Source organism: Triturus cristatus, chromosome 3_1 (genome assembly GCF_964204655.1).
Source record: "Triturus cristatus chromosome 3_1, aTriCri1.1, whole genome shotgun sequence".
In the NCBI taxonomy this organism is placed as follows: domain Eukaryota; kingdom Metazoa; phylum Chordata; class Amphibia; order Caudata; family Salamandridae; genus Triturus; species Triturus cristatus.
The window spans coordinates 604,256,876-604,328,964 of NC_140583.1; positions in this window are offsets into that span (position 1 = coordinate 604,256,876).

Genomic DNA, 72,089 nt, shown 5'->3' on the forward strand with positions numbered 1-72,089 from the left:
CTGTTTATAACGAAGTTTGGAAATTATCTCAAATTGAAGCTGCATCCAGGTTAAGGGCTATTGATCAAGCAAATTTGGAAAAAGTGCTAGCTGTCATCGATAATAGCATTAACACCCTTTCTTCCACAATTTACACATTGGATAATATTGTTTCATCTGTTGTGGATATTGTACAGGATGATATGTCTGTTTTATACCATGGTCAAAATCTATTGTGTTCTATAATGCAGTTTGCATGGACTTTACAAACATTGAATGCTGGGAAAGTTCCCTGGGACTATATGAATACATCATCTTTATTCCTGCCGTTTAATCTGACTGCAAAACAACAGTTCCTGTCCATGAAAGATGCAACATACTCATTATTGCATATTGAAAAGTTGGAACCTTTACCTTTCTCTGTGGCCAAATGGAACTCAGCTGTGTGGCTTATCCACGGTTTAATCACCTTGCCGTTTCCATTGCTTAAGTTCAGTTCATGTATGAAACATTGTGCCCAAGGCAGAAACGAACCATTGGGTACTGCTTTCCTGCATGAAGTTTGGTCGCTCCCATTTACATACAGGTGCATGAGAGAGGGTAAGGAAGTTTATTTAAAAGGAGAGGAATGCACTTCCACACCTGATCACTCAGTAGTCTGTAGGCACATCCAATTGCATGGTGCCTGCAACATCCAGGCACCAAATTTAGCTTGCATTCTGAAGGGAAATCCTGTGCCAGCAATTACACCCACTTTTACATTGTTAGCTAACGGTAGCTATTTGCTTTTAAATAATGAGGCATGCTGCAGGATGCTAGCGGGGATTCCGTACATTGTAACTGTCTCACAACGCGTAGTCTGCTGTCAAAATGTCCTTTTCCCGCCTCCGCATGGGAGACTAGATGTATCCATCTGGCCTTCCATCCCAACCTTGAAAGCAGAGTTCAACAAGATGAGCAGAATAAGGGCTCTATTGTCTCAAAAAGAAGTCGCTCTGACTTCCTCCGGTAAAACATTCGTCCTTCACGTGGCAAACACCCGCACCGAGGTGCATGCACTTTTAAATACTGATCTCCCCCTTCATTTCGGTGCTCTAATTCATACTATATTCAATGCCTCGTCAACAGCTGGCTTGGTGCATTTTTTCAAAGTTGTGGGCTCCGGCCTCGTGACCTCCTTCCAAACAATATTTGGCATTTTTTCATTCTATTTTTTCCAGTGTCTTCGGCGGGCTATCATTGATTCTCTCCCTGACTGCTGGCGTGCTCCTGTTGGTTTGTTTGCTTCGCAATGGCTGCACGATCTGTATCACACGACAACCCGCCGCGGCTGTTTCAGCTGCGTGACCGGATGCTTGAATACTATGGAACATTACGGCTGGCCACCTTAAGCGTGGCCTATGGATTATCCTCCCGGTTCTCTTACTTTACTTGCGTGCAACCTGTTTTCCATTGCCTAGATTGTCCATTCGAATGGGCTCCGGATTTGTGCCTCTCGAACACGGTGTCTCCTGCCCCGGGTTATGATCGACTAATGAGTTCCTTGGTGGCTCATGAGTTGGACTGTTCTGGCAGCGGGATTATGGCCTGTGGAGTGGCACATGGAGTCCTAGGGAATTGGGATATATATGAGGCAGCATATGACTTCTTGGCGAGAAGTTGGCTTGAAGAACACGCAAGTTGTCCTCTGATTGTGCTAGAGGGTCCAGATATTGAAGAACATGTATGCTCTTTTACTTTACTAGACTGGATGGCGGACTCTTTTACTGAACATTATAATGACTTCCTCTTGGAGGCAGTTGCTACTTATTGTGCCTACACGTTGATGGATTAACTTGGAAGTTGTCCATCTTCCGCACGTCCAAACCCAGATTTTTAGATTTTTTCCTATTTACTTTAATTTAGGCTGTGTCACGCCCCTGCGAGAGATTTTAATTTTTTTCTCATTCCAGCACGTTTTTCGAACTGTCACTACCAATTATATGGACTGGCAATACATGAACTTGGTTCTGTCTTAATCGAACTTGAACTCTGCGTTCCTACATTCCTTCACTATTCTGTTTGTAGTCCGATCAAGGGAGGGTGTAGTGGAGACGGGGTTCTATGTGCACACATCGCTATGTTAGCATAAGCGCTTTAGATGTAAAACGATCTTGCCACTTTGCTGCTTTTGCACATGACACTGAAGGTAGCTGTTATGACAAGAAAAACTGCTTGCTTGCTTTTTCTTCACATGAGAACGGTCTGTTGTTCACATCCCTAGACGTGCACCGCGACCTTAGTCTGAACACTGTGTGCAGAAGCCATCAAGGTCAAATAACAATGTATGCTTTTGAATTCAGGTTGATCGACCCACGCTCTAGCCATAACTCGCACACAGCTGCAAATATCTGAAACTCAGGTACCTTTAATATTGAATTTGCATGCATGATTCAGACACTTGGAGAAAACCTTTTCCAGACACAGAGCAGAGCTGATCCTGTGATGTGATTCACCTAAGCTGATATATTGACGGTATGGGGTTCCCCCTTCAAGCCTAGAGACCTTCTATTAGTTTCATAAAGCTAGCTTACTAGCGAAGGGAGGGTGGTTGTTTTCCACTATCATTTGTAATATGATTTCTCCCTTCATTTTCTATGGTATTGTAACAATGCTGATGGTTTTGTTTTTAATCATTTGTCTGCTTATGTTAGCCAAAGTACTGTACCTTAGAGCACGTAGTTAAAAATAAACATTTTAAACTTTACCGTGTCTCTGATTACTCTTGTTGTGGACTGATATGAGAATAATAACGAAAAGGTGTTTCTAATACCCACCATTCCTGAGAGTACTCTAAGTTGCTTGTTCTGGGTTGTCTAATCATTGGTAGCTTCGAGATGATACGGAGAACAAATGAGACACTGATGCTAGTCGAATAGGTGTTTTGGGTACTGAGGTGAGTTTTTGGTACACCGCAATCCACTGAGGTACTGGTTTCCTGCGCATAGTTCTGTGCATGAGCAGAATCCCTGCAACACCGGAAGAGGAATGCAGTGAAAGTGCAACGTGCAAATTTAAGTTAAAAGATGACTAATGTAGCATATTTTTAACACAACCTTTTCCTAGAAAGCATATGTCAAATTCATTCCCTCAAAGTTCAAAGTGGTACCCCTGAGCATGTAAAAGCAAGTACGAAATGATAAATTCAAGTGACGTGAACTTATCTCAACCACTCATCAAAACATGAGGAAGAGCATCAGGCTACTTTAAACCAGTTGAAGCACAAACATTTGGCAGTTTATTCTTGAGAGTGCCACTGGCTCTTTCCACAGTTCCTGAAGATTGTGGTTGATAACAACAATGAAACTTGTGGTTCATTTCAAACGCTATGCAGATTATTTGCAAAATCTAATTTCTAAAATGAGTCCCACGCTCTGTCTCAATAGGAGTAGGAAGGCCAAAAGGCAGTATGAACTCCCTCAACAACAGTTTGGCAACTGAAAGGCTATCTGATCTACTGTTGGGATGGGCTTCAACCCATTTAGGAAAGCAAGAAGATAATTACCAAGATGTACTTTAATCCATTGCAATATGGCATCTCAATAAATTCTGCTTGGTGTCTTGTAACTATTCTTTTCCCTTGATTATTGAAATGACAAGGTATATATCGACTGCAAACATTATCAGCAACATTTTGAAATCCTGTATTTTCCAAGCACTTTTTGTATATTCTTAATAGACTATCCTTCCCTGCATGAGATCTGCTGTGCAAATATTTATACGCCAGGTATAACATAAAATTCGGTAACACATATTTATATGCAGTATTTACATAGACATCCTGAAAATTTCTGTGGTAGCCTAGTCTCTCCCATTTTCCTTTCTCAATTTCTGGGGCACTGTCCTGTAAATCACTCAATGCACTCAAAGAAGTCTGTATTGAACTCATAAAGAAACAATTTATGTTGTCTGCATTTTGTATTGAATAAATTCTCAATTCGGCATTCTCACCCTCTCGTCCTGCAATGCACAATATTTTGCCATCTGGCCAGCATATTTATTTCCAAAGGTGATCATGTAATTTCCAGTCCTATGAGCAACACACTTGAAACAGAAGTCTCTTTTGGCTTTTTTATTGCTTTCAACAACTCCAATATGTAAGCACTATTTTTTATCAGCGGTCCGGAGTGTGTCATAAAAATTCTTTGCGACCACAATTGACCATCACCATGCACAACTCCAAACCCATTCTGGCTGTCTGTATAAATTGTCACATCCACATTTTCTAACAAGCTGCAAGCTCTTGTCAATGCAACTAATTCTGCCACTTGTACTGAAGCTATGTTTGGCAGAGAAGATGCTCTTACATTTTCAGGAATGGAACATACTGCATAGGCAGCTCTCAACGCTTTATATTGGTCTCTTAAACAAGAACCATCAACAATGTCAGATCAGCCATCTCCAAATGTATCTATTTAATGTCTGGTCTTGGTTTTGTAAATAACTCAGTCACTTCAATGCAGTTGTGGTCTGGGTCATAATCAAATTTATCATTTTCCCTGTCTTAACAACTTTTGTCTGAAATAGGAAGCAGTTTAGCTAAGTTTAGGTTTTTACACCCGTAATAGAGATGTTCTTTAATGCAAGTATAACTTGCTTGTAACAATTCAACCTGCTGTTGATCATGTGATTTGCTCTCGTTCTGATCAAAAGAATTTCAACTGAATGTGGAATATATACAGCTAAAGTATGGCCATTCAATGGCAATGCAAACCGCTACAACTGATTTCAAATATCCTGGAAGACTTAAAGCTACTGTATCCAATACATCTGACAAGCCACTGGGTGCTTAAGATAACCATGTTTCTGTGTACGAATTGAAAGTGCACATCTACTTCTCTCTTGGCAAAATATAAAAAATGTCAAACTGTAATCAGGCATCCTGTGTGCAGGCGCACAACACAAACTCTCTTTCAATGTTTCAAATGCATCAGAGCATCGTTTGTCAAATGGTACTGGATCTTGTACATCACTACATGTCAACCGTACCAAAAGGTTTTGTAATCAAGGAGCAGTTTGGAATCCACTGACAATAGTACCCAACAATTCCAAGAAACTTCCGAACCTCCATGTGGGTGTTTGGTGCCTCATTTTTTGAATTGCAGAAACACATTATTTTGAGACTTTCCGCACACCTTTCTTAAATCTGGTATCCAAGATAGATGACTTCTTTCTTGCAATACTGCATTTTATTTGGGATGAATGTAAGCCTATTTTAAGCAAGATGATTAAACTAAGCAATTGTATCATTCTATCTTGTTTACAGTACTCATTTGTCTTCAGAGCCATCCTGGCCGAAGTGGGCACTGGGCATTTCCCCGGTGGGCCGCTAGGGTTGGTGCCGGTTTTGGGGTTCCTGGAGGGCCGTTTTTGTTACAGGGCCGTTTATGCAGCTTAGCTGCAATATCGGCCGCTGTAACAAAATCGTCCGAAACCGGCCCTGGCAAACAGCTTAGCCGCACACCCAACCACCCTGGGGGCCGGCTAAGCACTTTGCCAGGGCCAGTTTTGGTTCCCAGTCCGGCCCTGTTTGTCTTAAATGCAATCAGCAGGTCACCAATGTAGCGAACCAAGACTGAATTGCATGGTAACCTCAAACTATCTAGACCTTTCTTCAGGATTTGGCTGCAAATTAAAGGACTTTCAGTATAGCCTTGTGAAATTCTACACTACACAAAATTGCTAGTCAAAATTTTGAAGAATCAAAACTTTATTCAAAAATTGAAATGCAAAAAGAAATTGATATTCCTCATGCAAAATAATTAAAAGAAGGTTTGGCATAAGTCTATGACTGCATAGCATTCTGCTTCTGATGGAATTTGAAACAAAACCACCCCTAAATTTGGTACCACTGGAAAACATGGAACAACAACCTTGTTAATTTTGCGGAGACCTTGTTAATTCTCATCACAGAGAGTTACAAGGACTACCAAGAATCATCTTTTTAATCACTTCATTCCTTCTTCTACCTCTTTTGTAAGTCTATATTGTCTAGTTCTAGGAAATATTGCATCTGACTTTACTTTTATTTTGGCTGACTTTACTCTTTTAATCAACCCAATCCCCTTTCCAGTAAAATCGCATACCTCTTCTTTAACATTATGTCTTAAATCCAGAGGCATGTCTTCTTTGGTTAAAACTGGTAATAATCCAACTCTGGAATCTGATGAATATACCTTGAACATTGAATCCTCATGTTGTGTTCCAATTGCAAACAATCCAGTGTGCAATAAATCACACAATTCATTTTGCAGAGCAAGTTCACAGGATGTGAATCACACAAAATGAATTGGTGCTAGTTCTTCATTTGAACAATTTTAACTTGAGCATCTGCTGTAACCTGATTAACTATTTGTTTATTACTGATCTCTACAAACCGAGAGGGGTAGAATATACAGCCAAGAACAGAAAACGGAAAGCACCATTTAAACCACAGTTCACACTAGGTAGACTCCCATCCAAGGGCAATTAACCCTAGTCAGTGTGCCTGCTTCTATATACTCAATATCAAGCTATACAAACCCAAATTAAGCACACAACCTAGAAAGGAAAAACATGTTAGTTCAGAATCCCTATCAATGTGTTTGCTTTACACACCACCTTTTACAGACCAGTAAAATCAATATATCTCGAGATTTCGGATTTCGACGAATCCGATAACCAAACCAACCAATAGAACTACGAATGTGATTACAAATATGAAAAATACACCATAACAATAGTAATCCATCCACCAATTGAGCCCACATTTATCATCAAATATCGAAACAACACACTACAGATGCAGAAATTCATTGTTCAAACACATACTCCAACATACATCACAAATGCATATACAGATCAATTCACCCTATTCATACTTTCACTCGGAATCATTAAAAAACACACTCTCTGCACTTCTCAGGAGTCTCCAGCACTGGCATGTTCCAAAACTCTGGAACTACAGACCGGGTATCAAGGACTGGGAAACCTAAAAAAATCTTTTGGAGAACCCCTATGACAAAGGAGATGCTCTAAAGCAACCCTTCTCTGCTAACATTTTTGTGGGATCAGAACCCCAAACCACAATTTTAATGCACCCCAAAATTTACCTTCAGCGGTTCTGCTCTAACAGCATTGATCTTGCAATAAAGAACACCCTCCTCAACATCAGACCCAACATTAGTTTAGCAGAGTAATAAATAAGTAACTGAGACTACTCAATAACTGAGTTCTAGATCGGGGAAAAAGTTAGAAGGTTTTATTACAAATTCTCAATTAAGATTTACAGAGAAATGCAAATATATGCCACAAAGACTCAAATACACAGTCAAGAAATTGAAATACTCTAAATCCCAATGAACATCAAAAATCAATAAAGGAACGGTCAGTATCACTGGCAAACAGATGTTCAGGAAAATCTCTATAATAAATAAGACAGAGACTCAGGAGGAAAAGAAAGTTTACCCCCAAAACCAGATCTTCACATACATAGTTTATGAATTGGTAATAAGCAAAAACTGTAAATTCAGCATGGCATGACCAGTGATAACACATATCAATCAAATCAGAAGTAAAAGCGTCACAATGATGCACATAACACTAGCACACTTTTAAGGAAGTCTCCAGCAGCTTCTGCACTGTTGTTATCCGGAGATGCATAACCCAATATGAATCATTTTTAAAATAACAACCCATACATTCATGTTTTCTACCATCCCCTTATCAGAACTGCGGCTGAAATATCCTTGGACTTGCAACATTCAATACACTAAGAAGTTTTCATTCACAATGCATACACTCTAAAGAAAATAACTAGTTACGTTACAGTATCTTGTGCTCTGAGAAGATGGTGGAGAGAGAAGAAAAGCTGGGAAACGTTGATTGGGAGGGGGGAATGAGCAGGATCAAGATGAACAGAGCATCAGAACAGCTTCCATATTAATAACAATGGTGTCCGTGAAAAAGTAGCACAACTAAATCACATTAATAAACACACTTCTAAATGGCATATCAAAATTGTTTTAAGCGCAATGGTATTATTTCAGCATTTATAACTAGAACGCAGCATAAAAATCATTGGTATTCAAAATAAATTTGCCACCCAAAATTGTGCATTAGAAACACTTTAACATTATCATTTTCTTCATAACTTATTTGTGGACTGCTATCACACTAATCAGATTCTTGCGGTGCTGGATCTTTTCTGTATTTTGATTTGCCATAAGGGTTAGCAGTAGTCTTCAGCTTCTTGTCGAGTGGTGTAGTGTAAGGATATAGTAGTCAGAACTATATATAAAGTCTAAAGGGCAACTGATGTTAAAGTAACATTTGCCTTTTAGAGTTAATAATAGAAAATCTACGACTGATGGAATGATATTTTTGTAAACGATATTTAGGACAAAATAGTTATGCCAGACAATATTTATTCCAGACAATATTTCTGGGTAAAATATTCAGAAATACAACCTGTTGAGTGCTATTAAGTTTCTGAGTTCAAAGTTATTTTCAGGGTTCATTTCCGTTTAACTTGAGCTGTGGAGTGGAAAGCTGTAGATTTGATTAGTAGTTCTAAGTTAGTAGCTACCATTTAAAAACATTTCCAAAGTTTATGAATAGTTTGTTTTTAGTTAATATAGTCCTAACTCCTTGATATGCTTCCATAAAAAAAACTTGTTGTCCAGAGATTTTCATTTTTGATTTGTGTTTTCGTATCATTAGAGAAGTAATGTAGCTTTGGCAGACATTGCTAATCTGGGCCGAATTTCTCTGGACGACATTTTTAAAAATGGTGGATGTGTTCCAGCGATGATGTAATATTTCAGGAACCATGAGGCCTATGAACTTCATTTTTTGGTGTCAAAATATAGGTTTTGGGTGTCAGGTAGTCTTATAGAGACAAAAAACAACTCCTCAGAGCAACCTTTCTGCCATTTTGCAAAATGGCAGCTCTATTATGATGTGTTTTAGCCATCCTATTGGTAATTAACCTCTTCGCTGCTAGGCCTTTTCCCCCCCTGTGCTAAGCCTTTTTTTTGGCTAATTGGGGTAGTTCGCACCTAGACCCCTGTAACTTTTTTCCAACATCATGGGGATTCTAAAGGTACCCTAGGTTTGTGGAATTTCCTTGGAGGGGACCCAGAAATTAGCCAAAATACAGGTAAATTTGTCATTTTTCTTAATGAATGAGAAAAAAGGGCTACAGATGAAAGCGTGTGGTTTTTTCCCTGCAAATGGTATCATAAAAGGGGTTGTGGTGCTGAAATCACTGTCTTCCCAGCTTTCAGGGACAAGAAGACTTTTGTCAGAAAACCAACATTTATGTCACAGTTCTGGCATTTTTCTGGGACATAGCCTATTTTTGCTATTTTTTGTGCTTTCAACCTCTTTCCAGTTAATGGTAGAAATGGGTATGAAAGCAATAATGGATCTTGAAAAGCTACACATTTTTGAAAAGTAGACAACATTCTAAATTCAGCAAGCGGTCATTTGAGTAGATCCTTCAAGGTTTCTTTATAGAAACTAACCGTTGAATATAGGAAAAATTTAAAATTAGTTGAAAAAAACAGCCATTTGTGTCAACGTTTTCACCTGTAACTTCTTGTAATTGTGACAGCTGTTTGAAAGCAATATACCGTTACATCCGGAACTTTCTGGTTGTGGGATATATAGGACTTGTAGGTTCACCAAGAACATAATGAACCCAGAGCCAATAACTGAGCAGCGTCTTCAAATGGTTTTTTATTATGTACCGGGTATATAGCAAATCATTTGGGAAAATATATACATGGAAAAATCGGTATGAAAGACACCTATGTATTTATGAAATTGGAACAAAATATAGAGTTTAGAAACAGCAGATATTTGGACATTTCTGAAATTGTGAGTACCCATACTAGCATGAGAATTATAGGTCATTTTTCAAAATGACTTATTTTTTACACATTATCTTTCATTTGGAAGGCAGAAATACATCAAAAGTCAATAGGTAATAACAGTTGCTCTACAATTCTGTGTTACCCTAAGTCTCCCGATAAAATTGATACCTCACTTGTGTGGGTTGGCCTAGTGCCCTCGACAGGAAACAGCTCAAAACGCAACGTGGACACACTTCATTTTTACAGTGAAAACTGACCCTTTTTTTGTAAAGTGCCTAGCTCTGGATTTTGAACCCTAGCTCTACCGGCACCTAGGGAAACCTAGCAAACCTATACATTTTTGAAAACTAGACACCCAGGGGAATCCAGGATGGGGCAACTTGACTGGCTCTCTCCAGGTTCTATTACCCAGAATCCCTGGCAAACCTAAAATTCGCAAAAAAAAACACATTTTCCTCACATTTCTGTGGTGGAAAGTTCTGGAATTGCGTGGATCCACAAAATTCCCCCGACCCCCCGTTTTCCAAAGTCTACCGTGAAAAATGGTACCTCACTTGTGTGGGTAGACCTAGTGTCCGCAACAGGAAACAGCCCAAAACGCAACGTGAACACTCCACATTTTCACAGTGAAAACTGACCCTTTTCTTGCAAAGTGCCTAGCTGTAGATTCTGAACCCTAGCTCTGTCGGCACCTAGGGAAACCTAGCAAACCTATATATTTTTGAAAACTAGACACCCAGGGAAATCCAGGATGGGGTGACTTCTCTAGCTCTCATCAGGTTCTGTTACCCAGAATCCCTTGCAAACCTCAAAATTTGTCAAACAAAACACATTTTCCTCACATTTCTGTGGTGGAAAGTTCTGGAATTTGTGTGAAAACACATTTTCTACATATTTTTGGGTAGAATCACCATGCTGGCACAAATGTTACCCTCAGTCTCCAGAGTAAAATGATACCTCACTTGTGTGGGTGGGGCAACGGTCTGTGACTGAGAAGAGCCCAAAACATAGGGAATAAGGGTAAAGCACAAAGAATTCTAAGCGCTAAACTTTTTTTTAAATACGTATTTAGCCAATTCTGCATTTGACACCCACACAAGTGAGGTATCATTTTACTCAGGACACTAAGGAAAATGCTATGGGATAGGACATTTGTGCCGCCACGATGATTCCACGCAAAAATATGTGGAAAATGTGGGTTTTTTTCAGCTAAATTTGAGGTTTGCAGGGGATTCTGGGAAAGGTTGGGATATCCACACAAGCCATACCTCATTGGACTCCCCAGGGTATCTAGTTTTCAGAAATGTGTGGGTTTGGTAGGTTTCCCTAGATGGCAGCAAGCTTGGGGCCAAAACCCCAGGTGCCCCCCTCAATCCATGTAGTTTTGTTATAGGTAATTTTGAAGTCTCCAAAAGTACGATTTGGGCCATTTCCTGTTGCAGCCACTATGCCTACCCACACAAGTAAGGTACCAATTTTATCAGGAGACCTGGGGGAACGCTGGGTGGTAGGAAATTTATGTCAGCCCGATTAACCTACAACTTTCCCATATAGAAATGTGAGAAAAAAATGATTTTTTCAAGAAAATTTGAGGTTTGCAGGGGATTCTGGGCAGGGAAATGTTGGGGGACCCATGCAAGCCATACCTTTCTGGACTCCCCCTGGTGTTTAATTTTCAGAAATGTGTGGGTTTGGTAGGTTTCCCTAGGTGGCTCCTGAGCCCGGGGCCAAAAACTCATGGGACCCCCTTGCAAAACCAGGTTGTTTTGTGAAAGGTAATTTTGATGTCGCCTCAATAGGTTTTGGGCCCTTGACTGTCGCGGGTACTTGACCCACCCACACGTGTGAGGTACCATTTTTATCGGGAGACCTGGGGGAATACTGTGTAGAAGGAAATTTGTGGATCCACGTAGATTCCAGAACATTCCCACACAGAAATTTGAGAAAAAAGTGATTTTTTCATCTAAATTTGAGGTTTGCAGGGGATTCCAGGAGGGAAATGTTGGCGGACCCACACAAGCCATACCTTGCTGGACTCCCCAGGGTGTCTAGTTTTCAGAAATGTGTGGGTTTGGTAGGTTTCCCTAGATGGCCGCCGAGCCTGGGGCCAAAAACTCATGGGACCCCCCTTGCAAAACCAGTATTTTGTAATAGGTAATTTTGAAGTCGCCTTAATAGGTTTTGTGCCCTTGCCTGTCGCGGGTACTTAACCCACCCACACAAGTGAGGTACCATTTTTCTCAGAAGACTTTTGGGAATGCGGGCTTTGTGGAATTTCGTGGATCCACAAAGATTCCAGAACTTTCCACCACAGAAATGTGAGGAAAATGTGTTTTATTTTACAAAGTTTGAGGTTTGCAAGGGATTCTGGATAACAGAACCTGGTGAGAGCAAGAAAAGTCACCCCATCCTGGATTCCCCTGGGTATCTAGTTTTCAAAAATGTATAGGTTTGCTAGGTTTCCTTGGGTGCTAGCTGCGCTAGGACCCAAAATCCAGAGGTAGGCACATTCCACAAAACATTCTGTGCCTAGTGGGCTTTCTACCGCCCTGGGGAGGAGGGAAATAGGGTGCAATTGCCCCGATATGGCCCCAAGAGGGGCTGAAAGACTGGCTATTTTGTTTGGGTGGGTGGGGACATTGGGATGCCCATTCTGGGCAGCCCCCACCCCTACATATAAAAAAAGCCAGCATAATCGCTGGCGCCTCGTGGGCTCTCTGCCCCCCAGGGGGCAGATCAGAGGCTACTGCCCCATCCACCTCCTGGGGGGGACATAAAGACAAAGGAATTTTTTGGGGGGGATGGGGGGCATTGGCATTCCCATTCTGGGCAGCCCCCACCCCTGAATTTACCCCTGGTGCCTAGTCTGTGGCATTTTTTGTGGGGGTGGGGGCATTGGCATGCCCATTCTGGGCAGCCCGCGCCCCAAACTTGGGAAAAATAAAAATCCCTGGTGCCTAGTGACCTTTCTGCCCCCCCGGGGGGGCACATAAAGGGCTATTGCCCCATATGCCTTCCAGGAGGGGCAGAAAGACTTTAGCATTTTTCTTTTGGGTGGGGGTATTTGAATGCCCATTCTGGACAGCCCCCACCCTACGTACATATACAAAAAATTCCTGGAGTCTAGTGGGCTTTCTGCCCCCCCGGGGGGCAGATCAGGGGCTATTGCCCCATTATGCCTCCTGGGGGGGCAGCAAGTCTTATTCCTTCTTTCGGGGGTTGGGTGGTGGCTTTGGCATGCCCATTCTGGGCAGCCCCCACCCCTGGTGTATTAAAAAAATCCCTAGCGTCTAGGGTGCTTTCTGCCCCTCTGGGGCAGATTGGGGGCTACTACCCCATCTGCCTCCCAGGAGGGCAGAAAGACAGTAGCATTTTTTATATTATGGGTGGGGGTATTTGCATGCCCATTCTGGGCAACCCCCACCCCTACGTATATATAAAAAGAAATCCCTTTGGCCTAGTGGGCTTTCTGCCCCCGGGGGACAGATCAGGGGCTATTGACCCCATCTGCCTCCTGGAGCGGCAGAAAGTCTTATTCTTTCTTTTGGGGGGTTAAGGTGGGGGCTTTGGTATGCCTATTCTAGACAGCCCCCACACCTGGCGCATAAACATAATCCCTGGTGTCTAGGGTGCTTTCTGCCCCTCTGGGGGGGCAGATTGGGGGCTGCTGCCCCCATCTGCCCCCCTGGAGGACAGAAAGGTTGTCTGGGGAAATTAAATGGGGGGAACAAAGGCCCTTGCCCAAGGGGCCGCTTCCCCCTCGCTGGTGGCTAGTGGGTGGATCCCTGCTTGGGAATCTCCCTCCTGGGGCCATTGGACAGGAGGGATCCTCTCCTTTCCAATTATACCTCTCCCAAGTGTTTCGGTGCTCGGGGGGCTGGAATAGCCCCACGAGCACTGAAACACTCAAACTGAAACTACGTTTCAGTATTGATTTCAGTCTAATGACGACAGCGTGCCATGCGCACGGTCGTCATTAGACTGAAAACATGTGAAGGGCCTCGGGAGGTTGGGGAAATTCTTCCCCACCTCCCGAGGCGCAAAAACAAAATGGAAATCCCTCTGCTGTTTCCAGCAGAGGGATTTCTTGCCCCTGCCCTCATGACGGAATGGTTCCGTCATGAGCACCGGAGCACCGGTGCTCATGACGGAACCATTCCATCGTGAGCACGAAGGGGTTAATTTTAATTTTGTTTCAGATTTTCTGTTGATTCAAATTCATTAAAAAAATCTCAAAAAACAACGAAGTCCGTGTGGTTTATACACAACCTCTTAGGGTCAAAGGAGCACAAGTCTGCTGACTCAAAACAACACTGTATGTTGTTTAAGGAGAAAAAACCTAAATAGGTTTTATATAAAGCCCTCACTCGCCAACCTGGTTGGTGACATGCTTCATCATCGGGCTCCACTGGGTATGGCCGAATGCCATCCCAGTGTACTGCAACACCAGGTTACTGTGGAGCGGGGTTCGTGTGAGGTGACAGTGAATTTAAAAGCTTCCAATTGAGTCAAAAAGGCAATTTTATTTGTTTTGCTAATTGGAAATATATACCTTAATGTATGGTATACAGGCTTTCGTCAGGACCAGAGTGGGGGTGCAGAGTCCCGGTGGTATGAGCGCGCTAAGGCTCACCCTGCCAAGGACTGCGAGTGTGAAAAATTATATTAAAAATTACCCGCCAACAATTATAGTGGTGGAGAGAAACGAGTTTATCCTTGTGACCGACAGACACACAACAGAAGACAAAAAATGAAAGCATTATAAGTATTAATGTCCATACTGTAATCAGTCGCTGCCAAGTCAGCCAAGCAGCAAACAAGGTGCTCATTCAGTGATGTGCCATTAGGTTGTACCACTGGTGCACTATTTGTGAGATCGGTGCACCTAAAAGTACCAAGACTCAGGTGTCAGGCAAGTAACTTGAAACTCGTCCTGAATAGCGTGTCTAGTTGAGTATATCGAGACATGCTTGATTGCTGTATAACGTGATAACGGCTATATAGCATATGGGCAAGGGGGACGTAGGAACATACCCCTGTGTAGGTCATAGATAGAGACTAACAATAAGAAGAGACCCAATCTTACTCGGAGGCATATCCGTATGAAGCCTCAGGGATCCCAGGAGAATGGTGGGAGCATATGGCACACCCTGGAATTGAAGGAGAGATGAAAGGAAAGTGGTTGAATCACCAAGTGCGCGGTGTCTCGCTGGGAAGCGTTTACCGTAACTTGGAGGGAAAGGGGACGGGATTTTACTCACGCCCTCGTTGCTCGGCACCTGTTCGGTACCTATAGAATGCCTCTCGTGCCCGGGTCCAGGTGATAGGGGCCCGGAGTGAGGAGCTCGTATATATAGTAGCGAAGCTGACGTGCGTCGCTATGGTAGGCAAATCACATGGCTAGAGACTAAAGACGGCCACACTGATTGGTCCAGCTATGCCCATGCTGATGTATGATAGGATATGCTGGAGGCTAGGGAGCCAATCGTGTCAGAGTTAAGAGATGGACAATGCTGTGTAGTCTAGGATACCTGATCGGGAAGGAAACAGTTTTTTTTCATTGTTAAGACGAAACTTTATTGAGAGTAAGACTATTAAAATCTCCCATCGTAAATGGTTGATGCGGAGTATCATGTAGTAGATGACAACTCCCATGTATATAGTTGGAACTATATTCGAGAGTAGAACTATGAAAGTCTACCATCGTAAGTGATTGGTTAGAAGTGTAATATAGAGGTTGATACCTACAGTGTATATAGTTGGAAACAGCACAGACAACGGGCAACCGTTAGGCAAAGTATCGTGTTGGTCTGCACAAAGTACACCACGGCAGAAAAATTAATATACTTGCGAAGCAAGTAGTATTAATAAGCAAACACTCTATGCACGGGGTAGGTGGCAGGTACGGGGCAGAGAATTGGGGTGCACAGATGTCCGCGTTATTACATACAACTGTGTAAGAAGGACACAGGGAGGGAGTCTTTCAGGGAAAGGAAAACTGAGGGGTACCAGTCCTGAAAAAGTGGTTAAGTCACCAATAAGCAATTAGACTCAACGCAGGGGTTCTAGATTGGTGATAATTAGGGGCAACAGAGAGTATTAGAGACTTATAATACTGTAGCCCAAGGTATGTTGTCATTAAGCCCACTGTGATTAGTCCCCAGACGGTAGACCCATCTCTGTTCCTTTTCGAAAAGGATTTTTTGAATGTTCCGCCGTGGGGTGATCTCCTCAATAATGGTCCATGTTAAGTCATTGGTGGTATGATTGGAAGTCAGGAAATGTTCACTCAGTTTTGTTGTGATGCGTTTGCACCTGATGTTGCTCCGGTGCTCACATATTCTGAGTTTAACTTTTCTGGTAGTCATTCCTACGTAGCGTAGACCACACGGACATGTGATTAGATACATCACATTAGATGTATTACAATTAGTGTGTCCTCTTTGTGTCCAGGTCTTGCCTGGTTCCAGGTTTAAGGTTGTTGTATGCGAGGTCAAATGGCAGATGCTGCAATCGGAGCAGGGATAATGTCCTGTGATCGTAGGCAGGCCCCAGGCCTCTGTGATAGTCCTTTGGGTAGTGTTCAGTTGTACAGTCGGGCGTGTATGTACCAGACTGTTACGCAGGCTCTGAGCCCGTTTGAAAGAGAAGAGGGGTTTCTCCCACTTGCGATTGTTAGTATTGATAATACTCCAGTGCTTATTGATGCCTTTTTTCATTTTGTTGGATAAAGTGCTGTAGGTCGTTACGCAAGTTAATGGTGTAGGACTTGTATCATTGGTGTGATCTTCCAGCAGTACTTCCCTCGGTTGGTTCCTAGCACGTTTGTAACTCTTGGAGAGTATAGGTTGGGGGTACCCTCTTGCTACCAATTTGGAAGTAAGATCATCAGATTGGTTTTTGAAATCGCCCAGTGAGGTGCAATTCCGCCGGAGGCGGAGGAATTGGCCGTACGGTAAATTCTCCCTCAAAGTACGGGGGTGGAAACTCGTAAAATCCAGTAGATTGTTTCTGGAGGTTGGTTTGTAATATGTCTTGGTATGTAGTGCTCCCTGCTTTTTCGTGATTATGACATCCAGAAATACCACTTCTGAGTGATCATGGGTATGGGTAAATCTCAGGTTGGGATCCAGAGTGTTGACCCATTCGAAGAAAGCAAGCAGGGCATCTTGGCTGCCCTGCCAGATTAACAACACGTCATCAATATATCTTCTCCATAAGCCTATGGAGGATGTATATGGGTTAGTACTGGGTAGGATGAATTTACGTTCAAAGTCATACACATACAGTCCTGCCACGCTTGGGGCGAAGGTACTACCCATTGAAGTACCTGTAGATTGTAAATACAGGTGTCCCTGTATTCGAAAAAGTTTTGTTTAAGAGCCAAAGTAGCGCATTGGATGATAAAATCCTTGGAAGTTCTATATTCCCAAGGATGGGAATTCAAGGACTCCTCTAGGACTCTGATTGTCTCGTCCTGGGGGATGCTCGTATATAGGCTTTCGATATCCATCGTCACCAAGATGGTCTCGTCAGAGCATGTCGTGTTGTTCAACAGCTTCAATAAATCCTTTGTGTCCTTGAGGTACGTGGATGTATATTGAACCAATGGTTTGAGAAAGTGATCACAGAGCGTGATAATGGTTCCAACAATGAGCCAATCCCCGAGACTATGGGGCGGCCCGGGGTAGGGAGTCTGTCCTTGTGAATTTTTGGGAGGGTGTAGATGTAGGGAATAGTTCCCTGACTCCCTGTTAGGAACCGTGCTTCTGAGGTGGTGATAACCCCTTCGGTCAGAGCTCCTTCAACTATTCTCTTGATCTGATCTCTCAGATCGTTGGAGGGATCAGTGAGGAGCGGCGTATAGTTCTTACGGTCACTAAGAAGCCGTCGGCATTCTTGGTCGTAATCAGTGGTGTTTAATAGGACTACTGCGCCCCCCTTGTCCGCTGGTTTGATTGTGATATTCGCATTCTGGCGTAGAGAGTCAATGGCTTTGAACTCCTCTGCACTAAGATTTTTGAAAGTGGAGGGTGTGTCCAAATTCTCAATCTCTGCGAAAACTGCCCGCTCAAAGGTAGTAATCTCCACCGGGATGGTATGTGGGGGAGTAGTAAATGTTGATTTTGGTCGCAGAGATGTGTCGCCCTTGTCAGATTCTACTAGCTCAAGGGTGCGTTCCTCGAAGAAGGCCTTGAGTTTGAGCTTCCTAAAGAAAGCGGAGAGTTCACAATGAAGGCGGAATTTGTCAGGACGTGCTGTAGGAACGAACCCCAAGCCCTTTTCTAGGATTTTGGTCTCATTAATAGTTAGCACTTTGTTTGACAGATTAACTATCAGACTGCCGGGGTGCTCGTCCCTGCCACCAGTTGGTCCTGTTGCTGCTTGCTCCGAGTGTGGTTGCCCACTGGGTCGTCTTGTGCCCACTGCACCCTTTGGTGGGGCCCTCTCCGCCTGCCTTTGCCCCTTTGGCCTCTCTCTAAAAAAGGGGTTTGTGCGAAGTGATTCTGTGGGTACATTGGGGCCGCAAAACCAGGGTTCCAGCCCATTTGTGGATTAAATGGGTAGTGGAACTGCATCGGGTACGTGCCGAAACTACCCTCTTGTGGAGGGAAATTTGTCCATGTAGGTTGGTTGTGAGGGAGGCGTGATCTTCCCCTTTGTTTCCCTCTCCTTGCTTGTCTAAAGCTATTGTTGCTTGAGCCACTGCTGTTGGACGAATCATCGTCTGTACCGTAGGTATTAGTGTCGGATTTACGTGGTGCAACAAAAGCAGGGTCTGCATAGGGATAGATTTTGTTAAACTCAAACTTCTTCAGATCTTTCTGGAATTGGGTCACCTTATTTTGGGTCAGGTTTTCCTTATATTCATTGATATCTTTATTTATCTCGTCTAGCCGTTTTTTAAAACCCGTTAGGGTAGTCTTGAATTGTGTCTCAGTTTGAGTTATTTCTATCATGATGGTTTCTGATAGACGGACGGCTGTTTTGATAATCAGAACCAGCCAGTCGCGGGTGCAATGCCATGCGATCATTGCCCATTCTTTTCTGAAGGTAGCGTCCTCCAGAAAAATACGAGGGGCATTGGTGACTAATAGACCCCTTGGGGCTGTGTTCGTCCTTAGGTATTCGGTAAGGATAGTTCCATGCAGGATCGTGCGTATGCGATTTTTCTTCAGTTCGGAAAGTTGTTCCCATTCACAGGTGTACGTGACCGCCTGTGAAATAGTGGGATCTGCGAACAGTGAGGGACGTGCTAGAATAGCATCAACTTCGGAATCTGAAAAAGTAAGTCCAAGAGTGGCCATTATGAAAGTCACCGGGAGGTAAGAAGAGCTTGGGTAGGTGACCTCTTCGGTTAAGAGGAGAAAAGAAGGATGAACTCTCACAGCTGTGCGCTGCTAGAACTACACAAAAACAACGAGAGAGGAAGGGAACACAACACGGCTACTCCCCTCGAGGGATAAATCTCAAAAAACAACGAAGTCCGTGTGGTTTATACACAACCTCTTAGGGTCAAAGGAGCACAAGTCTGCTGACTCAAAACAACACTGTATGTTGTTTAAGGAGAAAAAACCTAAATAGGTTTTATATAAAGCCCTCACTCGCCAACCTGTTTGGTGACATGCTTCATCATCGGGCTCCACTGGGTATGGCCGAATGCCATCCCAGTGTGCTGCAACGCCAGGTTACTGCGGAGTGGGGTTCGTGTGAGGTGACAGTGAATTTAAAAGCTTCCAATTGAGTCAAAAAGGAAATTTTATTTGATTTGCTAATTGGAAATATTAAAAAGGGAGAAGAGTGACGGTCAAAAATTAGAGGACCAGATTCACTCTGTGGCGGTCAACATGTTTCTGCTTTAATGTATGGTATACAGGCTTTCGTCAGGACCAGAGTGGGGGTGCAGAGTCCCGGTGGTATGAGCGCGCTAAGGCTCACCCTGCCGAGGACTGCGAGTGTGAAAAATTATATTAAAAATTACTGCCAACAATTATAGTGGTGGAGACAAACGAGTTTATCCTTGTGACCGACAGACACACAACAGAAGACAAAAACTGAAAGCATTATAAGTATTAATGTCCATACTGTAATCAGTCGCTGCCAAGTCAGCCAAGCAGCAAACAAGGTGCTCATTCGGTGATGTGCCATTAGGTTGTACCACTGGTGCACTATTTGTGAGATCGGGGCCTGCCTAGGATCACAGGACATTATCCCTGCTCCGATTGCAGCATCTGCCATTTGAACTCGCATACAACAACCTTAAACCTGGAACCAGGCAAGACCTGGACACAAAGAGGACACACTAATTGTAATACATCTAATGTGATTTATCTAATCACATGTCCGTGTGGTCTACGCTACGTAGGAATAACTACCAGAAAAGTTAAACTCAGAATATGTGAGCACCGGAGCAACATCAGGTGCAAACGCATCACAACAAAACTGAGTGAACATTTCCTGACTTCCAATCATACCACCAATGACTTAACATGGACAATTATTGAGGAGATCACCCCACGGCGGAACATTCAATAAATCCTTTTCGAAAAGGAACAGAGATGGGTCTACCGTCTGGGGACTAATCACAGTGGGCTTAATGACAACATACCTTGGGCTACAGTATTATAAGTCTCTAATACTCTCTGTTGCCCCTAATTATCACCAATCTAGAACCCCTGCATTGAGTCTAATTGCTTATTGGTGACTTAACCACTTTTTCAGGACTGGTACCCATCAGTTTTCCTTTCCCTGAAAGACTCCCTCCCTGTGCCCTTCTTACACAGTTGTATGTAATAACGCGGACATCTGTGCACCCCAACTCTCTGCCCCGTACTTGCCACCTACCCCGTGCATAGAGTGTTTGCTTATTAATACTACTTGCTTCGCAAGTATATTAATTTTTCTGCCGTGGTGTACTTTGTGCAGATCAACACGATACTTTGCCTAACGGTTGCCCGTTGTCTGTTCTGTTTCCAACTATATACACTGTAGGTATCAACCTCTATATTACACTTCTAACCAATCACTTACGATGGTAGACTTTCATAGTTCTACTCTCGAATATAGTTCCAACTATATACATGGGAGTTGTCATCTACTACATGATACTCCGCATCAACCATTTACGATGGGAGATTTTAATAGCCTTACTCTCAATAAAGTTTCGTCTTAACAATAAAAAAACCTGTTTCCTTCCCGATCAGGTATCCTAGACTACACGGCATTGTCCATCTCTTAACTCTGACACGATTGGCTCCCTAGCCTCCAGCATATCCTATCATACATCAGCATGGGCATAGCTGGACCAATCAGTGTGGCCGTCTTTAGTCTCTAGCCATGTGATTTGCCTACCATAGCGACGCACGTCAGCTTCGCTACTATATATACGAGCTCCTCACTCCGGGCCCCTATCACCTGGACCCGGGCACGAGAGGCGTTCTATAGGTACCGAACGGGTGCCGAGCAACGAGGGCGTGAGTAAAATCCCGTCCCCTTTCCCTCCAAGTTACGGTAAACGCTTCCCAGCAAGACACCGCGCACTTGGTGATTCAACCACTTTCCTTTCATCTCTCCTTCAATTCCAGGGTGTGCCATATGCTCCCACCATTCTCCCGGGATCCCTGAGGCTTCATACGGATATGCCTCCGAGTAAGATTGGGTCTCTTCTTATTGTTAGTCTCTATCTATGACCTACACAGGGGTACGTTCCTACGTCCCCCTTGCCCATATGCTATATAGCCGTTATCACGTTATACAGCAATCACGCATGTCTCGATATACTCAACTAGACACGCTATTCAGGACGAGTTTCAAGTTACTTGCCTGACACCTGAGTCTTGGTACTTTTAGGTGCACCGATCTCACAAACAGTGCACCAGTGGTACAACCTAATGGCACATCACTGAATGAGCACCTTGTTTGCTGCTTGGCTGACTTGGCAGCGACTGATTACAGTATGGACATTAATACTTATAATGCTTTCATTTTTTGTCTTCTGTTGTGTGTCTGTCGGTCACAAGGATAAACTCGTTTCTCTCCACCACTATAATTGTTGGCGGGTAATTTTTAATATAATTTTTCACACTCGCAGTCCTCGGCAGGGTGAGCCTTAGCGCGCTCATACCACCGGGACTCTGCACCCCCACTCTGGTCCTGACGAAAGCCTGTATACCATACATTAAGGCAGAAACATGTTGACCGCCACAGAGTGAATCTGGTCTTCTAATTTTTGACCCTCACTCTTCTCCCTTTTTAATATTTCCAATTAGCAAAACAAATAAAATTGCCTTTTTGACTCAATTGGAAGCTTTTAAATTCACTGTCACCTCACACGAACCCCGCTCCGCAGTAACCTGGCGTTGCAGCACACTGGGATGGCATTCGGCCATACCCAGTGGAGCCCGATGATGAAGCATGTCACCAACCAGGTTGGCGAGTGAGGGCTTTATATAAAACCTATTTAGGTTTTTTCTCCTTAAACAACATACAGTGTTGTTTTGAGTCAGCAGACTTGTGCTCCTTTGACCCTAAGAGGTTGTGTATAAATCACACGGACTTCGTTGTTTTTTGAGATTTATCCCTCGAGGGGAGTAGCCGTGTTGTGTTCCCTTCCTCTCTCGTTGTTTTTGTGTGATTCAAATTCATAAACATGAGTGGAGCAGGTGGTATCAGAGGATCTTTATCTCCTGACAGAATGTTGTTAACTACAAAATCTGAGGACTCCTTCAACAAAAAAAATGTGTCAAATGCCAAACTGCAGCTGGACAGAAGAGAGTTCTAAATGCTGCAGAAATACAGCAAGACAAAGTTCACAAAAGATTGAAACTGATGGGTGAAGAGGATCAAATATATTATCATTTTAACAACAAGTGCTACAAGTCGTATACAATGGAAAAAAGCCTGGAAAAAAACAGTGAATCACAATAAGAATTCAAGTCTTCTAAGAAAGCGACAACAACCAAACCTAATGCTCATACACTTGGAAGATCCATGGCTACCACTTGTCCACCTCCAACAACTGATCAGAAAGGCGAGGATCTTCAATGTGTTATCTGTTGTTTAGCCAGAACAAGGGGCAAAGGGATGGACGAAAGAACAAAGTACACAGTATGTGAGTCTCAAAGGCCAAACATGTTTTTATCTGCAGCTAGTTTCTTCCAAGATTACGTTTTCAGCCGAGTAGCTGATCTAAACAGTGAGGTTAATGTATTAGCAGCGGATTTGTATGCCCACCCGAACTGCATGGGTGCATACATTTGAAAACATGAAGGTACATTGAGCTCCCAGCAGCAACGTAACTGCTAGCCTTCTGTTAAGTTTGCACTCTTTTAAAAAGCAAATGAAGTTTTAAAGCCATAAACAAATGAAGCTGCAAACTAATAAACCAACTGCCTTGCTAACATGTACAAAATCACCACAAGCCATCAACAAATACCAGTCTACCAGAAAGTTTCAAAGGGGCTGAGGACATGGATCTTCTACCTGATGCTACAGTCCGCAAAGCTGATTTAACTGAATTTATCATATCGTTTATTTGGTATGGAGTGAAGGATGAAGAAAAGCTACTACTTCCGTGGACTGGAAACATGCTCTGAGCCTTCAGAATACCATCTCACTGAAGACGACTGGGTGTTTACCAGTAATACCATCTCCAGTCACAAACTATGCAACAGTATACTCAGCTCTAAAACATTTGCAAAATGTGCGTGCTCAGCTTGAAGACCAGCCTATCTTGCCAATTTTCTGCGATGAAGTTGTTTTCCGTATTGTAGCTGACATTTTTATTAGCAATCTAGTAGAATTTGATGATCTTTATCCAATGATAGGCATTTTCCGCATGACAAAAGTTGCGTTGTTGGTGCAGGAAGTTATCTCATTGGATGTGGTCTAGATGATGTGCTTATTGAGGCTGAAATCTTTGGAAGCAAAACTGTCCAGTCAGTATTGAATGAAACTCCTTATCTTCATTTGTTTCAAGTATGCTCACCATATCTGAGGCTATAGAAACTGTGTTGGAATGCTTTCTTGAACATGAATGACGATTTAGGGTGCATTTCATTCAAAAGACATAATACAAAGCCAGTCAATGTTTAATACACTCAGTTTAAAATCAGAAAATCTGAAAGACAAGTTTGTAGAGTTTGTCAAAGAATGCGAAGATAAATCAGAACTATGCAAGAATTGGGGAAATGTTTTACAATGATAGCTCTTGGCACATGTTGATTGGGAGGTAACTAATAGGGAATTGAACATGAAGACTGTTGAGTCACTTATTAATGTGTTTTGTAAATTTGATTGCATAAAGTACCTGAGATATGGGTACTAGTATTGGAAAGAGTGAAGAAGCTAAAGGTGGAAAAACCAAAATATTGCTGATGCTGGGTTGGTGCCTGCAGATATATATTCAAAAGGAATGAGCCACATTGTTCAAAAACTTAACAGCAAATTGGAGGAAGCTGACCTTCATTTTGTGTCACATGTTGAGTGGGCTATTCAAAATGGTTCCAATGGAGCCATCATACTGTCAATTGACACCAATGTTATTATTGCGCTACTTAGATTTGTTGCAATGTTCATAAGTCAAGGGTTGGTCAGAGTTATGGATAAGTTATGGAACAGACAAGAAAAGACACTTAATCTCACATTAAACTTCTGTACTAGAAACTTGACCCAGAAATGGCACATATTCTTACGGGTAATGATACTATGAGCAAAATTGGAACAAAGCTTGGAGCTTTAACAGCTTAACCTGTGAAGTTTCTAAAAGAATTTGCTAAGGCAGAAGTAGAATGTGAGTTTAAATACTTAGAAAAATATCTTGTGCATGTGGGGAACACGAGTTCTGACTGTCATACATTTGACGATCTTTGGTACAGTGACATCTAGAGATCAGTCCTGCTAGGTGATCTTCCACCTACTCCATATTCTGTGCGTGGACACATTAAAAGAGAGTTCTACGTGAAATGTTTTGAATCATTCATATGTAGAGAAAGATCCATGTGAATTTGGTTGGGAATATATTAATGAGGTGCTAAAATCTACAAAATTTCCAAAACCTCTACCCACAGAACTTACACGTAGATGTACTTGCAAAACTTGTGCTCCAAAATATGTCCCCGTTGAGATGCTCTTTTCAAATTTCAATATTTTGAAAATGTACGACGAGTGATTGTTGAAAAAATTATAACTAAAGTGAACTATGAAAACGTGTCATTTTGCCTCATGGTCTGTTCTGGGTGGGCGTCTCCTATAATCACACTTTTATCAAGGTATTGCACCACAGCGATCCTACTATGCCCAAAGAAACAGCCGTCTGCTAACATCGGAACATACGATAAAGCAAAATGCCCCTGGGCACTAGGTACCTGGTGGCTGCTTGAAGAGAGGTAGGTCCTCTCTACATCTACTCTTGTATCCCTCACTAGACATAATAAGCTATTGATTACAAATTTTTCAGCCCTGATGAATGCCCAAGACCTTTTTTAGGCTTTATTGAAAGGGCAGAAACATGTTGGCATGGCACTTCAGAGGAACGTAAGTGTCATAGTAACCAGGAACATCCTCTGAGACTACCTTACAGTCTTTTCTATCTAAGCCTGGGGTACCTCTGGAATAAAGGATACTTTGTGGTCTACCCTAAGGTTTTTTGAAACACTAACTTGATCAAAGTATTTTATGCACAGAAAAATATATTTCTAAGAACTCCCTCAGGCCAGCCCCCCCCCCCCCCTAAGCTTGGTAGTATTATCTCACCAGGGTTGATGAACCATGTCACATTACGTGAGTAAGCCCACCATGTCCAATTCTTGGAATTGCCATTTTTTTCCTTTGGGGACACTAGCAGTAGTTGGTAGGAGTACATAACTAATGCTAGGGATACAGGTCCCTATGCACTTCAAGAGGGCATTGCAAAATGTTTGTGTTTTGAGTGTTTACTAAGCAAATCTTTTGCATAGCCAAAAAATCAATAAATCCTCCAGCAGCTCTAGGTATCTCAAACATGAAATAGAATTGAGAAAGAAATTCTCACACTTGTTTGCAGGCAAGATAAAAAAGATCAAGACTCAGTATCAACCACCATGCCTGAATGTTACACCAGAAAATCTACAAACGACTTGAATTGTTTGAAACCATAATGTAGGCTGACCTGATCAACCTGACCTCAGTTCTTAAGTCTTCCTCTCAACTTTATGGACTCCATCCCTGCAAAAACTATGGAACTAGTGAGTATATCATACACCACAGTCCTAAGCAATGCACTTAATGCCTATCTGATACTCAGAGTAGGCCCCAGTAGCCTCAACATTGTGCATGTAACTCCTGTTATTAAAAAAGCTAGTGGTGGACCCAGAAGACCTAAAGAAAATGTGCCCAGTTTCAAGATGCAGAGCAAATTAACTAATAAAAACTATTTTGCAGATAGCTACAGCACATAGACAGCAACGCTATACAATATTGATGATTCGCTATGGACCATAGAAAATATAGAGTGTTCTCATTCTTCTTAACTAGTCACCAGTGTTTTACACAGTCAACTTTTATTCTCTACTAAGAACTCTGAATAAAAGGAGGACAAGTGCAAAAGTACAGTGTTGAATTGGTTCAAATATTAGCTTTACAAGTAAAACTGTCAAACTCTCTTCAGCTCTATATTCCTTCAATTAGGTGTTCTCTCTCCTACACAGTTCAATCTTAAGTCCCTTTCGAATGGTCTAACATTTCCCGATATCAAGATGCGGATGATACTCAGCTATTGTCAGCAAGCAAGACTAGAGGTATGGCTTACCGCTTGAAACTTGGGGAGCAGGGGGAGTGATTCTCCAACTCTGCTCACACTGAGTTTGTTTCACTGAAGAAAAAGCTGACAGTACCTGCAGAGTGTCTCTACTGAGGCAGCAAGGCTATAACTCTTGCATAGTCTGGAGAGAGTGCAGCTATAATGGGTATCTGGGCATAAATTCCTGGTGGCCCACAGCATTCTTGCTAGGCAATCATAATAAAAAGTTGCTGCAGCCAGTACCTTGCCAAGCACTAGCTGTTTCCAGTTGTCCTATGGATTTGTTTTGAAGGACATAGGAATGGAAAAAAGTAATTCAGAAAACTATGATGTTAGTAGAAACAAGCTTTGAACTATTTTGAACATTTAAAAGTACTCTTCTAAGACTGTAGGTTGTTACACTTTTAATAAGGGTTATCCTGTGATGGAACAGGAAGATTAGTCACTTGCTCATGCTATGTATGAATGTTAAAGTATAAGGTATTAGAGTTCTAGTATGTTTACACACATTGCTAAACTAGGGAACAGTAAAATATTAACATAATTGATTATCTTACAGAATCAAGCAGCAAGTATAACTTATCTTCCATACAGAGTGCATAGTAATGAAGCTTGAAGTACTTATTCAAGTCATGGGGAGAACCAAGGATTGAGCTATACAGATGAAGAAATTATCCCGATTCTATCTGGCCCCTCTCTGTTACAAGACAGAGAATTAACACAAACTCTGGCTCAAACAAATGATTGGGATGAACTCACTTATAACAAGAAGGAACAAGTCAAGACAGTTATTCAAGGTCTAATGATGAACGTATATCTTAGGGCTAATGCGGCACCCAAAGGCCTTAGGGTTCGCAATGCCCCAGAAATCTTTCTACACAATATTGTCTTTAGAAAGGACTGGGCAGCGATCTCATGGAAATGTACGAGAGATTATCTAGTACTTATCATAAAAACAGCCACACGGCTATCAGAAGAACTTACGATCGAAATCCAACTTATGGAAACCAAACTAAAAACAATGGTGCAGATCTCAGTTTATAAAAAAATGACTAGAAGAGATTAACACAGAGATGACCGAGATGCAAGATTACATTACTAAAAACAAGATACGAAAACTGGATCTCAAGCTGTTCTCTCAGGAAAAGATGTACCCCTATACCACCAATGATTATACCCCACTAGAATTCACAAACAATACTGATTCGTCTGTTGGCAACTCTTCAGACAGTTCAGATTGGAACAGCAGCAAAGAGAAGAAACAACAAAGATGAGGGAGCACAAGAGGTCACACTACCCAACTAGAAGACGTTACATGCCTTGGACACCACCCAATTTTGGAAACCATGAAATTATGATGTTTCAACCACATCATCCCCAATTTCAAGGGTGGGTCAATCTCTAGCTGCATAACCAGCCACCACAACCCTTTCCAATTATGCAACCACCTTTTTTAGGGAGAGGCCAGAAACTACGAAGAGGCCGAAAGAAAGGAGTTCAATGGCATGAACCAGAAGAATGAGTACAGACCAGAAGCATGTCCAAGGATCGAGAGAGACCAGGACCGAGCACAACCAATTATTAGTGGTTAATTTAACCAAACATGTACTCACGGAACCCTAACTTAAACTCCTGAATAAGGGATTAGGTTTTGTACCCACCCCAAGATTTGATCAATTCAGACTACATTGTGAGATCGCCGAGATCTGCCGAAAAATGAAATTGAAAGCCTATTTCAAAGACAAACAAGGCCCTCAAAAAGAGGGAGACACTAACCTGAGAATAAAATCCACTTTTGGCCCACCCATGCATTCAGTACCAATAGAGGTACTAGCCTTAGAGCAAGCCTTGTTCAAAGAAGTTGAATCAAAACAAAAACAAATTAAAGACTTGCTAATAAAACCAGCAGATAAAGGAGGAGGCATTGTACTCCTATCAACAACAGCCTATCGCAAACAGTGTACAGAGCTTCTAGGAGATGAAAGACACTACAGCATTATCTCTGAGAATCCTACAGAAAGACTCAGAAGATTAATTAACATCATGACAGAAGAGGCAGAAACCAATTTGTGGATCACAAAAAATGAGTCAGATCTTCTCAGATCTACAAATCCACGGATACCATTTTTCTACTCTTTACCAAAGACCCACAAGAACAGGTACCCACCACCAGGAAGACCTATAGCATCAGGGATAGGCTCTGTGCTAGAACCTTTATCACAATTTGTAGATTATTACCTGAGACCTTTGGCACAACAAGAATCTACTTACCTTAAAGACACACGGGACCTTCTGAACCTCCTGATGGATGTGCCGTACCAACATGGCAGCTCCTGTCTAGTTTGCTTAGACATGGAGAGCTTATACACAAGCCTCCCTCAAGAAGCCACTTTACAAACGATCAACAAACTATTATTCAGAGAGAATTGGTCATACAGAACACCAAGACATTTCATTCTGGAGTGCTGCCGCCTACCTTTAGCCGAAAATTATTTCAAAATTGAAGGAACCCTATACCTGCAGACGCACAGGACGTCTATGGGCAGTGTATTCGCCCCAAGTCTGGCGGGCCTGTATGTGAGCACATTTGAAGAAAAACACATTCAGAGTGAAACCAATCCCTTCAGGACAAAGATCGTCTTCTGGAAAAGGTACATAGATGATGTCCTTATGATCTGGGGAAGCAAACCAGAAACCTTAGCAGAATTCCACACATGGATCAACATCAGAGATGACTTTCTCAATTTTACCTACACTGCAGATGAAAGTACACTGGAATTCCTAGACATCACTATCTATACAGAAAACAACAAATTATCTACCAAGACCTACTACAAACCCACTGCCAAAAACAGCCTCCTTTCTTTTAATAGTTTCCACCCAAAACCATTGAGAGAAAACCTCCCATACAGCCAATTCCTGAGGATAAGGAGGAACTGCAGCAACATACAAGTTTACAAACAACAGCCAGATGAGCTAAGCAAAAAACTCAAGGAAAGACAATACGCTACGAAAATCATTAACAAGTGCCAGAAAAGAGCAAGAAATCAAAATCGTGACAACCTTCTGGAAGTGGTGCCTAAGACAAAGGATAAAGACATCCTCACTTGTGTAACCACGTACAACATAGCTTCAAACCAGTTTCAGAAGCTAATAAACAAGAAGTGGAATAATCTTACATCAGGCAACCTGAAATGGCCGACACCTAGATTCGCCAACAAGAGAACAGAAAACAGGCAGGACATTCTAGTCCACACAAGACCAAAAATAGATCAAAAGGAGTACAACCTGATACCTTGGAAAAATAGATCCTTCAAAGGTCATCACCCATGTGGCCACGGCTCTGTGTGCCATTTGACCAAAAAAAAAAAAGAGCACTTTACAGCTGACTGATGATCTCACTTGGACACTTAGGTGAAACACGAATTGCAATACAACGCATGTGATATACATGATCACGTGCCCTTGCCAATTGAAATATATAGGCATGACATGTCGAAAAGTGAAACAATCGGTGAGCACCGTAGTAACATTTAGTGTAAAAAATCCACAACACGCATGAGCGCCCATTTTCTAAACATGAACCATACGAAAAAAGACATAGAATGGGACGTAATTGAAACTCTAGATAACAAACGAGACCCCTCTTCAAGAAGAAATGTTTTTGGGTATATCGGTTACGGACATATGACACAGGATTAAACGACAATATTCCCTGGCTGTCATTGAACTACTGATCAGCACCCAGACTAACATATTATGAGAGAGCACGTTTCTAACCCATATCTTAGAATGAGACTATTCATATCAATACTATGACACCTAAAAAATGAGGATCATAGATTTTTATATAACAACCACACAGTTATGAACATTACAATGCCACTTGATAATTTACCCAGTTCCATGTAGAATAACACCTAGACATGATGTGCGCCATAGTCACACAAAGTGACAGTATTGTCAAATGACATATATCTAATAACCACCTTTCGCCCCTTGCAGAACGAACAAGTTCATTATTATCTTTTAACTTCTAATTTTTGGTCCAGAAAACAAGCAGTCTGTCTTAAGTGTCCACACACGGCCACGGAGCCACCAATGACTACTTCCGGGTCACGGTAAGAAACAGCAGCAAGGAAGTGCAAGTGGCTCCAATGAGATAACCAACCGAGCAATGATTGAGAAACTGCAGCCACAACCAAAGGTAACATGCACACTAAGCGAGTACCATCTTCCCTTTCCCCCTTCTCTATCCTAGAGCTCCCGTAGCAACTGAAGGAGCATTAACAGAACTTTAAATGAGGTACTATTTCGTTTAATTCACGACCGCATGCTGTAACACGCTTATCCTCAAGTGACCTTCTTTATAATTAAACACGCACGGGGGAAGTGCAAACAGTATTTTTGAAGTGACACTTCCCCCCTACGACCGCATGCTTCATTTCTAATGCACGCGACATACGAACCTCTGTCTAGTAAGTCTCATCTCTATCCTAGAGCTCTCATAGCTAACACAACTCCAAAACAGGCACCAATTTGTTTTATTCACGATCGAATGCAGTAACACACTTCTCACCAAGCGCCCTTCCTTATAATTGAACACACACGTGGCGGAGTGCTCTCTAAGAGGCACTTTCCCCCTTTTTCGTCACTAACGACAGCATGCTTCATTTAAAATGTACACGACATACAAACCACCATGTAGTATGCCTTTTTCGTTCAACAGGAGGTCTAATAGACCTCTGCATGTCAGTATCTCCCGCAAAGACATACTTAAGCATGCCGCACACACACTTTTTAATCATCAACATGGCAATAAAACATACCCTCTGTTACTCTAAGGCAATTGCATAACCATAATTCATCCTGTATTCTGCCAGAGTACAAACAAACTATATCCATACATAAGGTTTCCATACCTATGGACATAAATGCAATCCATCCTGAGATTTATCCCTGATTAACATATCATTGTCATATTTTATGAGTATTTACACTAGCACCGCACACAATTTGTGCCATATATGCGAATAGCATTATAAGTACAAATTCACAGCCCCCAATGTGGTCACATTATATTGTATGCTTGTGAAACATCTAATTGTAATTTTTTCCTTTTCCGCTCTCCTTTTCTTTATTTTTTCCTAAGCTATAGGCAGAACTATAAGCTATAATTTTGTCTATTAAATGAAACAATGACGAAGATGGGCAAGTGACATTAACATATCCAATTGTTAGAGAAATCCACTTATGATCACTAATGACTATGGTCCTGATGAAAGTCCACCGATCTTTTGAGACACCCATGGACTGGAACATGTTAACCATTGAAATAATCACTCTCTAGGTACGGTGGACCACTCATACATCCACCAGAGCACCACAGGCTGTTTTTAATCTTACCCCTCCCTGACGAATTAAACAAAGTGTACAGGAAAGGAAGTCTTTTTAATATTTCACTATTTTTTTGCCAAAAACAAACAAAATCACGACCGTCACAGAAACAGATGGTCTCCCTCCAGGTGGAGGAAGGTCAACTGCCTGGAGAACGGGAAACTCAGGCGGGGAAGGACCCAATGATAAAACCAACCACCTAACTTCTTCTAGCGGAGAACCAAAATATACCACTACCCACAAGTTAGAGTGTATGAGGGCCTTTGGACAACACTTATAGACCCTGGCTTGTCATAGACACGTGATTCATTCCATTTTGATGAGAAACGAGAATTGTTAATGAACATGCATTTCAAGTACTCTTTCTTTATATGCTCAGTTTCAGGAATCACAAGTTCCACATCAAAATACAAATAATTGAATACACAGAGCTATTGCTAATGTTTATCTATTGACTGCTAGAGCTAAGTGCGTAATCCTGTATGGCAAGTTACTAAAGTTATCTCTTAGCCTGTAGATTTTCACAACATTCTGCAGATATCGCTGCACAGCAAAAGTGGCAAGCCACAGTGGTGAAGTCCACTGTCTCTATTTCCTGTCTGATCCCATTCCCCTTTCCACGTTTCTGTCAATGACCACATTGCTCCCACTGGATTCCAAGCAAATGGTTAATGCAACTTGACAGCTATATATGAAGGTTTCTTGTCCTGATGATATCAAATATCTTGCTAAGGGTTTGGAAGAATTAAGATCATGGTTACCTCAGTATCATCTCATCCTGAACCCACGGACGTTTGTGCTGTTATTACCCCCGCACTACAACTGTGAAGTACCTGAATGGCTTGATACATAAAAATTATAGGGCTCCAAGCCTTCCAATCATTCTTGAAATGAAATGCAATCTGCATCTGCATGCCAGCCTTAACACCTTTACCACAGATGCTGAGAACAAAATAGGGATTCTATGAGGAATCAACTCTCTTATCCCATGAGATGATGTAAAACTGTGCTCAAATCCTAGTCAAATCAAGCTTTGGATGTTGACAAAACTCTTCTGTTGAAGACTCCCAAAATCCACCCCATTCCACTAAAAGCTGCCTCAGTGCTGCATCTATTGTGAAACCTGGGGTAATAAAATATGCCCAACTCACCCCAATCTGTATCACTCTAAATTGGCTTCACATAGAGGTCAAGTGTTTTTCAGGTTGGCATGTATAATGCACAAGATGTTACATGGTGAAGCAGCAAAGTATATAGAACCAAAGTTGGCCGTCTCTATAGGTTCCTGCACACTCTGTAGTGCAATCTTTCTCTATCTAAAAACCCCTCTTTTCAAAAGGTCTAAAATTTCAAAACAACCATTCTAAAGAAATGCTACAATAATTTTGGGCCCAATTCCTCTGGAAATATGGATTAACCCATCCTAGGACAATTTTAAGTAAGAAGCAAAGGTCATACTCTATCAACTACATTTCCAAGTTTAACCAGACCTTTAGCTGGCCATCAGGGATCAACCTGATTTGAGTGACAAAAAAGTAATCCATAGAGCTTAGCCTTCTGAAAACCAATTGAGTACTATTTCACTCCTACAACTTGACAAATTCATCACTCACTATCATTTTTGTAATTGCATATACCATTACTCATTGAATCTACAGACTCCCAAAAGATGGAAGAACCCCTAAGTATTTTCTGTCGTAACTTACTGTATGCGCAGTACACACCTACTTGTCTGAACTCTGAACCTTATATTTACCTGTATCAATCCTATGAAAGGCCCTCTGTCGCCATGGTGAGTTTGGTTCGCACTATATAAAACAAAAAAAATTAAAATCACACACACACATGCTGCTAGGAGACTGTATTAAAGACAGTGCCCGTCGGGGGCAACAGGAATTCTGAGGGAAGGACAACTGCAAAGGTTAGGTGAGCAACCATAAACACCTCAAATATGGGGAATTAAAAAAAAATTGGTAGGCACACGTATGCCATGAATACACTAGACATGGACCTTCTGTAAAGGGAAGAAGTACATCCATATCCAGGTTCGATAGGAAGATGGACCTTCTCCGTCTCCCACAGTATTGATGTGGTGTAGGAGGATGCGTTTTTCCACAGAAAAAAAAATCCTAATGGAGAAACAAGAAACAAGTAAGCTTTTGCCTTTCGTTAACACATGAACATTTAGATTTTCTACATATATTTTTGCAGGAAACGTTTGATTTCTTACTGGTGATCTTCATTAAGTGAGTTCACATTTTCCTCGTCTCAATTTCACCCATGTGAGGGTGAGTCCTCACAAGCAAGGCGGGCATTGCAATTACTCCGCACCTGCTAAATATTAATTTTTATACTTTTTGCTTCTAAATCTCTGGACATAGTCTTTTTTGATCTCTGAGCCCATGGATCCTCTTCATTACTATCCATAAAGCTCTGTACTGCCCAGGGACAAACTTGAACATACCAGAATCAGGCTGTAAGAGGGTTTCTGCACTCCTATGAGGAAAATCTGGCCTGGGAGTAATAATCGCCAGTAGGAAATCAGGGCATTATCCCCTCGCCCAAACTTTCTCATCGCAATCTAAACAGAATTAGGATTTACCAAGTACAACCAGAGCCTGCAGACTTCCATTCTACCAGATAACTGAGTAAAGGCTGACAATTGCCACAAAACACCACAGCCATGCTGGCAGACCACCAAAGGTGGGAGGAGGAAACTCCATCCCCAGGCCCAGAAAGGGTTAGACCCAAAGGCCAAACAAAATATGGCAGGAAGAAACCAGAAAAACCTCTGCTACCATCAGAAGTGACATCACTCAGGATACCACACTCCCCAGACGAGCCCATCACGAGGTCGAGAATCTAAGCCCAGCAATCTTGGGAGTAGAGAAAGAATCTTCGAAAAGCACAGCCCGCTGAGTTGGCCATGGAGCAACATGCATGGCAAATAAGGATGCAGGTACCGATAGGCAACACAAGTTGAACTAACCTAGGAGTACTTCTGAAACCCTTTGATAATCCCAGGACAGTCAGAAGTCTACATGCCTACGAGTGTTACTTTCAGATTTATGACTGACATGCCTGTCACTGGCCAACAACACAACGCATGGTCTCTAATAAACATAACGTATCACAACATTACATAACCCAGTATACGTATCTGTTGAGGTCAAGTTCGTCTAGAGTTGTACCATGGTGAGACAAACATGTAAAGGAGGAGTATTAACACCCAGCTCTGTGGTACTCCTATATTATTTAGAATAACTATATTATCCAAAAAAGATAAAGAAACTATATATATCTGTGTACCAATCTATCTACAGAAAAATGCGCTTTTAGTAGTGATGCATTTTATATGACAAGGGGGTCAACTTAACTGGTGCTGAAAAATCCGCACATGGTGTATGTTCAGTGTTCCTTTACAGCGGATGCAAACCTGCAGACAGTATCCAGACAAACGAATCTGTTTGTTTTGGTTGCAAAGACTAAACTCCAGTGTGAAGAACAAGATGTGAAATGATTTAGGATTTTAGGGAACAACTAAATTTAGACGAATTTCATGCAAGTTTGCTTTTTAGCGCAACCTCAGTTGCCAAGGCAACGTGATACAATAATTTATTGTCATGGCAATCCACTACAGATTTGTATGTAGATTGATAGAATATCTGAATTTGTCTGTGTTTTCAGTTTTGTTTCCGAAACACTAAGGCGGACTCTCTGACCTGTATGCATCCTGTTATTAATCCCCAGCATGCCCCGACAGACACGAGGGTCGCATCCAAACTCAATCCCTAGGGATGATTACAGTTCGTTTCCCTGACTCGAGATCTGAAAGAATGGTGAATCGCAAATACATTCTTTATGCTAATGCACGTGCAAATCTAAATCTGGAAATGTATTTTTCTTTTAGAAGCAATGTGTGGTAAGACTATCAGCTGCCTTCTTGCCACCAAGGACACAGTCCTCCATGGGCCATTGTTTAGCAATCATTGTTTTAAGGTATGTTGGCTCAATTGAAATGGACTAGAACGTCATCTCCCAGAATGCACCAGGTTGGTAAAATGAACCCCAGGACGGGCATTGAGCGTATGACATGGAGTCACCTGGTATCCTCAATATATAAGGAAACAGTGAGCTCAGTCGACCATTTCAGTAAATCATATGAGCGCTGACATAATAACAATCCATACATTCTGCTATCCTTCATCCATCTACCATCCTTTTATCTTTCCATCCTTCACTCATCCTCTCATTATCCTAACAACACATTGAGATTCCCTTCATCCAACTGTCCTCACATTAATCCATACTTTCACTGTTTCCATGTTTCATTCATCCTTCCATCCATCATTCCAACAACATATTCTTAACACATAGATCTGTCCATACTTTCACTCTTCTATCCGTTCATCCCTTCACTCTTTATCCTTTCAATCATCAGTCCTTCCATTCATCCTTCCTTTTCTCTCTCACCCACTCTTCCTTGATTTGATTTCTTGTATAGCGCAATCAAATGCCCTGAGGCGTCTTGGTGCTGAGTCACAAGGTAGGAAATAAACCACAGGCATGAACTCCTATAGACCCAAGTCTTTAAGGACTTACGAACCCTCATAAGAGAGGGAACAGTTTTTATTTCAAGGGGACGCATATTCCAGTTCTGAGTGGTACAAACTACAAAGCTCCTGCCTCCTCAAGAGGAAAGTTTATAAGATGGCACCACCAAATTTCTGGATGAGCTAGAAAAAGTGTTCTCTCTGGGATATATCGTCTGAGTTTCTCTCTCAGATACGCCCGACCAAATCCCTGAAGCGCTTTGTATGTGATGCATAGAGCTTTGAACACTGCCCGCTTTTGAATAGGGAGCCAATATGGGGCCTGAGAGGCAGACTGGAATCCCAGAATTTTCATTAGCATCCTAGCTGCTGAATTCTGGAGGATCTGAAGTTTGTTCAGGGCAACGTTTGGCAAATTTTGATATAGGCCATTACAATAGTCCAATCTGGACACTACAAAGGCCAGAACAACTGTCTTCAGCAAATTAGGTGGAAGAAACTGTGCAATCTTCCTGATAACATGGGGCAAATAAAGAGTTGATAATCTCCTTATTTACTTGATCCTTGTAAGTGAGTCAATGAATCAAGATTACCAGATATTTTACTTTTTTTACTGGTTTTTGGAAGCGAACCCAATTCATCAGGCCACGAAGGTGGGTTCCAAAAAGAGATATTATTTCCAAAATGGATAACTTCTGTTTTTGAGGAGTTCAACTTAAAAGAGTTGTCATCCATCCAGATGCCATACAGTTACGGAAGGGATTGTTCAACTCTGGGCCTTTGCTGGAAAGTGAAACCACGATCTGGATGTTGTCGGCATTTGATACTAGCGACAACCCTAACATTTTCACAAGAGCCGCCAAAGGAGTAACATAGATGTTAAAGAGGTTTGGACTTAACGATGAGCACTGGAGAACACCTCATGTTACAGAGCATAGTTGAGAGGAAAATTATCTCAGGGTCACCGTTTGCATTCGATCTGTCCAAATAAATCTATATGGGGACAAAGCCACACCAACTATCCCCAGACATTCTAACCGGTCAATCAGAAGGTCATGGTTGACTGTGAAAAGGATGCAGTCAAGTAGATTAAGATAAGGGCTGCATTGCCTCCTCTATCTACTGCAGCCCTAATCATCTTGGTGGGCAAAATAAGGGCTGATTCTGTAGAATATCCTTTATGGAACTCAAATCGGGAGTTGTCCAACTGATGATTATTATCCAATAATTTTGACAATTAAGAGTTCATTTCCTTCTCAAATAACTTAGCTGGAAACTGAAGCCTAGAATTAGGTCTATAGCCTTTAGGGTCCAAAATATTCAGGTTGGATTTCTTGAGCAATGGCAGAATAGGTGTAGATTCCTACATCTTAGGAAAAGGGCCTGTCCTAAACATTGCATTAAAAATAGTTGTTAATTTTGAGGCTGCGAAATCAAGAAAAAGTTCCATAATCTTGAGAAGGCAGGAATCCATGGGAGAGCCTTACTTGGTGGTAAAAACAGTTTAACTGGTCCTATGAGAGAGATTTAAATTCCTTAAAAACTACTAATATTTTTTTTCCTTGCGTGAATGTCCTTGAAGGTCTGATGTGTAAAAATATTAGAAGAAAGTCAGTTGAAAATAACCACTAATTTATTCTGAAAGAACACAGATAAGGAGTTGCAAAACTCCCGATTACAACCTTCCATTTTCTTAACGACAGGAGAGGAGAGTTTGGTGACAGCTTGGAATAAGATTTAGTGGAGCAGCAAGCTAATTCTATAGTTTCAATATTCAAGTCAGATGTTTCCTTAGTGATGAGTTTTTTATATTCTGCAAACAAAGTTTTAAAATTTCCTTTTTTTATTAGATCAACATCATAACTTTATTTCAATCTCAAGGATCTTAAAAAAACATGGAAAACGTAGTTAGAAATCTCATAAAAACATACATCTCTTCCATACATACAATTAAAATGCAATAAAATTATTATGCAATACATTTTGAGCGTTTGATCCATAAAGCTAACAGAAATTTTGCTAGAACAAAAACTACTACTCTACAGGTGTCTGTAGAAAGAATTCTCAGCACATCAAGATAGTGTCCAGGACCGATAAGCCTACACAAAGGGATTATCCACTTTCCCCTTAGGTTCTGGGGCAGAAAAATATCAAGTGGACTAGGGATTCAGGGCTACCTTTACAAGCTGGACATTTATCATATGAACAATCATTAGTTTGTCACTTATTACAGAACAATTTAGTAGGAAGGGTCTTATATCTGAATTGGAGGAATAGTTTGCGTGCAAGGGGTGGAACAATTTCATCAATTGTTTTCTCAAACAGTGGGAGAGGTTTAAAATTCATAAACCCCTGGGTAAAAGAACCCATAGAATTTTTCACCTCTTTCACCAGGATCGACTCCCAAAAGAGAGTTTTGCCCCAACTTTTCGGAATTGAATACAACTCCTCTGGTCTTGACCACTAGACCTCAATCCCAAATTTCCTCAACAGATCTCTCAGAGTACTAAACCAGGGAACTGTGATTCCCTTGGGCAGTGTCAAAAGGTCTCTAATCACCACTCAGTAGGGAGCAAGCTCCTTTATTGACCCAAGGCAATGCCAGAACATTACATGTTTATAGTCCAGCTTGTGGGCCAGAAAAATTGGGGTCAGGGGAGTGTTGGCTGTTTAAAAAGGGATCTTATAAAGTGATGTTCAGTGACAGTAAGGAAATCAGTGTTCTCATTACCCCATAGCTCTGCTCCATATGAAACTGCTCCTAAGGCTTTGATGTTGTATACTTCTAATGCTGGGGGCACTTTCCTAGACACCATATTTTTGTGGATCTTACTTATGTGTACAGTCTGCTGAATTAGGGACAACTATGTTTTCTCTATATGGGTTATTCAGCATAGATTTGGAGTTAAACGGATCCCCAAATAGTTAAAGACAGAGACTAGTTCTATTGTACGGTCCCCTACATGCATACATCTCTTAGAAGGCTTAGAAATCCCCTTAGCAAATATATATTTTTTTTGGCCTCATTGAGTTCCAAGCCACGCTTATCACAAAAGAGTTTAGTAACTGTTGTAGCTCTTGTGGGGACTTTGATATTAATAGCGTATCATAGGCGAAGAGAAGTGAGGACACTCTTCTCTCTCCAACTTTTGGGGCATCGCAACCATTCCTGTCAAGGAAGCCTACTACCCCATTAATAAAGAGGGAGATCAGGGTGGGAGCTACAATATATCCCTGACATACTCTACGGTTTATCTTAAAGGGCTCCGGTAATTGACCATCTTCCTCCCACCTAACCTGGGCTTTATTTCCTAAATGAAGACAAATTAAAATATCCATCAAATTTTGAGGGAGTCCCAGGTTTGCCACCACCCTCCAGAGTTTAGCTCGAGACTCCTTTTTTATAAATTAGTATGATCTCAGCTAGGTTCCAGGAAGTAGGGATGTCCATACCTGAAAGAATAGCATTGGTTAGCAAATTAATATATGGGGCCAAACTTCCATGTCCTCTCCGTCCAGGTCATTGGGGATTCGATCGGGTCCAGGAGCTATTGCTGAAATACAGGTGCTCATGGCTACTTGGGTTTCCTCAAGGGAGATTTCTAGGGCTTACACAGCACCAGATGGAACTTTCTCTCTCATACATACTAGCTCCTCCTCCTCCATGTTCCCTACCGCATATAGACTCCCAAAGTGGGATACCCACTCTTCTGGCTGGACATTAAACTCCATAACAGACTTGGGTCCATTCAGACAGTGGGCAGCTTTCCTCTATTATATCATAGCTTTTCCTCCAAATCAGTTCTTGTCTATAGCATACCTGCTTAGCAGCATGAAGTGTTTCACCAAACCAGGGGTCTGAGAGCTTGCTTCTCCATGAAGTTTTACATTTAGCTGGAGCTAATTTATCAACTGCTGTAGTCAGTCAAGCTGAATAATTGGACACCATTGAATCGACATCGTCCATCACTTTGTGTTGTGAATTTGCCAATACAATTTGAGTTTGTCTGCTTTCACTTGATGCCAAGCCCGGGAGAGGATTCGTTTCCCTACTATCTTAGTTGGAACATTTCTATTACGCAGAGTGATCTCCCAGCTAACTGCTCTAATGCCAGACCATGTTACTGGAGATATTGATGGGTTTAAGATGTCCATGCAATTTGAAAATATACAGTTGAAGGTATAGCCCGCTACATGCATAGGGGCAGCCGAACAGTGTTCCAGGCCAGACCCTGATAAGGTATCAGTGAGTTTTTCTGTATCAAAATCCTTCTCATTTTCTAAATGGAAATTAAAATCACCCAATAGTGTAAAATCAGATTTGAATAAGGATGACTCCAAAAGGGGACCCATAGCTTCCGAGAAATGGCTGTAGGTCCCGGAGGCCTGTATAACAAAAGTCCATTGAAAGCTTGGGTTTTGTTTAGCTCCACGCTAAATATAAGGCCCTGAAACTCAGTATGAGAGGCAGGGTAATACATACAGGCAAAGCCATCACAGTATATAACCACAACCCTCCCCCATTTCCCTGTTATGCTCTATATCCTGCCTATGGATAGCATAACAAAGTGGGACCGCTGTGGTCATGTCAGGGCCCGAAGAATGGTCCGCCCAAGTTTCAGCCGCAAAGATGAGATTTAGATGATGGGTGTACACATATTCTTTGAGTTCAAAACAATATTTGAATAATGACTTGGCGTTAATTAATGCAGATTTCACTTTAGAGCCAACGTTCCAGTGCCAGGCACTTGTGCCTTCCATGTTAACTTTTTCCTTACCTTTCTTATTTTCATATTGCCTTCCTTCCATCTCTTCTTATTTTCACTCTTTCTTCCTTTTCCACTTTCCCCTTTATAGATTCTGCCATAATTCTTTCTTTTTTGGCATTATTTTCTCTTACTCGCCTTTGTCTTTCTGTCCTTATTTCCATCATTTCTTTCAACTTTACTCTACTTGGGTTACATAACAATACTTGAACCGACCTCTTAGTCATGCCCTGCTATCCCCTAAGATCGTTTTTGTCTGCAACCATTGAGATGGTGAGACTCAAGTGGTTCCCCCATACTTAAGCTGCTAAAGAGGTGTGGGTTCCTGACACCACTTCCTCTCGGTTCTCATCCGTCCCTGTGTACTTGTGATCTGCCTAGTAAACCTGATCACGTCAGCATGCAAAGGGTGTACAAATATGGAAGGTCACCCACTGTTTCTGGGACAGAATATGGGTAGACATATGAGACAGCAGTGCAGGAAGCCATCACAATGACTAGCTTGAAGCCATCTGATGGCTGGCCCACCATCTGTGGATTTGTAACAATGGGGGAGTGATCATGCCCACAGGTTTACACTGTCCACTGCAGAGATGCTGAAGTAAACTGCATGGAATGTAATCAATCAATCAATCAATCAATCACATTTATAGAGCGCGCTACTCACCCGTGAGGGTCCCAAGGTGCTAGGGGGGGGGGGGCGCTGCTACAGCTCGAAGATCCAGGTCTTTAGGCTGAGATGGTCCTGGGACAGTCGTAGGTGAGTGGGGAGGGAGTTCCAGGTCTTTGCTGCCAGGTAGGAGAATGATCTTCCTCCGGAGGTGGTTCTGCGAATACGTGGGACGATGGCGAGGGCGAGGCTGGTGGAGCGAAGCTGGCGGGTGGGGGTGTAGAACGAGAGTCGGCTGTTGAGGTAGTCGGGGCTCATGTTGTGGAGCGCTTTGTGTGCGTGAGCAGTCTGAACGTGATCCTTTTGTTGACGGGGAGCCAGTGGAGGTTTCTCAGGTGGGTGGATATGTGGCTGTGGCGTGGGATGTCGAGGATGAGTCGTGCGGCGGCGTTTTGTATGCGCTGGAGCCGAGTCTGAAGTTTGGCGGTGGTTCCTGCGTATAGGGCGTTCCCGTAGTCCAGTCGGCTGGTGACGAGGGCCTGGGTGACTGTTCTTCTAGTTTCTGTGGGGATCCAGCGGAAGATCTCTCGAAGCATTCGCAGGGTGTTGAAGCATGAGGATGAGACGGCGTTGACTTGTTTGGTCATCGTGAGGGAGGAGTCCAGGATGAAACTCAGGTTGCGTGCGTGGTCTGTGGGTGTTGGTGCGGTTCCCAGCGCTGAGGGCCACCATGAGTCGTCCCAGGCAGAAGGGGATTGCCCTAGGATGAGGACTTCCGTCTTGTCTGAGTTGAGTTTGAGACGTCTGTGCTTCATCCAGTCTGCTACCTCTTTCATTGCTTCTTGGAAGTTGGTTTTGGCGGTGGCTGGGTCCTTGGTGAGGGAGTGTATCAGCTGGGTGTCATCGGCGTAGGAGATGATGTTGATGTTGTGTTTTTTTCGTGCGATGGTTGTGAGGGGGCTCATGTAGATATTGAAGAGTGTTGGACTGAGTGATGATCCTTGAGGTACGCCACAGATGATCTCGGTGGCCGCGGACCAGAAGGGGGGGAGGCGGACTCTTTGGGTTCTTCCGTAGAGGAACGAGGTGATCCATTCCAGGGCCTTCCCTTGGATTCCAGTGTTGCTGAGGCGGTGTATTAGGGTGCGGTGGCATATGGTGTCAAAGGCTGCTGAGAGGTCCAGGAGGATGAGGGCGGCTGTTTCCCCGTTGTCTATCAGGGTTCTGATGTCGTCTGTGGCTGCGATGAGGGCGGTCTCGGTGCTGTGGTTGGCTCGGAATCCGGACTGGGAAGGGTCAAGCGAGTTGTTGTCCTCGAGGAAAGCAGTCAGCTGTTTGTTGACGGTCTTCTCGATGACTTTAGCCGGGAAGGGGAGAAGAGAGATGGGTCGGAAGTTCTTGAGGTCCTTGGGGTCTGCTGTGGGTTTCTTCAGGAGGGCGTTTATCTCGGCGTGTTTCCAGCTCTCAGGGAAGGTCGCTGATGCGAAGGAGCTGTTTATGACGTTCCGCAGGTGGGGTGCGGTGGTGGTGCCGGCGTTGTTGAAGATGTGATGGGGGTATGGGTCGGACGGGGAGCCGGAGTGGATGGTGCTCATGACGTGGATGGTGTCTTCACTGCTGATGGGGGTCCAGGAGTTGATGGTGATGCTGGGGGTCGCTGGTTTGGTGTCCTGAAGTGGGGTTTGGGGTCCGAAGCTGTCGTGTATGTCTGCAATTTTGCGGTGGAAGAACGTGGCGAGGGAGTTGCAGAGGTCCTGTGAAGGGGTGATGTCGTTGTTGCTGGCGTTGGGGTTGGAGAGCTCTTTGACGATGCTGAAGAGTTCCTTTCTGTTATGGGTGTTGTTGTCCAGTCGCTCTTTGAACGATGTCCTCTTGGTGGTTCGGATCTGCTGATGGTATTCGCGGGTGGCGGCTTTGAGGGCTGTCATGTTTTCTGTCGTTTGTTCTTGGCGCCAGGTCTTTTCGAGTGTTCGGCAGGATCTCTTTGCGGTTTTGAGGGCGTCTGTGAACCATGAGGGTTTTCTGGTGGTGGTCTTGCTGTGGGGGTTCTTCAGTGGAGCGAGGTCGTTGGCGCAGTTGGTGATCCACTGTGCGAAGTTGAGAGCTTCGCCGTTGGTGTTGGGTATGTTCGTGTCGGCAGGTGGGTTCTGGCTCAGTGACGTGGCAAGCTGGTCAGTGGTGATTTTGCTCCAGCATCTGCGGGGGATACGAAGCGTGTGGTGGTGAGATGTGGTCTTCTTGAATGTGAAATGTATGCAGCTGTGGTCAGTCCAGTGTAGTCCTGTGGAGTGGTTGAAGGTGACGTGGTTGCTGGCGGAGAAGATGGCGTCGAGGGTGTGGCCAGCGAGGTGAGTGGGGGTGTCCACCAGTTGCTTGAGTCCGAGGTTGGCGAGGTTGTCGAGCAGGGTGGAGGTGGTGTTGTCGTTGTTATTCTCCAGGTGAAAGTTCAGGTCTCCAAGGAGGATGTATTCTGGTGAGGCTAGGGCGTGCGGGCTGATGAGGTCGGCGATGGTTTCGCTGAATTGTGTGCGTGGGCCCGGGGGTCTGTAAATGAGTGTTCCTCTGAGGGTGGTTTGGGGGTCGGTTTGTCACAGCATGGTGGCAATGCACAAATGGTATAATATGGTCTGGTCCTGTTTCCTTTCCATAACACAAGTCACCACTCTACAGTAGCAGAGGGTATGACGGCACCCATGAGTCATTGGGTCCTCTTCGCTCATGCCTAGTGGGTAGCAACAGGCACTTGTGCCTTGTCATCAATCCCTGGAAAGGCAGCAGCAGGTTCTACAGTTCCTATATTTCTGCTCACGTGCTCACGTCCAAATGAGCATTGGAAACATAACCCTCTCATCTTTTCTTCCATCTTCATCACGCTCTACTGGTCCTGATACGGTACATGGCACATGGACACAATTAAACTGGCTCATAAGTATAGTTGGAACTGCTTGGATAATGACTGCTAAAACAGCTATGATGTCTAGAACACAACCTCACTTCCTTATCTTAAGCAACACAGATAATATGTATCTATTTTCTTTTACTGCACTGTCAACGATTCCTAAAGATGAAAGACATTTAGGATATATTAAACCTATAAAACATAGCTATATCATTAACACAAAACAACTTATAAAATAATAAAGACCCTTTGGATCATTTAGAGTCTAGCAGTGGAGAAGTCTTTCCACAAACCAGCTGGACTCATGCCATGCCAATCCTGAAGTTCCTTTGCCTCATTTAGAGGTGGTGGAACGACCAGGTTTCTGTGGGTGGAGTACCTGCTGGCGTGGTGTTTTAATTCTTTGGTCAGTGTGGGGAGCGGCCAGTGCAGGTACGAGCGGTGGAGCGTGGTGGTGGGGGGAACTCGACAGACGACGAGGGAAAATAAATGATTTATTTAATTTTTCCTCGTCGTCGTCTGCCGAGTCCCCCCACCACCGCCCTACTGCTCTTACCTGCACGGACCGCTCCTGGTCAATTGCTCATCTCCTTCATGGCTGGGGATTTGTGTACATTAGAAGCTGCTTAAAATCACTGGGAAAACATTGCGTCCCAGGCAGGAAAAATATTTAATCTCATCTCACACAGGATGAAAGATTCCTCGATATCAGGCCCCCTGGTTTTTTGTTTCTCAGAAGCAATCCTCCAGTGTGGTGCACTTTTAAAAAGAAAATTGACAAGCTACTCTGTTAATTTTTACCAAAAGTGCACCTGAATGTTCGCAGGAGCACTTTCTGTGAAAAATCCATATTAGAATAGTGATTGTATTTGTAAATATAGGCAGCAATCTGGTGCAGGCTGGGTAGGGGCAGGGGCCCTTGTCCACTGCAGTGGGATGGTGGACCCGCATCCGGGGTGTACATGACGGCCCCAAGTCCATAATTGACCCTTAAGGGCTATAATAACATCTCAATACTGTCTTTATTATTGAACAAACAATGAAACAGAAAAGATAAGCTACCTGCCATTCTAAGAGACCTTTGAAACTTCAGCATCTAAGGAGTTAATGTGCTCCGTGCTGTCCGCTGGTGGAACGTTGGACAGCTCACCAATTACAGGAAACTGAGAATGGAATTCTTCAAAAAGTGTTACTATTTCGGAGGCCACAGAAAAAACATACTGAATACATCTTGTAACATATTCAAAACACCCAATGCTACAGCATTGTTTCCAATGTTCTGAATTAACAAACGTGAGTGATTTGAATGCACAACGCTACACACTTCATTAATTTATTTCTAATACACATTGCGAAAATATTACAAACTAAGATACATTTATAAACTACATTCATTTTAGTCCTAAAAGTACTTTGAAAAATGACATACACATTATTTTCATTCACAGTTGCAGGACACATAAATGATTGACTGAAGAGAGAACCCTTTTCACAAATCCAGGATTCTATTTTCAAAACAATGTCTGTCTGAAATATTTTCTAGAGCGCTGACTTGAGTTGCACCTTCATTTAGATGATAGGGAGCTCTGCATCGTGCTTTGAGCTGAACATTGCACAATGACTATTGCCCACAAAAACAGACAGAGCAGGCAAATATAGGCTTTTACAGACACTGTACCCTATTCTTAAAGGAGAATTCAACTGTATATGTAAGTTTACAAATATGATTTGCATCAATTACGCCTGCCAGGAATTCACAAAGGGATTCCTGGCAGGCATAAGCCTTTTTAATGATACAGAAAACTTTGCAACAAGTTCATAGATTACCGTACACATAAGTACCACACACGGGGTTTGAGGGTGTTCCTGGGCAGTCCAAGTCGCGGTCAGACTTGGAAGTTTGTGAACACCCACAAGCAGGTATGTATATTTGTGGGCACTCACAAACTACTACTATTCCCCTTTCCCAACAGGAAAGGGTCATGCATTTACTGTAACCAAGTTCTGTCATAAACATTCTTTCAAGATTAGGAAGGAAAGCTAATTTAGTGTGTGTGGGCAAGGGGGATTCTCCATGGGGAAAATATTTCCCCATTGAGACAAAGAATCCCCAAAGAAAACAAGCATTGGCATTGCCGATAGGTCTCGCCTATGGGGGAGGTACTGGCTTTGGCAGTCAGGTGGAGGTCTGTAACGGGGGGTGGTGGTGGTGGATAAAGGGATGTTTAAAAACACGTTATGAAACGGCCAGCGTGGACGCTTCATAGTCTTTTTTTCCTTCTGTTGAAAGGGGGGGTGGTGAATAAACACGGATGGGGCGGGTTAAGGGGGAGAAGAAAGATGGTCGGAAGCGCGGGTGGGAGGGGCAGAAAAGTCGGTGGGTGGGAGTTGAAGAACAAACATGGAGGGGCATGTAGGGAGAAGAAACGGGATGGGAGGATGGGTGGAACGGTGGTAGGGGGAAAGAAACAGGGACAGGGTGGGGGAGGTAAAACAAAATGCTATGACGAGACCGGTGTGAACTGTGTAATATCCTTTTTTTCCATAAGAAATAGTACCTGAATCACCTGCAAGCAGAGGGCGGCCAGTAAGGGATACTAATCAAACATAATTAATCTGTGCTTGGTTTTTGAGCCACGGAAATCAAATGAAGTGAAACATGACAAGTGCTGCCCAATTAGAAGGCAGCAAAGAAGAGAGACAATGATTCCAACTAATGGGTAGCAATGGGTAAATTCCAAGCTCATTACTGAACACAGAAGTCTCTCAAGCGAGGGTGCTCTTGCTAGCGCATGCTCACACAGGCACGCCCTAAAAATGTGCATTTGCAGGAATCCATTCCCTCTGTATGAAGTTCGTAAAAAACGTGATTTTCAAAGGAATCCATAATGACAGCAGCATCTGCCACAGCTCTCCGTATTCATTCTAATTTAGTTCAGGAATTCCAAACAGTAGGAAATCTACACCCGTATGTAAATATAAATATCTGAGTGTAGCTTTCCTGCTTCTTTTGTGAACAGACCCCACTGTTTTTGTGTTTTTAATGTTTGCGTGTCCCCCTAATGCATTCTGAGTGTTAAAGACTAGGAGGCATATTATCAAGGGGCCGCAATAGAATTATCGCCGCTTTAGCGTCCGTTTTCGGGCGAAAAGCGGCGATAATTATATTGCAATATCAGCAAGGTCACGCTAGCGCGTGAATCCATGCCATAGCGCCCATTTCCCTTGCGACTCGCATCGCTAATGAGATGCAAGGTAGGCGTTCCTGACTGAAATTCAGCTAAAATAGTTGCTAACACAGCTTCTCACTATAAACAAGGATATTGCTAACCCTCCTAGTGACATAAAAAGTTGCGCTAACCTTGTACATGGCCGGTTTCTAACACCTGCTAATTTTCTGACTTACCTATATGTATCATGGGAGGTGGATTGTAAAGCTAAGTCCACATCTCCCTATCAACAATGATTTCCCTATCGCTGTTCTTTATCGCTAGAAATCAAGCGATATTCCCGCTTTTCACCGCTATTGCCGGGATTTCTATCGCCTCGGCGATGCGCGTTGTTAATAGCGCGCTAACCGGGCGATAGAATCCAGCGAAAGACGGCGATAGAAATGTTCACGCTAAACGCGGCCAGCGATATTTATCGCTGCGGCTCGATGATATGCCCCTAGGTTTGTTTCCATTTAAGTAATTAGACTAACACATCTGAAAACAATAATATGTAGGTGAAGTGGTCACACCTGTAGATAGTGTCTCATCTCACCTGGAGTGAGGTGGTCACAGGAGAAGATGACAATGAAGGTGTAATACCTATGGCACATGATCCTCTGCTCCTAGAACGCTCCAACCAAGTACAATGCACCATTGGGGGTCATGATGGAGACCAGCCAGAAGACATCCAGAACCTACTGCTGCACATGGAAGATGTGAATCTTGCACCTTTGGGTTTTTATCCTACATGTAGATCAACCTGTGAGTGAGCAAAGTGTGCATAAGAAGGGCTCTCTTACTCGGTTCATTGCAATCACAGTGACAGTCATCTGCTGTGGTGGACATGAAGAAGCTGCTGGATGTCGACATACATTTGAGGACATTGCTCAGTCCGTCCATATGCAGCACAGCAATGTAGCTGATTTCAGTGTTCTCTTTATTTCTTCTGTTTCAGATTTGCTTATTAGCTTGTTTCAAAATTCCTCCCTTTGGATGCCAGTTGGTTTAAAAGTAGATGAAATCTGTCCATATGATGGTTCCTTTTGTTTGTCAAAATCGTGTTTGCAGACATCTACTTTTTAAAAGTAAAAAATAGATGTTTGTGAACACTGAATACATGAGCCAAAACATTGAAAAAGAAATTAAAAAACAGGTCAGAATTGTGTCTCTGAGATGAGGCATTGTGCACTGATAAGAGGCGTAGAGCACGATTAGACACTGTGATGGAATTTGAAAGCAACATTGTGATGGTTCTTTGCAGATTACCCACAAATGTGTCCTTACTTATTTCAATAAGGTATGCGATATCTCTCTGATGAAGCACATTTTTGGAAACATAGTGGCATTTTTACAAGATAATGGCAAAGCGTGGCGCTGAAAGCAATCTTGCTGCGCTGAGCCGCGTCATTAGGAAAGTGCAGGGATGCGTCATATTTACAACAATACGACGCATCCCATTCCTCTGTGTTGGCGCACAATAGGCTGCCTAGCAACAATGCAGGCACCCTTGCACCATGGTGCAACGGTGCCTGCGTTGCAGGGAGGATTGTTTTTGTGCAATAAGGGACACCTTCCTGCACGAAAAGAATCACTGATGATGAAAAAAGAAAAAAACTAGTAGAAATAAAGGTATTTCTCCTAGTTGCGCCACTTTTACGCCTCCCCAGGGAAGGTGTTAGAATCAGAAGCATTCCCAGTTTTACGAAACCTTGTAAAATCTGGGAATGCATTAGAATCCGTGGGTGTTGCATGGGAACACCCACAGCAACACCCATGGAATTCCCATTTCGTGCAGAGTGATGTGTTAAAGGTAGCAATATTTACAAGGCCATGAAAAGCCATGAAGGATGGCTTTGCGTGGTCTTGTAAATATGGCGCAGCATTGTGCGGCACCAGACCGTCAAAAAAAGGGACGCTCTGGTGGCGCAGGGGGCTAGTAAATATACCCTATTGTCCACAAAGCGCAGTAATTAGCCTTCATTTTAAAACAAAGAAACTAACTTTCAGTAAATCCAAGGTCATGCATAATTATTACATTAGGATGCCATTAGTTTCATAACTGTTCTGATCCAAAAACAAACATGATTCTATTTTGTTCCATGAAATGAGACTACTGTACCCTAACATCATTAACACCAAGATGGCTCTCCAAGTTATGCTACCAGCTTAGTGCGGGCCTCAGATATCCAGGTATCACCCAAGATCCAACACGCCAAAAGCACTGACAAAAGGCATCTTAACAGTTCCTCACTCAATTCCAAACAATTACAAGGCATTTCAGAAAATAAATGAAAACATCACACAGTAACTTTTTCTACACGAAAAGTGGAGGACACATGTTCATTCACAGACCACCCCCAAACATGCCCACATGAGAACTGGTCTTGAGGGTTCACTATAAAGCGATACTCTTTGAGAGCAAACAGAACCTTCTAAGACACATCCGCCATGCATTAGACAACCTCACAACAACAAACGTAACAGTGGGTCAAGAGGGATTTATAGTAAGGGTTAAAACATGTCGAATTTTATCTCATTATAAAAGATGTTGACAAATTGTACCCCAAAATAAAATGTGGAAGGAACTGGTGTGTTTAACAAAACTAGACAAAACTGCAATTTTAAAGAGCACATGGCTCCTTCAATCTAAAGGAAAATATTTACGTCTTATTGATAGAGCATTCTTGATGACAAACAAAACGTACAACTAAAAGGACAATTAGACAAGTTATATTAAGAAGATGAAGAAACCTATGAGCACTACTCCATACATCCATTATAGTATGAAGATTGTGGCGGTCATTTGGAGTTGGTAGAATCTTATCCCTGGTGGGGGATACTGCTTTGAACAATTCCATGTGGTTTGGTGTTCCCGCACCCACTAGATGTGATAACACTGGACCAGATGTTACCAGGCAAAAACAATAGCTATCAAGTGCAGAACCAGAGAGCAGAGGCTCAGCAAAGCCCCCAGCAAGCATGCAGCCTCAATGTGTGCCCTAAATTCCCGCAACCTTCCAGCCTCCCAATCCCTGCACAGCAACGTGCTGTCCATGGAATTAGGGAACACTGATAGTTTTAGACCTAATAATTCTAGGTCCGCAATGTTCTTCCCCATTCTGGGGGAAAAGCTCAGGAGTTTTGGAAACTCATGGGGCGATAGCAGTGTATATTCCATATAGGTACCCCATTATAGGCTCAGGTACTAATTGCACCTTTCACCTACATTGCCCTCATATTGCACTACATAACGGTTCTTTGGACTGACCTTTTACCTAGTTGAGGTAATGACTAGAGGACCTGGGGTTTTCTCCGAAAGGCCTAAGCCTCATTCATTATGCATGAGGATTCTTGGAATCACTGCTAGACAGTAGGCTAAACATCTCCTGCATAAAAAAAATGTACAGGGGTCATTCCTTCCGTCATCCTTTCAACATGACACAGCAAGGTATATCCCCAGGGTGTATCACTTTGGGTATAAATACACCATCTCTTGCTAAGGTAGAGAGAGGAGAAAAGGACTTCCATGCTGACACACTGACACATGACACTAAGGCTCCTGCATGCAGATACTCCAGCTCGCAGTGGTCTGACATCCATTAACATTTCAAGACCATCTCAAGCCCATCTCATGACCAGAACGGGGTCCCACAGTCTCTCACTTCTGGTAATGGGGTTGCCTTTATCCTAGAGGGATTCTTGGCTTTCACACCTACATACATGCTAGGTACATTTATGTACATCTAGTTAGGGTTGCATCGTAGGAGTACGCTTTTATTACTGTCATGTATTTTTTATAATTGCCTGTATTTATCGTTTTAGCACTATGGTAGAAAGCTACTATCATTTTACTCTGTTAGTGCTTATAATCATCTACTTCTGTTACTGTCTAATGATTGTTTCAGCACATCTATTTTACACTAGAATGACGCTGGTTCAATAAAAACTTATTGGAAAGCGTCCCCATCGTTTATTCTGTGTATCTCTCTCAGAGACAAAGTGAGCACGAATGACTGAGCGACTAGTAGCACTGTTTCCATGTTTCTGAGGGATCAGGGTTGTCATGTTCGATAGTTGCCAAGAACTATTCTCTCCTTGGTAAGAGGGGTTTCTAGTGGCACTGTGAGGTAGCTGTTATACAGGCTGACATACTCTGGTGGTGTCTGGAATCAGTTTGGACACCAAGCCCGCAGTGTATGTTGTCTAAACACACAGATTCTATATATGGTTATAGGAACTACACAACAGCAGCTAGGATCATTACTTCCAACCCTGGTATCTCCCCATGCAGATTTCAGACAAATCACAAAGGGTCTCTCCATGGGTTAAGCTATTGATATCAACCAAATGCAAAAGCCTCAAGGATAAACAACAACTGTTAGGTCACCTTGCTGTCCAATGATTTTCCCAATAGACAAAGACAAGGACAAGGGAGACAACTTCAAGACAGACCTTGCATCTGCATGACATACATCTTAGATGCACTGTGATGGGCGCCAGATTTAGGCAAAATATGTGCTGCTTGTTTCTTCTGCTGCATGAATCTGAAGTATAATTTGTCTCTTATTCCGCAGCTCACCTGATACAAAAATTAGAACTCAAAGATCAGCAACTAGAAGACACCTTTTAGCAAACATGCAAGGAACAAATCAATGTTGGTATATTAGATACTTTGAATTAAGTTGTGTGCCACGAAATTGAAGAGCACAAAGCCAGGTTGTACACTTAAATTGTTCAGAGTATGTATTACATGAAATACATATATTTTTATAAGAAGATAATGCAAACTTATCAGACATTTACAGTATGACACCTGGTCAGTTATTTACCATAGATCCAGTAAATGTTTCACATTATTAGTTGCATATATTTATAGACTTGGTAAACTTTGTCTGCAGGAAATATTCCCCACCAACGGGAGAAACAGCCACTTATTGTGGCACCAAGAATATCAAGGAAGAGGAGCACCACATATTCATCCTTTAATACAGATAAAGTATATGCTTCAATTTGCACATCACCCTGCATAATCCATTTTTAAATCTACTAAAACATATCATATGCCACCAGTGGAATCTAAAAAGAAACAGAAAATGCACATTAATGTATGTCTGAGTGGGCCTGTGAGTGGGTGCATAAGTCCTCAGTGGGTCTGTGAGTGGGTGCATGAGTGTCTGCCAGTGGGTGCATGAGTCTCTGAGTGGGGTTCTGAGTAAGTACATGAGTCTCTGTGTGGGTCTGTGAGTCTCTGAGTGGGTCTGTGAGTGGGTGCATGACTGTCTGAGTGGGTCTGTAAGTGAGTGCATGGGTCTGTGAGTGCGTGCATGAGTGTCCGAGTGGGTCTGTAAGTGGGTGCCTCAATCTCTGATTGGTTCTGTGAGTGGGTACATGGGTGCCTGAGTGGGTTTGTGAGTGACTGAGTGGGTGTGTGAGTCTCTGAGTAAGTCTGTGAGTGGATGCATGAGGGTCTGACTAAATCTGTGAGTGGGTGTGTGAGTCTCTCAGTTGGTCTCTGGGTGTCTGAGTAGGCCTGTGAGTTGGTGCATGAGTCTCTGAGTGGGTCTTTGAGCGTGAATGTGGGTGTCTGAGTATGTGTGTGAGTCTCTGAGTAGGTCTGTGAGTGGATGCATGAGGGTCTGACTAAATGTGTGAGTGGGTGTGTGAGTCTCAGTTGCTCTCTGAGTCTCTGAGTAGATATGTGAGTGTCTGAGTGGGTGTATCAGTGGGTATGTGAGTCTGTTAGTGGGTCTGTGAGTGGCTGCATGAGTGTCTGAGTGGGTCTGTGAGTCGGTGTGAGTCTCTGACTGTATCTGTTTGTGGGTGCACGAGTCTCTTTGAAGTCTATAGTGGATGAATGAGTCTCTGAGTGGATGAGTGAGTGATTGCATGAGTATCTGAGTGGGTCAGTGAGGGGTTGTGTGAGTGTCTGAGTGGGTCTGTCAATGAGTGTCTGAGGTGGTCAGTTAGTGTCTGAGTGGGTCTGTGAATGGGAACATGAGTGTTTGAGTGGATCTGTGAGTGAGTGAATGAGTATCTAAGTGGGTCTGTGAGAGTGTGCGACTCTAAGTGGGTCTGTGAATGGGTGCATAAGTGTCTGAGTGGATCTGTGAGAGGATGAATGAGTGTCTCAGTGGATCTGTGAGTGGATGCATGAGTGTGTGAGTGGGTGTGTAAGTGAGTTTTTGAGTGGATCTGTGAGTGTGTGTGAGTCTTTCAGTGCATCTGTGAGTGAGTGAGTGAATGAGTGCTTGACTGGATTTGTGATTGGGTGCATGAGTGTCTAAGTGTGCTTGCCAGTGGGTGCGTGAGTCTCTGAGTGAGTTTGTGAGTGGATCTGTCAATGAGCATGTGGTAAAAAAGTAGGGGGGCACACAGGAGCAACCCTGTCTTCCAACTTCCCATGACGCTCCACCTGTCCAGCTTGCCTGCAGTCCACTACCCTCTGCTGCCTTCAGTTTTGTGCCTCTTCTGTTCATTTTCTGCTTGTTCTTCTGCCTCTTTGCTCCACACTCCTGCTTTCTATTTTGACTCTTTCTGCCCCTTATTTTGACTCTTTTGCTCACTCCTGACCTTTAGTCTGCCTCTTACTACTCGTTCCGACCTCTATTTTGCCTCTTGCTGCTCATTCTTTACCTCTATTTTGCTTCTTTCTGCTCATTCTTCCAGTTATTTTGCCTCGTTCTGCTCGTTCCTGACATTTATTTGGCCTCTTTCTGCTTGTTTCTCACCTGTATTTTGCCTCTTTCTGCTCATTGCTAAGCCCGGGCGGGTAACAACGCTCCGACAGCGTACTTTACGTAGTTTTACATATTCTGCATTCTGTTACAAACACGGAGTTCAAGCAAAACGATGACTCCGTGGTGGAGCGTAGTTAAGCGGCCCGCCTCCCTCCCAAAGTAATTAAAAGTAATTAAAAAGTCACTTACCTGCTGCGACTGCCTCCTCCTCACCAAATTACGAATCAAGAGCTTTCTGAATCAAGAGCTACCTTTCTGGCAAATTTGGTGTAATTCCGTCCAGCGGCTTGGGCTGTAGTCATGTGTAAAAATCTCTTAGGAAATTAGCATTGGAAAACCCCTTTTTTTGATGCCCTTTTTCTCAGCCCCAATGCACAACAAGAATCACAGGTGCACATTTTGGGAAAATGTATTGGAGATTCGTCAAAGGGTGCGAAAGACATAGGCAAATCAATAAACGCTTTCCTATGGAAACATGGTCCTAACTACAACTAGCTAGTGACCGGTAGGAGAGAGGGTGTGTGTGTGTGTGTGTGTGTGTGCGTGCGTGCGTGTGTATGTATGTGTGTGTGTCCAAAACAATGCCCATGCATTTAGAGACTCACTCCTCCAGCTGGTGATTTACAAAACCTTTTATTCAAAGAACAGGCTCACAAATCCGATTATTTATGTCCTTCTGCCTGATGCGTTTCAGAGCATTCACACTCCTTCCTCAGAGGCAGTTTGAAAGCACACAGTTAATGGGCTCCCACAGTTCCCTGCGCCATTTAATAATTTATAGGCCTCCAGTGTGCCTTTCATTCCGATGCACGCTGGAACTCGTGGTTTGGCTCCCTGTTCATTTTACCTCCAGTGTTTTTTGTGCCTAATCCAAACATTTCAAGGACTGATAACAGCCCTCCAGTGGTCCTCAGAATTGTAATACTGTTCCACAATTATAAACCAGCTTCGCCGTCTTTGTATTCCTAAACAGTTCAGGTAAGGCAGTCCCTTGTGTTTGTTTGAAGGGCGGTGCAAATTCTTACGGCTAGACCCACCATGTATAAATCTCCAAAACAATGCCCATGCCTTTGGAGATGCACTCCTCCAGCCGGTGATTTACAAAACCTTTTATTCAAAGAACAGGATTACAACTCCGAATATGTATGTCCTCCTGCCTGACGCATTTCAGAGCATTCGCGCTCCTTCCTCAGAGGCAGTTTGAAAGCACACAGTTAATGGCGTTCCACAGTTCCCTCATTTTCACTCAGATCGAATCCTATGCACAGGGAAAGAACTCCATGGCCCCGATTTGTGCTTGCTTATGTCATTGTGAGATACCTAAGGAGAAATCTGTTAGCTAAATGTAATCAACATCAAAAGGGTGTCCTCTATGTCTGAGGTGGAAATTTGGGGAAGTAACCAATTCAATTTGGTATTTGACGGTCACCTTTATTTGTCGTGTTGATATTCTTGAACAAGTCTTTTTTTCAAAAAGGTCAATAAATACCACAATCTTGTGGCCAACATCTCTTCTTGAGATCCAGGACAGTCTGAAGAAGTGATGCGTGAGAGGTGTGGACTGAAACCTGGAAGCACATTAAGATATTCAGACACAAGACTAAATAGTCAACCTCTCCATGCACAGAAATTATAGGAACCCCATCCGGGTTGTGCCTCGCTAGGGTGAATTCCTTGTAAATCTGTAAATGTGTCAGATTCCATGGTTGTTGCGCAGGAACACCCACAGCAACACCCATAGAACGCCCCTTTCACGCAAAGTGTTGCGTGTAAAGGGGCCATATTTACAAGGACAGGAAAAGTCACGCAGGGTGGCTTTTCCTGTCCTTGTAAATATGGGGCAGTGAAATGCGCCGCCGGTGCGTCACAAAAAGTGGCGCACTAGTGGTGCAGAGGGCTTGTAAATCTGCCCCTGGATATGTTGCGGTAGAGAACAGGTAGATCACCAGGGCCAAGAGTGCTCTCAGCTGGAAAAGATTAAAGTGTAGGAGAACTATTTCTTGTTTCCTGCCAAGAGGTGGAAATGGATAACAGGGATTGAGAATGTAAAAAGGAGGAATACATTTCTCACATACTGCTTTGGAGTTAAAGAAGTGTTAGGTGGTTGAAAGGCAAAATACCATGTTTTATTCTTGAAGGGGCAGCAAGCATGTGTGCAGTCCTTCCCCGTGGAAAAAAAAACATATGAAAGATGTGGACGACTTTGTCACTAGCTACATCTTCCTCCTTTCTAAAATACTACTGAAAAATTGGTTGTGATTTCAAATGCATTCAGACATATTCGCAGAAACATGTTTTTTTCTAAATCCATTCACCCATTTGTAGGACACATTATTAGCTGGGCATTGAATCCTTCACATGATGCACAGAGGTATTTGCCAGGCATGACTAGGAAGCCATGGTTGGAAGACCTGTTACATAGCAAATATGTAGCAAGAATCCTAGTAGTGGCTCCAGTTACATCTGTAAGCTACTATGACCTTCATACTATAAAAGTATGGTTCTGCTGGAATTACTCTAAACATTATTTGTCGCCTTACAGGTAGTCTGCTTCAAAAACAGTCCTGACCTAAACATATTAATTTGTGCAACTATAATGAAAGCATACACAGACTATGTAGAGATTTCACTTTTCAAGTTGTATATTTGTTTGGCAGTAGTTAAATGCACTGCATACACAAAACGTCTTCAAAACAAGGTGCTGTGTGAAATATGCTTGTGAAAACAGTTAGTGTGTGTGAAAAGCATAAGAACACAATGATGAATTTGATGATATTTTCATTCATTAGTCCACTCAAATGAAATGTACATTTGCCCTGGTGCTGGATTTATTTCAAGAGTCCAGTACGACATTCAGCCCTTAGGGTGGTACCGACTTAAAATTGCGTTGATGTTTTGACCACAAAGATTCAGCGTGATTTTTTGTCATCAAGCGAGGTGTTCCACAGGGCACCTTAGCGCCAGGAGTGTGTTCTAGGTAGACAATAGTCTCAAAAAGTCACTATTTCGTCCACTAAAAATTCTCCAAATGGTTGCCAATATAGAGATTGCAGTGTTTCTTTAGGGTTTAAATGAGTTAAATCCAATAACTTAAAAGCACATCCACAATGCGTCCAAAGATTGCTACCTCGTGGTGCAATTGCCTGCTTCTCTGCCAGGAAAGAGCCTAAGCTTATACAAGACATACTTCTCCCTATACACACACACCTGAAGTTCAAGGTACGAGTCAAAGACCCCCTCTTGGAAACTTTTACCATATATTGAGGGGTGTTTAGACAAAACATTGAGTTTTAAATATTATAAGACATAAATATAATTAAACAATATTGCTATTATAATTCAAAACTGCAGCCCGTCTGCTCTTCAGTCTTCTAAAGGGTACCTCTACCTTACCTTTCCTTGCCAAACTGCATTGACTCCCAAAAAGTACCAGCCTAGCTGAAATCTGCGGTCCAGTAAAGCTCACTTGATATCCACCCCTCCCGTTTCAAAAGGACTAGACGTGGCAGTGCCTCTTTCCTAGTACACACAGACAAAATATGGAACCGCCTCCCACTACAGCTCAGAAGCATAGAAAATAAAACTGCCTTCCGCAAATGCCTAAAGACCCATCTCTTCAGTCAGTAATGCCCTCTCCCAACGTTACTCACACTACAGTGCCAGACCACAATTTCTGAGGAGCTGTTGGGCTATACAAATATCATCATTAATTCATTTAATATAGTGGGACAGACTATCGCGAATATATTTTTTTTTGCTGCATATTTTCACGAATATTGTTGTTTTTAATATCGTTATCTTTAAAGTAGTTGTAAAAATATAATTGAACTAATTTAATATATTTTCATTAATACAGAAATTTTAGGTGTTAGTATTGTAAGAATGACTATTATTATGATTTTAAAATATACTTTGTCATTTTAAAAGATATTTTTATTGGTTTGAAAACATATTGGTTACAGATATTTTCAGTAGTCATACTTTGAATACAGTTACAGCACTTGTAGATATGAGTCAAAATCAACACTGAATCATTCATTTATGCCTGTATTGTCCCCACAGTTCTTCTCCACCTCCATCTCCTTAGTCGGTGAAATACACAGTTCCCCTCTGTACATGTTCAATTTCCTAAATTTTTTATCCCATTTCTTAGGACAACCTCTGGACTTAAACACCTCCTTTTCTGCTATCATACATTTGTCCAATTCCGTAACCCAGATTTTCGTCCAAGGCCTTTCCACCACCCCGCCATTTCATTACGATTGCCATTTTTACTAATATGTATGCCAATGCGGTCAGTTGTTGCTCCACCTCCGTTAGGTCCGTTGCCTCCCATATATTAAGAAGCCCCTGTTGTGGTGTTAGAGGAATCTCTTTTCCAAGTACTCTCTGCATGTGGCTCGCTTGCTCCCATAAGGTTTGTATAGTAGGACATTTATTTATTTATTTATTTATTTATGGTTTTATAAAGCGCGTAGTCACCCAGTGGGTATCCCAGCGCTGAACCTTTTTTTACTCGCAAAGGGGATTTGGTCACTTAGAAGCGACGGCTTAGGGGAAGAGTAGGGTTTTGAGGGATTTTCTGAACCGAAGGAGGTTGGGTTCCGCTCTGAGGCTCAGAGGGAGTGCATTCCATTTATTTCCTGTATTGACCAAGAAGCGGCGGCCACCTATGCGGGCCTTTTTCACCTTGGGAATCGTAATGAGGTTTCCGTGCTCCGAGCGGAGTGCTCTGGTGGGTCTATAGGGGGTGATCCAGTTGTTGAGTATGGGAGGGCCGGTGTTGTGTAATACCTTGTGGGCGAGACAAAGGGCCTTGAAAGTGACCCTTTCCCTGATAGGGAGCCAGTGCAGCCTCCTAAGTGCGGGTTTGGCAGACGATCTAGCCGGGGTGTTCGTTAGGAGTCGGGCTGCGGCGTTTTGAGCTTTTTGCAGAGTCTGAAGAGTGGATTCTGGAGAGCCCAGGTAAATGGCATTGCTGTAGTCCAGCCTGGATAAAATTAGGCCCTGGATCAGCATGAGACGCGGCTGGAAAGGTAGTAGCGGGAGTACCTTCCTGCAGGATTTAAGTAGACCGTAGCATATGCCGGCCGTCTTTCTTGCCTGTGTCCTGAAGGTAAGATCGGTCTCCAGCCATACTCCGAGACTCTTGACCTCCTTCTTGGGAGTGGGGGGTTCACCCATGCAGGCAGGCCAGATGTTAGAAGGGAGGTTCGTGGTTTTATGTCCTAGGAGCAGGATCTCCGTTTTGGAGCCGTTTAATTTCAAAGCAGAGTCACTCATCCACTGATGTACGTTGGAGAGGCAGTCGTGGAGATTAGAGGGTTCTAACTTGGGGTGGGAGAGTGTCACTACCAATTGTGTGTCGTCAGCATAGCTGACGATAGTGACTCCGAAGGGAGAGACGAGTTCCTCCAGTGGGGCCATGTAAACGTTAAACAACGTGGGGCTCAGGGATGAGCCCTGAGGCACGCCGCACTGGAGGGGGATGGAGGGGGAGCGGCTTTCGCCTTCCCATACTTGGTAGGAGCGTCGAGAGAGAAAGGACGATAGCCATTTCAGCGCTCTTTCTTTGACCCCGATATTCTCCAGACGTTGCGTTAAGACCTGGTGGCTGACCGTGTCAAAGGCCGCGCTTAGGTCTAGGAGGACCACTGCCACTGATCCTCCTGTATCGATGATTTCTCTAGTTCTTTCCACTGCTGCGAGGAGAGCAGTGTCCGTACCCTGACCTGGCCTAAAGCCTGTTTGCGAGTCGTTGAGGAGTTGGTTTGACTCTAAGTAGTGCGACAGTTTTTTATTCACAAGTTTTTCGGCAACCTTACCTATCCAAGGAAGGAGTGAGATAGGTCTGTAGTTGGAAAGGTCTGCTGGGTCAAGCGACGGTTTCTTGAGAAGCGCTTTGACGACGGCCTCCTTCCAGTTTGAAGGGACCTCTCCCTGTTCCAGCGAAATGTTAATGAGGGCTGTCAATTGGGGAACTATGGTCAGCGGGATGTTTTTAGCGAATCGTATGGGGACTGGGTCACTAGGGGCTCCGCTCTTGATTGTGGTGAGTATAACACTTATTTCCTCTTCTGTAACTGGGCCGAGCGACACCAAAGAGGGCTTGTCGGGAGGGGGCCGCTGCTCCTTAGCTCTCTCTATGGAGTCTGAGTTGGCGGTCGGGAGGGAGGTGAGGATTTTTTTTATTTTTTCGTCAAAGAAGGTGGCCAACTTGATGCATTTTTCCTCCGCTGCTTTGGGGTCCATGGGTTTCTGTGGGGGGTCAGGGACATGGAGGAGTTCTTTGAGGATGGAGAAAGTCTCCTTAGATGAGCAGGAGGAGCTTTTTATTTTTTCCTCATAGTAGGCCTTTTTGGCGTCTTGTAGGGCACGTTTATATGCTTTCATTGAGAATTGATAAGCGCTTTTCTCTTCTATGGACTTGTTTTTCCTCCACGTGCGTTCTAACTTTTTGCATTTTTTTTTAAGGGCAGTGAGGGCGGGTGTGTACCAGGGGGCGGGGTTGATTCTTTTAAAATGTTTTAAAGTGTTGGTTAGTGGGATGAAGCTATCTAAGGGTCAGACTAGCCAATCCGTGAATTCTCTGTCCGCGGTGTTTGGCTCCGTGGATAGGGGGGCGATGGTTTCACGTAGTTTGGCCTCCCATTTCTCAGGTACTAACTTGTGCCATCGTCTGGTTAGTATCCTAGTTTTTTGTTTGAGCGCTGGTGTCGTTTCGAGTGACCAGTGCAGAAGGATCAACATATGGTCTGTCCAGGGAAGGGGAGTAGGGTCCTGGACGTATAGGTTCTTAATGTTGGAGAAGACAGGGTCAAGAAGTTGACCTTTCTCATGGGTGGCTTTGGGATTTTGCAGATGGAGGTCGGCTGTAGTGAGATCAGCAAGCAAGTTTGCTGCGGCATTGTCCGTGGGGTCCAAAAAGTGCATGTTAAGGTCCCCTAGGAGGAGATAGTTAGAGACTGAAATAGTCTTAAGTGAGATGTGGTCCATTAGAGTATTGGTGAATTCGCCTAGAGAGCCTGGTGGCCGGTACACTAACAGTCCCGAAAGGGAGGTAGATGGAGAGATCTGGATAGTGAAGTGGCAGTTCTCGCAGTCTTTAATGGTCCCATATTCAATTCTGCATTTAAGATGGTGTTTGTAGAGTATGGCGAGGCCGCCACCTCTACCGATTGGTCTGTTCAGGCAACATATTTGGTAGCCAGGGGGTGTTGCATTGGCCACATCGAAATCATTGTGCGGGGTCAGTCATGTTTCCGTCAGAAATAAAAGATCTAACACCGCATCCTGAACGAGGATGTTAATTTCGTGGGCGTGCTTTACTAAGGATCTGCAATTCAGAAGGCCAAGCCGAAGTCCTTGGTGGCGTTCCGTTTCCTCGGGTCTATTGCAGCGGATGCATCCTGCGTAGGGAGTGTCTTCCTTGAGGATGTATTTGCACAGGGGATGTTTTTTCGGGTTCAAGGCGAGCAGTGATCCTCGGGAGTATGATATGTGCTTTTGCAGATTGGGCATAGTGGCTAGGCCTAAGGCCGTCTGGGCCCGGACGGGCCCAGACGGGCTTGCCTTTGGCGCGCCTTCGGCGCGCTGACGGCGCGCCCGCTGCGCCCGTCCGCTGCGCGTCCGGTAATTGCACATCTTTTGAGGGAGCGGAAAGGGGCGGGTGGGCGTCGCCTAGGGTAGGCGTGGCCTCGGTTCCTCGCCGTGAATGGCGGCAGGATCGTTAGCTTTCCCAATTGTTTGTTTTCAGCGAAGATCGCTGTTTTAGGCGTTTCTGTGGCCCGTTTCTGGTGGAGCCAGGCAGGTGAGTGCAATTTAAAATCAGGTGTTCGGCGAAGTAGTGACACAAGATATGCAAATTTTTAAAAGGTGATCTCCCGGCTTCCGCCTCAGGAGTAAAGCAAGTTCTGAAATCGACGCGCTGTCAGCAGCGTTTTATACTGGTTTGGGCGGGTGGGCGTCGCCTAGGGTAGGCGTGGCCTCGGTTCCTCGCCGTGAATGGCGGCAGGATCGTTAGCTTTCCCAATTGTTTGTTTTCAGCGAAGATCGCTGTTTTAGGCGTTTCTGTGGCCCGTTTCTGGTGGAGCCAGGCAGGTGAGTGCAATTTAAAATCAGGTGTTCGGCGAAGTAGTGACACAAGATATGCAAATTTTTAAAAGGTGATCTCCCGGCTTCCGCCTCAGGAGTAAAGCAAGTTCTGAAATCGACGCGCTGTCAGCCGCGTTTTATACTGGTTTGGGCGGGTGGGCGTCGCCTAGGGTAGGCGTGGCCTCGGTTCCTCGCCGTGAATGGCGGCAGGATCGTTAGCTTTCCCAATTGTTTGTTTTCAGCGAAGATCGCTGTTTTAGGCGTTTCTGTGGCCCGTTTCTGGTGGAGCCAGGCAGGTGAGTGCAATTTAAAATCAGGTGTTCGGCGAAGTAGTGACACAAGATATGCAAATTTTTAAAAGGTGATCTCCCGGCTTCCGCCTCAGGAGTAAAGCAAGTTCTGAAATCGACGCGCTGTCAGCCGCGTTTTATACTGGTTTGGGCGGGTGGGCGTCGCCTAGGGTAGGCGTAGCCTCGGTTCCTCGCCGTGAATGGCGGCAGGATCGTTAGCTTTCCCAATTGTTTGTTTTCAGCGAAGATCGCTGTTTTAGGCGTTTCTGTGGCCCGTTTCTGGTGGAGCCAGGCAGGTGAGTGCAATTTAAAATCAGGTGTTCGGCGAAGTAGTGACACAAGATATGCAAATTTTTAAAAGGTGATCTCCCGGCTTCCGCCTCAGGAGTAAAGCAAGTTCTCATATGGTGTGGTAAAAGGTTGCCTCTTGCTGACATAGGCGGAGACATACAGGCACACATGCATCAAGAAATGTGTTCGCGATTCCCAAATAGCGAAAAATAAGGAAACGCTATTATGGAATCGCAAAAACGAATGCAGCAATGAATTTGGTAAATATGTGCGATTCGGTAAAAATCACAAATATCATTACCGATTCCGTGTTTACCGAATCTGTAATTGCGAATTCGCAATTACAGAATTGGAAATTGCGAATTACCCATACGGCTGCATTGCGATGACATCACAACCAGGAAGTCTTTCACTGATCCAACACACCTGTACACAGGGAGAGGAGGAGGAGGAAGACTTGTGGAACACACCCTGGAGGAACTGTTGCTGAACAGGAGCTGTGAGAAAACAACACCATGGCCACTGAAAAAGCACAAAGAAAAAGAGAATGCAGAAAGAGAAAATCAAGATCAGTGATAAGGAACTTGAAATCCTCACTGAGGAAGTTGTCCAGAGACATGACCAGCTGTTTGGGAAACAATCCCTGCATGTTGCAGAGTCAGTGAAGAGGAAGATTTGGCTTTGGATACAAGCCATGGTAAATGCTGTGTTGGGTGACACACCATGACATACCTAACCTGCAGAAGCGATGGTATGACCTGCACAGCCGAGCAAAAGAGAGGGTGGCAGACAGGCTAGCCGCAGCCAAAAAACACAGGAGGGGGACCATCCAGCGAGCGTCAAAATACCCCACTGGAGAACATGGTGGAATCCACCTTGCAGCCAGAGGCAGTTGTTGGTGTGATACAGATCGACACCTCAGGACATGCGGACACCTCCCAAGGTAAGAGCACAGCTAAACATGTTTGTATGTCAAATGTAATCACAAACTGTCACAAATGCATACCCTGTGTAGTGTAGCACACCTGAGTTCAGTCCACCTTTTACCTGCAACACCCTAATGCATTGTGGGAGTTGTATGCAGACAAATGTAAAGGCAAGGCATAGAGGGACTAACAAAGCTCGAGTGCGGCAGAGTACAGCAAGGGAGTGACAACAGTAGACTATTTACATTACAGAGGTAGATTTAATATAACTGCGCAGGCACAATGTTACAATCAAGTGCAAACAAAAACTAACTGAACTTGCACTGTTCCTATCACAGATGCAGCACAGGACAGTGACGTGGCTGAAGACCACGAGTCTGAGGGACACATGGAACAGCATGATGTGGGACAAGATATGCCAGCATTCTCACCCATCCATGCTCCCACTCACCGCAGGAGAAGAGTACTACCACTCCCTGATTTGGAGAGTGATGAGGACAGCAACACAGGAGCTCACACACAGCAGCCTGCACATACACCACCATCACCACCACCAGAGCCAACAATGTGGTGCAGTTCCGTGCAGTTTTGCAGGCGAAGGTCAAGGGCATTCCTCCCGCATGCTGAGGACGATGGCGGACCCACCGCAAGTGTCCTGGAGTCCAAGATGCTGAGGGTCCAGCGCCTGCAAGGGAAGAACATATGTATCATGCAGGGTCAACTAGGGTCAATGTAAAGACACATGGGTGGTATTCATGAATGCCTGAGGGAGCTAACTACTGCAGTAGTTGAAGGGCACAGGGCGAACAGCGAGACACTATACCGTGTTGCGACTGCCATTGAGGATATGTGCAGGGTCATCCAGGCTGAGCATGTCTCAAATGGCAGGAGGCATCAGACTTCCATGGGACGTATGCAAAGTTACACAAGGGCCATAAATGAGCTGAGTCATACCACAGCTCAGCTTTCAAGGCGTGCAGTCAGCATGCAGGTGGAGATGGCCCACTGCTGCGGGGATGTGGCCAGGGGCCTCATCCAGGTCACCACTGCTGTGGAAGGACTACAGACTGCAGCAGCTAGTGGAAGCCTCATGCGTGCAGGGGGGGACAGTGAGGAGGGCTCCAGCCTGAGCAGACTACTGGTACCTGTGTCACATGGCAGGAGGCGCACTGCCAGGGTCAAGTCGGCACAGAGGGTCAATGACGGGGGTAGCAGAGCCTACTGACAGGGCTACAGGAGCGCGTGGCAGGAGGAACTAGACAATTGAACATATACCAAGCTGGTGACGTAACCAGAAAAAGCATCCTGTCCACACTGATGTTGCAGTGCCAAGACAATGACATTTGATTGTCTGCACCCACACTGCACTTGTCTGATAATGGTATGTGTGATCACCACAACTACCCACCTAACAAAATAAACCCTTCTGAAAATACTGTGTTGTGTCGTGATTACTCACCTTGGAAGTAATGTTGCGTGATTTCTGCCCGTCTCCGTCTCCCGTCTGCTGCATCTGGTCTGCGTGCTGCTTGTTGTGGCTGTCTTGGCTGGATGTCTAGTTCTGGCTCACTATCAGAGTCTTCCAGGGTAATGCCCCTATTAGTGGCAACGTTGTGCAACATGGCACATGTAGCAACAATTTTACAGCATGTCTATGGCCTATACTGTAAAGCACCACCGGTTTTGTGGAGGATCCGAAACCTGTATTTGAGTACATCAAATGTTCTCTCAATCACATTGCGTGTCGCAATGTGTGCATGATTGTATCGCTGCTCCTTTTGTTCCGTAGGATTCAGATAAGGAGTGAGGATGAAAGACCCCACAGCATATGCACTATCACCTACAGGATGTGAAAAATAGATATACATTAGTTACTGCTATCAATCAATCAGTCATTTATAAAGCGCGCTACATACCCGCGAGGGTCTCAAGGCGCTGGGGGTAGGGGGGATGCTACTGGTCGAACAGCCAGGTCTTGATTATTCTCCTGAAGGTCAGCAGGTCTTGGGTCTGTCGTAGGCTCAGTGGGAGGGAGTTCCATGTCTTGGCGGCGAGGTGGGAGAAGGATCTCCCGCCGGTGGTTGTTCTTCGGATGTGCGGGATGTTGGCGAGTGAGAGGTCAGCGGAGCGTAGCTGGCAGCTGGGGATGTAGAAGGAAAGTCGTCTGTTGAGGTAGGCTGGGCCAGTCTTGTGGAGTGCCTTGTGTGCGTGGATGAGGAGCTTGAAGGATATCCTCTTGTTGACGGGGAGCCAGTGCAGGTTTCTCAGGTGGGGGGTGATGTGGCCGTGGCGTGGTACGTCGAGGATCAGTCGTGCCGAGGTGTTTTGGATGCATTGTAGTCATTTGATGAGCTTGGTCGGGGCTCCCACGTAGAGGACATTTCCGTAGTCGAGTCTGCTGCTGACGAGGGCCTGTGTGACTGTCTTTCTAGTATCTGTCGGGATCTATCTGTAGATCTTGCGGAGCATGCGGAGGGTGTTGAAGCAGGAGGAGGAGACGGCGTTGACTTGCTTGGTCATTGAGAGCGTTAAGTCGAGGATGATTCCCAGGTTGCGTGCATGGTCGGTGGGTGTCGGGGCTGCCCCCAGTGCCGTCGGCCACCAAGAGTCATCCCAGGCTGAAGGGTTGGAGCCGAGGATGAGGACTTCCGTCTTGTCCGAGTTCAGCTTCAGACGGCTGATCTTCATCCAGTCAGCGACAGCCTTCATTCATTCGTGGAGGTTGGCTTTGGCAGTGATGGGGTCCTTGGTGAGGGAGAGGATCAGTTGAGTGTCGTCGGTGTAGGAGATTATGTTGAGGTCGTGCTGTCGGGCGACGTGTGCGAGCGGGGCCATGTAAATGTTGAACTGTGTCGAGCTGAGGGAGGATCCCTGGGGTACGCCGCAGATGATCTCGGAGGCTTTGGATCGGAATGGGGAAGGCGGACGCTCTGGGTTCTGCCGGAGAGGAAGGAGGTGGTCCATTCTAGAGCCTTGTTTCATATCCTTGCGGTGTAGAGGCATGCACGTAGTGTGCAGTGGCAGACGGTGCCGAAGGCGGCGGAGAGGTCTAGGAGGATGAGTGCTACGGTCTCACCGTTGTCCAGCAGGGTCCTGATGTCGTCGGTGGCAGCGATGAGGGCGGTCTCGGTGCTGTGGTTGCTGCAGAACCCTGACTGGGAAGGGTCCAGGATTCTGTTCTCTTCGAGGTATCGGGTTAGCTGTCTGTTGACGATCTTCTTGATGACCTTGGCCGGGAACGGGAGCAGGGAGATGGGCCGGAAGTTCTTGAGATCTCTTGGGCCTGCCTTGGGTTTTTTGAGTAGGGCGTTGATCTCGGCGTGTTTCCAGCTTTCTGGGAAGGTCGCGGTCTCGAGGGAGAGATTGATGACGTTCCGCAGGTGGGGTGCGATGGAGCTGCTTGCTTTGTTGAAGACGTGGTGCGGGAATGGGTCTGACGAAGAGCCGGAGTGGATTGTGCTCATTGTCTTGATGGTGTCATCGATGCTCACGCTGGCCCAGGCTAGCAGGTGGTTGTGGTCAATGGTGTGCGGAGAGTCTGTTGTGTTGCTGTCTGTTGGGGCTGTCTGGATGTTGAAGCTGTCGTGGATGTCTGCTATCTTGCGGTTACCCAGCTGATCCTCTCCCTGACCAACGACCCCGCCGCCGCCAGAGCCAACCTGCACGAAGGGATGAGAGAGGTAGCCGAGTGGATGACGACGAGCCGCCTGAAACTGAACTCAGATAAGACAGAGGTCCTCATCCTGGGCTCCTCGCCCTCCGCCTGGGATGACTCCTGGTGGCCCCCCGCCCTGGGCACCGCACCCAAACCGACGGACCACGCACGCAACCTGGGTTTCATCCTGGACTCCTCCCTCTCCATGACCAGGCAAGTCAACGCCGTCTCCTCGTCGTGCTTCAACATCCTGCGCATGCTTCGGAAGATCTTCTGGTGGATCCCCACAGAGAACAGGAAGACCGTCACCCAGGCCCTCGTCACCAGCCGACTGGACTACGGCAACGCACTCTACGCCGGAACCACCGCCAAGATCCAGAAGAGACTCCAGCGCATCCAGAACGCCTCAGCCAGACTCATCCTCGACATCCCACGACACAGCCACATCTCCGGACACCTAAGAGACCTGCACTGGCTCCCGGTCAACAAGAGAATCACCTTCCGCCTCCTTACCCACGCACACAAAGCTCTCCACGATCAAGGCCCGAGCTACCTCAACAACCGCATCAACTTCTACGCTCCCAAACGCCACCTCCGATCTGCCAGCCACGCCCTCGCCGCCGTCCCACGCATCCGCAGAGCCACTACAGGAGGAAGGTCCTTCTCCTACCTGGCCGCCAAGACCTGGAACTCCCTCCCGGCCGACCTGCGCCTGACCCAAGACCACCTCTCCTTCAGGAAGAAGCTCAAGACCTGGCTGTTCGAGCAGTAGCGGCACCCCCCCCCAGCGCCTTGAGACCCTACGGGTAGGTAGTGCGCTCTATAAATGTCTTTGATTGATTGATTGATTGATTGGAAGAAAGTGGCGAGGGAGTCGCACAGGGCTTGCGGCGGCTGGATGTCGTTGGTGTTGGAGAGTTCCTTCACGATGTTGAAGAGCTCCTTGCTATTGTGTGCGTTGTTGTTGAGGCGGTCTTTGAAGGAGATAGCCCTGATGAGGTGGTGGTGGTTGCGGATGGCGACCTTGTGTGCTGCGTGGCTGTCTGGAGTCTGTTCACTGTGCCATTTCTTCTCTAGTTTCCGGCAAGCTTGCTTGGAGGCTAGGAGTTCTGGGGTGAACCAGCTGGCCCTCTTGCTAGTGTCTCTGTGGGGGGGGTTTCTTCAGCGGGGCAAGGGTGTTGGCGCAGTCATCGATCCAGCGTCTGAGGCTGTGGGCTGCGTCGTCGATGTTGGAGGGTTTGGTGGGTGGGCTGAGAGCGAGGTTTGCACGAAGTTGGTCGTCGGTGATTTTGCTGTTGTGTGCGGTGGTGTGTGGTGGGTTTCTGGAAGGTAAAGTGGTTGCAGCGGTGGTCGGTCCAGGGGAGTTCGGTGGTGTGGTTGAAGGAGACGTGCGGGCTTGAGGAGAAGACGGGGTCGAGCGTGTGGCCGGCGGAGTGGGTGGGTGTGGTGACAAGTTGCCTCAGTCCGAGGTTGGCAAGGTTATCGATCAGGGTTGTGGGGTTGCTGTCATTGTTGTTCTCAAGGTGAAAGTTCAGGTCTCCAAGGAGGATGTTGTCGGTCGAGGTCAGGGCGTGCGTGCTGATGAAGTCGGCGATGGAGTCGCTGAACTGGGGGCAGGGTCCGGGTGGTAAGTAGACGAGGGTGCCTCTGAGGGTGGAGTTGGGGTCTGTGTGGATCTGGAAATGCATGTGTTCGGCGGTGCTGAGAGTGTCGTCGGTGCTGGTCGAGACCCTGATGCTGTTCTTGTGGACGATGGCGATTCCTCCTCCGATTCCATTGGTGCGGTCTCTGCGGGTGATCTTGTAGCCGTCTGGGATGGCTATGGCGATGTCGGGTGCGGAGGAGTCATTCATCCAGGTCTCTGTCAGGAAGGCGACGTCCGGGGATGATGTGTTGAGCAGGTCCCAGAACTCGACGGCGTCTTTGCATGCAGAGCGGGTGTTCAGTAGGATGCATCGGAGGTGTTTGGGGTCTTTCTTGGTGGGTGGTTCGTTGGTTCTGAGGCTGGTGTAGCTGCTGTTCCGGCAGGTGAAAGGGCGGGTTGTGCGTTTCGGGGTGACCTTGAAGCAGGTGTGGGTCCGTCCGGGGTTGAGAGCGTGCAGAATGCTGGCATCGTAGAGGCGGCGGTTGTCATGGCGGGTGTGGGGTCCAGGGGTTCTGGCGCTGGGCGCGGTCCAGGCGCGGACGGGCGCAGACGGGTTTGCCTTAGGCACACCTTCGGCGCACCAGTGGCGCAGCCACGCAGCGCCCGGCATATATGGGGAGGTGGGAGGGAGGAGCAGCTGGGAGGCAGGAGGCAAGGGCAGCGAATTGGGCAGTCAGGGGGGCGGTCCGCAGGGGACGCAGCCGCTGGAGCGGGAGACGACGAGGGAACAGAAGGCAAGAGGGCACAGAGTTACAGGGTAATGAAGGTACAGAAGGCAAAAACGGGCACAAAGTTACAGAGCAATGGGAGGAACAGAAGGCAAAAACGGGCCGAGAAACACAAGGGACAGTGAGGGGAACAGAAGAAAAATGGGCAGAGAGACACGGGGACAGCAAGGGGAACAGAACAAAAAAAGCGGGCACAGCCCAAGTGTAGGCAGACAATCAGCAGTCACTGAATAACAGAGATGGCAATGCAATAAAGGCAATGCAATGAGATGCAATGAAATACAGTGAACAATGGTGATACGAACCTACGGCCTACCACTGACCACCAGGGATGAGGCGCAGGTGTCACCATGGCGGACAGGTGTGCAAGACAGTATTACATCCGTTTACCCAGAAAATATCCTTCTCCAAATTCACCCGCCAGCAGACGTCTGTGTATGCCACTATGCTGGAAGATGTAGGAGTCATGTGCACTGCCAGGGTAACTTGCCACTATGTCTGTGATTATTGTTTTTGAATTGCAGATTACTTGAATGTTCAGTGAATGGTATGATTTATGGTTCATTTAGATATGCTCTTTCACACAGGGGGGACATATGGGTACATGCGTCCCATCAACGCAACCAATGAAGTGGAAATTGTGCAACCTGATAAAAATATAATTTAGTTTGCTGCAATTTCTGTGGTGTTGTAGGGAACCTCATGTGGTGGTGTATCCTCTGCAACATGGCATTTAGGAAAGCGTTGAAAAAGCGCGATAGGGCACATTGAGAGACACCCCCAGCTGTTGCAATTACTCCCTGGAAGGTCCCTGAAGCTAGGAGATGCAGTGAGCATAGGACCTGCACATGGGTGGGGATGGCATGTGTCCTGCGAGTCTGATGCTGCAGTATTGGGTCTAACTCAGTAATGAGATCTAAGATTGTGGCAGCATTCAGCCTATATTTATCATGAATTTCGTCCTCCGTCTGCCCTAGCAAAGTGACACGCACTCTGAAGATTCTCTCCTGTATCCTCCTTCTTCTCTGTGCTGCTGCTCTTAGCCTCATCCTCCTCGCCATGACGTAGAGCGCTGCCATTGTGAGACACTCTGATGCATTCTGGGACTGTTTAAGTAGTTTGCTGATGACTTACACCTGATTTGTTGTATGTGAAATTTTTACCACCTGATATGATTTGTTCTTATTTAGGAGATGCAAATCGCGATTCTTGTCTAATTCTGTATTTGCGAATTCTTGTTGCATAGGATTTTGCGTTTTCTTATTTGCGATTCCATAATACCCAATCGCTACTACAGAATCGGAAATGTAGAAATCGCAAATTTGGCGAAAAAAAAGATTTTCTGCGAATTTGCTTCATGCATTGGAAGAAATTATTTTGCAACCACAAGCGGCCTTTTTTAACGATTCGCAACGTTTGCGATCGAAAATTAGCTTGATGCATGTGGACCACAGTATCTTGTCTCCTTCCCATTTTTGCTAACGTAACCCCATGTAGGATTTTTAATTGAATGAGACAGAGCCGAAGAGGGATGGCTGCCTCTCTTGGGGACATCAGTGCCATCTGCCAATCGTCGTCTTCCATTTGCCCTATATCGACTTGCCACCTTTCTCGCAGAGCGTGAAATGGATCTG